Source organism: Punica granatum, chromosome 3, assembly GCF_007655135.1.
Source record: "Punica granatum isolate Tunisia-2019 chromosome 3, ASM765513v2, whole genome shotgun sequence".
Classification (NCBI taxonomy): domain Eukaryota; kingdom Viridiplantae; phylum Streptophyta; class Magnoliopsida; order Myrtales; family Lythraceae; genus Punica; species Punica granatum.
In genome coordinates, this window is record NC_045129.1 from 17,491,515 (window position 1) to 17,563,603 (window position 72,089).

The 72,089-nt window shown below is 43.0% G+C and overlaps 2 protein-coding genes across 3 annotated transcripts; both read left to right on the plus strand.

Moving 5' to 3' along the window:
• The first annotated feature begins 39,759 nt into the window (after nucleotides 1–39,759).
• Nucleotides 39,760–44,340, plus strand: LOC116201266 (mitochondrial-processing peptidase subunit alpha-like). 2 transcript variants are annotated; one of them, XM_031532431.1, is made up of 13 exons: nucleotides 39,760–39,923; nucleotides 40,448–40,687; nucleotides 40,789–41,085; nucleotides 41,423–41,590; nucleotides 41,674–41,841; nucleotides 41,983–42,063; nucleotides 42,148–42,214; nucleotides 42,346–42,443; nucleotides 42,740–42,812; nucleotides 42,912–42,982; nucleotides 43,162–43,211; nucleotides 43,510–43,622; nucleotides 43,697–44,340. In XM_031532431.1, exons 1-13 carry the CDS (start codon nucleotides 39,885–39,887, stop codon nucleotides 43,747–43,749), a joined length of 1,518 nt encoding a protein of 505 aa, XP_031388291.1. In that variant the 5' UTR covers nucleotides 39,760–39,884; the 3' UTR covers nucleotides 43,750–44,340. The 2 variants fall into 2 exon arrangements, with proteins under 2 accessions (XP_031388291.1, XP_031388292.1); XM_031532432.1 differs by having other exon boundaries at nucleotides 39,774–39,923; nucleotides 40,413–40,687.
• Nucleotides 44,341–68,906: 24,566 nt separating this feature from the next.
• Nucleotides 68,907–70,436, plus strand: LOC116200432 (extensin-like). The gene is made up of 2 exons (XM_031531280.1): nucleotides 68,907–69,427; nucleotides 70,250–70,436. The coding sequence occupies exons 1-2, from the start codon at nucleotides 68,907–68,909 to the stop codon at nucleotides 70,434–70,436; spliced, it is 708 nt and encodes a 235-aa protein (XP_031387140.1).
• The last annotated feature ends 1,653 nt before the right edge of the window (nucleotides 70,437–72,089 follow it).

The following is a 72,089-nucleotide window of genomic DNA, read 5'->3' on the forward strand; positions in this document are numbered from 1 at the left end:
AGACCTGACCTCCGACTCTCATGAGCCCGCGTCGCATTAATTTTAATTTTTGTCTTTCAAACCCACGGTGAGAGTGAGCGGAATATTGACTGAATACAAACCGTCTGAGGTCCTGTTATTTGTATACTTATTTGAGAGAACAGTGCGAGTAATTTATTTGTACATTCATTCTTGTAATGATTCCAGCCGGCTAGCAAGAGGTCTGAGTGTCAAAATCGATCGAGTCAGCTTATAGGTCTCTGAGACGAGCGGGACCACATGAGTCACGTGACTAGTCCACGAGTAAATCGACCATTGTGGTTCGGTTAGCCGAGACGCGAGGACAACGAATCGATCCATCGACGTGAGGATCCGTTCCTCTTTCAACCTCTTAATCTGAATCGATTGTTTTCATAAATTTACGGTGTCAAACTGAGTAAGACGAGCATAACCTAATCCATGCGGTAAATAAACTATAAATGGCAAACCCTAGGCAAACTAGAGTTCTAATAAAGCTTGCGGGATATAGACCTACACGTAACAGAACCCTCGAACACGGAATTTTTTGTTATGCAAGACCATATGCCTTAGCAACTAGGTGTATTCCTTACCCCTAGACCCGGGCAACTCAACGGCCATTGACTTTGGAGTTGTAAAATAGGTAGTGACGACTCCTTCTTACGCGCGTCCGTCATGTGTTTCTCGGAAAGGTGGATACTCCCAAGCCGTGCGATTAGTGCTCACGCATGCGGGCTCTGCAAGACGAAATTCGAGTCCACACACTTGGGAATTGCTAGTTTCACAGGATTTACGGAAGCGTAAAAAGGAATAGAAATTCAAAATTTCCTACTCGTGAAACTAATTCCAAGACCTACTAGAAGAATAAGAGTAAATAAAAGCGTACATTGAATATTTAAAATTGTCGACCGAGCGTCCCACGCGTGATGCCTCTAGCGGTATCCACACCGACTTTGTCAACGAGTCTTCGAGATTGGCGGTGCTAACGACCAATACTCAAAGGAAAACCCCGGTGCGACACCTGAAATTTCTTAGACTAGTAGGATTAATTAAAGTTGAACAATTCAACTTGAATTTCCCTACAATTATACACTCATACATATACTCATATCATATATGTGTATAAATATGCCTGCACGTATATATTTTAATACACTTATTGCCCCACCCTTTTATAAGGAATAGCGGCGCCCAAACTTCAAAGTTTCACCGATGTGGGACAAACTATATATATAAGAGCATATATGTGCAGCACACACACATATATCTCTGCCGATCTATATATCTCTATATATATTTATTACATACATACACATTGCATAGTGTGTCAATTGGATCCATTTAATCTAATCAATCGAATATAATTAATCGACAAATTTAATCTCATTAAATATCCGATTAATCAGTCGCACCATAAATAATCTAATATCTATTAGACGATTTTATTGTTTCAAAATATCCCGTCGATTTAGTCGTCGTGTGTGACCCTGTAGGTTTCCAATTACGTTGACAGTAATATCGAAATCTCTATTTCAATATTACAAACAATGAGCGGCATCTAGCAATGCATCACTGTTACTCAAGTAATCGGAAAGTCAATTTCTCGACGAACCTCGTGACCTACATTACCGTGTAATATAATCCATTGTCCTCTATATCTCTATTGAGCCCAAGGCATGGTCGATGACATCCTTGTATGGCTCAATATCTCTCTTTCTTGGTTTACCGAGTAAGTCTATCAGAAAAAATGAGTTCGATATAGCTATATCGACTCATTTGAGTGTGCATACACTTTTAGACTTAACGACCAAGTGGCCGTGAGATATCGCTTCCATTTCGTAGGGGGAACAAATCCTATCTTGGTCACTCACATTCCTCTCCATGCTCCGTGGTATACCCAATAACTGTCTTTATAACCAGCCTGTTACAGTGGCATTTGACAGTATCAAAGTATATGACATTACATGTAGGAGTTCATGGTGACCTCAAGTCAAAGGACCATTACACTATAGACACTATGAGATATGCTAATGACAGTCACGTAACAACCCATGTAGCAATCTCATGGCGGGTCAGTGCAATACACATTACTCTTAATGTATACATGTTGTGTGACTTGATATCTCCATATCCATGACCTGTGAGACTTGGTCATCAATCAACACCCACACTAGTCTAACCGTATTATCGTTGTCCTAATTAACGATAATACCTTGACTAGGGACGTTTAGGAATAATGTTCGGTAATTATAGGATCTCACAATCAAGTCACACTTGATGCCTATTAAACTTCTATTCCAAGGACATTATTGTGTAAAATCATATTTAGCGCAATCTACACAATAACAAAAATGCCTCGTATTATAATGAAATACATGTCATATTACAGAACTGATGATAGATTACCTCTAGGGTATACACCAATTTCCAACAATCTCCCACTTGCACTAAAGCCAATCTGGCATCTGTCTAATGCCAATAGATCTAGTGTGAGCCTCGTGCTTGCACTGCACAAGAGGTTTCATAAGTGGATCTGCGAGATTCTCATCTTTTGGTATTCTGCATATCTTTACATCTCCTCTGTCGATGATCTCGCGAATAAGATGGAAGCGCCTGAGTATATGTTTGGATCGCTGGTGAGACCCGGGTTCCTTAGCCTGCGCAATGGCTCCATTGTTGTCACAATAGAGATCCACTGGGTTTGCGATGCAAGGAACCACAACAAGTTCTGTCACGAACTTCTTGATCCAAACGGCCTCTTTTGCGGCGTTAGAGGCAGCAAAATACTCGGCCTCTATGGTAGAATCAGCTACTGTCTCTTGTTTGGAACTCTTCCAACTCACAGCACCTCCATTCAGGCAGAACACATACCCTGACTGCGATAAACTATCGTCCTTATCGGTCTGGAAGCTAGCATCGGTGTAACATCTTACAACGAGCTCTTCTTCGCCTCCATATACCAAGAACATCTCCTTAGTCCTTCGTAAGTACTTAAGGATGTTCTTTACTGCGATCCAGTGTCTTTCACCTGGATTTGATTGGTATGACTCGTCATACTCAAAGCTATGATACATCATATCGAGTGCATAACATAGCATACATGATGGATCCAATAGCTGACGCATATGGAATCCTATTCATGTGGTCCCTCTCCTCCTAGGTAGAAGGACTCTGAGCCTTCGAAAGGCTTATGCCATGTAACATAGGCAGCGACCCTTTCTTAGAATTTTGCATGCTAAAGCGCCGAAGCACTTTATCTATGTATGCACTCTGACTTAAGCCAAGTAGTCTCCTGGATCTATCTCTATAAATCCTGATACCTAGCACGTAGGTAGCTTCGCCTAAGTCCTTCATAGAGAAACACCTTCTCAACCAACTCTTCACAGACTGTAAGGAAGGAATGTCATTCCCGATCAGAAGTATGTCGTCTACATACAACACCAGGAAGATCACTACGCTCCCACTAACCTTCTTGTAAACACAGGGTTCATCTTCATTCTTAATGAAACCAAACTCTTTGATTGCATCATCAAAACGAAGGTTCCAGCTCCTAGAAGCTTGCTTCAGCCCTTAAATAGACCGTCGCAGCTTACAATCCTTTCCAGCACAATGTGGATCGACAAAACCCTCAGGTTGTGTCATATGCACATCCTCGAGGAGCTTCCCGTTCAGGAAAGCAGTTTTGACATCCATTTGCCAGATCTCATCATCATAATAAGCTGCAATATCAAACAAGATCCTGATGGATTTAAGCATAGCCACCGGGGAAAAGGTTTCGTCATAGTCAACACCATGAACTTGTCTGAAACCTTTTGCCACAAGTCGCCCTTAAAGGTAATCACATTACCGTTCTTCTTGAATACCCACTTACACTCAATGGGCTTTACCCCTTCAGGTGGATCAACCAAAGTCCATACTTGGTTAGTGTACATGAACTCCATCTCAGATCTCATGGCCTCCAGCCATTTCTCAGAGTCTGGGCCTATTACGGCTTCCGCATAGGTTGTAGGCTCATCATTATCTATGAGCAATACGTTATTGTCTTGAGTCACGAGAAATCCATATCTCTCGGGCTCATGACGTATCCTACCAGACTTACGAGGCTCCTATATCACCTATGCAGAAGATTGTGCCACAACACATTGTGGTACTTGTTCTGCAACCTCACCCGTTGATTGGTCAATGTTATTTTGTAGTAGAACTTCCCCAACTTCTAATTTCCTCCCACTAGTTCCTTTGAATATGAACTCTTTCTCAAGGAATACCGTAGTTCAAGCTACAAACACTTTGTCATCGATGGGATTATAGAAATAGTATCCTCGAGTTTCTTTAGGATACCCCACAAAGTAACATTTGTCCGATTTAGGGCCAAGCTTATCCGAAGACAATCTCTTCACATAAGCTTCGCAATCCCATATTTTTAGAAAAGACATCTTGGGACGCTTCCCATACCACATCTCATATGGTGTCCTTTCAACTGATTTCAACGGAGCATGGTTTAATATGAGAGCAGCTGTCTGTAGAGCATATCCCTAGAAGGAGTCAGGTAAGTTTGCATAACTTATCAAAGATCGAACCATATCTAATAAATTTCGATTCCTCCTCTCAGCTACACCATTCCACTGTGGTGTTCTCGGTGGAGTCAGTTGAGATAAAATCCCACACTATCTAAGATAGTCAACAAACTCATAGCTCAAATATTCCCCTCCTTGATCTGATCGAAGAATTTTAATGCTCTTACCCAACTGATTTTCCACTTCATTCTTAAATTCTTTGAACTTTTCAAAGGACTCAGATTTGTGTTTCATCAAATACACATATCCAAATCTATTGAAATCATTAGTAAATGTAATGAAGTAGAGATACCCACTCTAGCAAGCTTGTTTACTGGTCCACATACATCGGTATGTATGAGAGCCAGAAAATCACTAGCTCGCTCACCTTTTCCGGTAAAATGGGCCTTAGTCATTTTCCCCATTAAGCAAGGTTCGCATGTCTCTATCGATTCTAAATCAAACGAGTCCAATAATCCATCCTTATGGAGTCTAGAGATGCGATTCTCGCTAATGCGGCCTAAACGACAATGCCAGAGGTAAGTCGGGTTCGAATCATTAGACTTGAGTTGTGTAGTTTCCACATTATAAACGGGCATATCTAGATCAAGAACATATAAACCATTACTTAAATGTGCATTGCCATAATATACATCATTCATGTACATAGAACAACACTTGTTCTTGATAATGAAACAAAATCTCTTCTTGTCCAAACACGAAACATATATTATGTTTCTACTAATAGCAGGTACATAATAACAGTCGTTAAGATCTAATACAAGCTTAGTAGGCAAAACCAGGTGATAAGTCCCTACAGTTAATGCAGCAACCCTTGCTCCATTTCCAACTCGTAGGTCCACCTCACCCTTTGCCAACGATCTACTGTCCCTTAGGTCCTGCATATTTCCACAAATATGAGCACCACACTCGGTATCTAATACCCAAGATGTAGAAGTAGTAGATACATTGATCTCTATAACATGGATACCAGAAGTGGAAGTCTCACTTCCCTTCTTCTTCTTCAACTCCTCGAGGTATACCTTACAATTCCGCTTCCAATGTCCAGTGTTACCATTAGAACGAACATCCCCTTGCTGATATCTTGCTCAGATGTTCTTAACATGTTAAGCAGTTCAGGCAATGATTTATTGTAGTCATTCATATTATAGCTCATGATGAACTGACTATAACTGTTGGGCAGCGACTGTAGGACTAAATCTGTGGCCAACTCTTGACCTAGAGGAAATCTTAGTCGTCCCAGAGCTTCGACGTACCCAATCATCTTGAGTACATGAAGACCCACTAGGCTACCCTCAGTCAACCTTGCTTGAAAAAGTGCTTTAGAGATATCGAATCTCTCATGTCGGGCCTGCTCTTGATAGAGCTGCCTGAGATGCACGATCATATCATATGCCCTCATGTTCTCGTGTTGCTTCTGAAGCTCTGAGTCCATGGTGACTAACATGAGACATCCGACGTTCACGGCATCATCATGATATAAGCATCTTTCTCAGCTTGGGGGGCGTCGTCAGGTGGTGGCGCAGATAGAGGTTGCTCCAAGGCATATAACTTTTTCTCCTGAGCGAGAACAATTCTCAAGTTCCGATACCAACCTAAGAAATTATTCCCTGACAGTTTGTCCTTATCAAGGACTGATCGCACACAGAAAGTACTAAAAGTGCTCCCTGCCATGGTAACTACCACAGAAATATGCAAAATAAGTATTATGACACAACAATATTTAATGAGGACTTTATTAAATATTGCTCCCACTATTTATATCAAATTAATGACCCTCAACATTGATTCGGAGAATATCATTCTCATAGTAGTTCAAGATCCATATCTCACCAAGTTCTGAGTCAGCGAGGGCTGATTCACCCAGAACTGGCTATTTAAGTAGGGAACTCACTTTCCCAATTGCATCACATGCAACTCTTGACTAGTTGCGTGAATAACTCCTTATTCAAATCTATCTTGTAGATCGATACCCAACTACATGCCTCTGAACTCTTAATCCTATTAGGCTTGCTCAGTTAAGTCCGACCCACTGGTAAACACCACGTCTTACTAGGATAGATGAGGGCATCCTGCGAGGGCAAGGTTTACACACTCATCGATCTTGGTCTTGACGGGCATTACACGGTGGAAGGATATGGACTTAATATTTTGAGGGATTTTATTAACATTTAATCGATCTCACCATACACTATTATGTAACCATTACATAATAGTTCACACGTATAACTATTATACTAACACAACTAGGACTTAATCCATGTCTAACAGTCATGCACTGCAAATATCAAACATAATCACACAAGTACCAAGCATAAAATCATATTTCATGCTATTATCTGCTCAGATTCTAACTAGTTAGGCTATGATACCATTTGCTAGCTTCACAGGATCTACGGAAGCATAAAAAGGAATAGAAATTCAAAATTTTCTACCCGTGAAACTAATTTCAAGACCTACTAGAAGAATAAGAGTAAATAAAAGCGTACATGAAATATTTAAAATTGTCGACCGAGCGTCCCACGCGTGACGCCTCTACCGGTATCCACCCCGACTTTGTCGACGAGTCTTCGAGATCGGCGGTGCTAGCGACCAATACTCAAAGGAAAACCCCGGTGCGACACCCGAAATTTATTAGACTAGTAGGATTAATTAAAGTTGAACAATTCAACTTGAATTTCCCTACAATTATACACTCATACGTATACTCATATCATATATGTATATAAATATGCCTGCACCCTTTTATAAGGAATAGCGGCGCCCAAAATTCAAAGTTTCACCGATGTGGGACAAACTATATATATAAGAGCATATATGTGCAGCACACACATAGATATCTCTCTATATATATATTACATACATATACATTGCATCGTGTGTCAATTGGATCCATTTAATCTAATCAATCGAATATAATTAATCGACAAATTTAATTTCATTAAATATCCGATTAATCAGTCGCACCATAAATTATCTATCTCTATTAGAAGATTTTATTGTTTCAAATATCCTATCGATTTAGTCGTTGAGTGTGACCCTGTAGGTTTCCAATTACGTTGACAGTAATATCGAAATCTCTATTTCAATATTACAAATAGTGAGCGGCATCTAACAATGCATCACTGTTACTCAAGTAATCGGAAAGTCAATTTCTTGACGAACCTCGTGACCTACATTACCATGTAATATAATCCATTATCCTCTATATCTCTATTGAGCCCAAGGCATGGTCGACGACATCCTTGTATGGCTCAATATCTCTCTTTCTTGGTTTACCGAGTAGGTTTATCAGAACAAATGAGTTCGATATCGCTATATCGACTCATTTGGGTATGCATACACTTTTAGACTTAACCACCAAGTGGCCGTGAGATATCACTCCCGTTTCGTAGGAGGGACAAATCCTATCTTGGTCACTCACATTCCTCTCCATGCTCTGTGGTATACCCAATAATTGTCTTTATAACCAACCTGTTACAGTAGAGTTTGACAATATCAAAGTATATGACATTACATGTAGGAATCCATGGTGACCTCAAGTCAAATGACCATTACACTATAGCCACTATGAGATATGCTAATGACAGTCACGTAACAACCCATGTAGCAATCTCATGGTGGGTCAGTCCAATACACATTACTCTTAATGTATACATGTGGTGTGACTTGATATCTCCATATCCATGACCTGTGAGACTTGGTCATCAATCAACACCCACACTAGTCTAACCGTATTATCGTTGTCCTAATTAACGATAATACTTTGACTAAGGACATTTAGGAATAATGTTCGGTAATTATAGGATCTCACAATCAAATCGCACTTGATGCCTATTGAACTACTATTTCAAGGACATTATTGTGTAAAATCATATTTAGCGCAATATACACAATAACAAAAATGCCTCGTATTATAATGAAATACATGTCATATTACAGAACTGATGATAGATTGCCTCTAGGGCATACACCAATTCCTAACAGGAGCGACTACGACGGACTAGAACTTGTATTAGAGCCTCGAGCAGAAGCAGCAGTAGCTCGAGGAAGAGCCTAAAGGAGTCAAAGAACAGCGGCAAGGGAGGTCGGAGAGGGTCGGGACAGTAGTGACTCAGCTCATGGACTTCAAAAAGGGGTAGGGCATGTGGTCATCAGCTCGGGGAAGGCATGGGCAGTGGCACAACGTCTTCTAGAAGTTGTGCTAAGGAGCAAGGACAACAGTTTAGTAGCTACAAGAGCAGTAGCTCATTGACAGGGAAGGTAGCAGCCTATGGAGCTCGGAGAGGTGTAGTAGTGGCTCAAGAAGAATCAGAACCAATACTAGGCTAACAGTAGTAGGAAGGGGCCCGGACAGCGGCAACCTGTTGTATAGACCCGAATGTGCTCTCATCGGGGCCCGCATGCGCACGACCGAATCGCGCGGCTTGGGAGTGTCCACATTCCCGGGGACGCGTGACTGACACGCGTGAGAAGGAGTCGTCACTACCTGTTTACGACCTGAAGGTCAAGGTTCGGTAAATTGCTTGGGTCTAGGGGTAGTGATATACCTAGTTTTGCTCAGGAACTGATTATGCGGAACCGGAAAGTCCACGTTTGGGGGTTCACGTTATGTGCGAGCCTATATCTCGCACGCCTTTTCAGTACTCTAGCTTGTTAGGCTTGCTATTTTATTTACCGCGTGAATTAGGTTGCACTCGGCTTACACGTTTTGACATCGAAAATTCGATGAACTAAACAATGCGGATTGAGAAGCCGAGAGAAAGGTAGGCCCGTATGTCGAGGAATCGGTTCACCATCATCGCATTACGGGTCATCGGACCATGGTGGTCGATTTCCCATGCGAACCGAAACCTCGAAAGCTTGGGTTTATTTTCCTCCGGGCAAGCATTGGACCGACTCGATTAGTTCAACTTTCGGACCGTTCACTTGCCGACTAGGATTCTTATAGAAATGAATGTACAAAGTAAATGCCCTTACAATGTGCTCTCGAAATAATAAATACAAATTACAAGTGGTTGAATCTCGGTCGGTTCATGTTTAGTTATTATTCTGCTCAGACTCATCGTGAATTTGGAAAAATACTGAAAACTGAATTTAACTTCGCACTCGGTGAATGGGACATTGGATCTCGTGATCGATGATTAGGGTGTTGGACCCCAAGTGCAGTGCGGCCAATGAGTCGGGCTCAACCCGCATAGATAAACAAGACCATCAAAGTAACAAACAACATGCATATTGCAGACAAGAAGTTTGTTATTGCCAAGTGCACATGAGTTAACAGGTTATTAACCGGAGTGTTTTGGCATGCAAATTTCCTATGCTAAACAGACAAAATCGTGTAAAGCATTTTTGCATTCGACTTTGTTTTGAGGACTTGACATGCATGACCAGTGTACTCAAGTCTCATGTGCGTGGATTGCTTTTACAGTTGTTATGTATTGCGACAATGCAATGCTTACAAATTAGTACAAAACAAGTCTTTTTGCCTGAAAAGCCTAGAACCTAAGGCTTTAATCCACTATTGCCCATGTGTGCTTAGGTCGAATGTATGATTAGTCAGGTAATTGTAATTTGATCCAGAATACCCAAAACTATGCTAGAATGATAAAAACTCATCAGTTGGATAAGAAAAGGCTATGCAGATGAACCTGCACCCGAACAGGTAACTCGTTCCTATCCCGTAATGTGTTGTTTCTGTCAAGCTAACCCCTAGAGTGTCGCTAAATTGAAAAATAACGATTTTACCCTTGACTTGAAGATTGTTTATAAAAAAGGGAAACAACGCGGTGCGGGCCACCTCGGCCTGTAGCCGGTGTTGACCATTTTCTTGGATCTTTCAGGGTTATGCAAGAATCCCGAAAAAGTCAAAGACTAGGTCGATCTGTCCGGAAGTGATCTAGAAAGATATTCTGTACCCGGACCTGAATTACATGAAATCAGGTAAAAACTCAAGTCAAGGCACACGAGCTCTTCCCAAACGTCCGTGCTACATCGAATTGTGTGTCTCAAGATTTTGGAAAAGGCAAGTTTTGAAAAGGGCACTAACGTCATTTGGCAATTTTTCGACGCGAGTTATCAGTTAATGGCCAATTCATGCAAGATTATTAATGCCAAATGGGTTTGATCATGTGTACGTCCCGATTGACCCGTTGGTGGGATTAGAGCTTATAAGTTATTGCCGAAGGTAGTAAATGTACTGGTTATAGATAATCAGACAGATCATGAATTGACTGCCTGAATGGAGTCTGAATACCTAAAAAGCTTAATTTAATGAAAACGATTCATGAATCGGCGACCAAGACGGGTCCAGGAAAGTCGAGGATAATTTGGTCAAAATGACCAAAATACCCTTGAAACCCAAATGGACCCGAAAGAGTCATCGACACATGAATCCATGCATTTGCTTGGAAAATAACATTTTAAAAGGGATTTTAATGTAGAATTTGCAATGATATTAAAACTGTAATTTCACACAATCTGAGAAACGGACTTAACTCGGGAAAAAGAAATCTCTTTTGACCCGAGAAAGGCTAAGAGGCTCTTGACCTCTTTCCATTTGGGATGGCCAAGAAGTCCTATGGCCCAAATCGAGTCTCATGAAGTTTTCTCGTCTCGTTTCCAATCGTTTCTCGCATGCTCAAACATACAACACAATAAATGACACGTATTTTTCAAAGTTGGTATCGCCATGATTTTGGATAACACATTTAAACATACAAACATGCACAAATATGTTATTTAGGGAATCGATAAAACGATACCGACTTTATGGATGCGATAAAAATATAAAAACTCGGGAAGTGACTTGAATCAGGGCAAAGAGGCCGGTTATATTTCGGAAAGACCAAGGAAGGCTCACGGTCACCTTTCTCAAGGCGAAACCGTGAGTTTCTTTGGTGGTTTCGGTCTTAAACGACCTCCCCAACTTCGATTTAAACACTTCCCGACATGCTAGCACGCCACACAACGATAAACATGCATGATATAACGTGAAAAGTGCATAAAAGTGTGATCTTGCATGTGACTATAACTTGAAACACCTCATAACTCCATAAACACAACAAAAGAGAGAGAGAGAGAGAGAGAGAGAGAGTGAAAGGGAGCTGTCCTATTATGGAGATTTAGGGTGGTGAAGATGATGATAGTGGCTGTGATTTTAGTTGTTAGAATCGCGATTCACATCGTATAATCGTACTATTCTAAGATCTAAGGGGTGGATACCAATTGCGATTCCATGCCATCAGTTGGAAAGGCAGGATCGTGGCTGAATCGGGTTCAAAATCGCATAATCGCATAATCGGACCGATTTTATGATTCTGGTTCAACCCAAAGCCGAGTTGATTTCAACCCATAGTCGGGCCGAAGCCCAGCCCAAAGTAGCCCAACCCTTTTTTTTCCCCCTCTTCTTCTTCACTTTAGTCAATTGTCTCTTACTCTTGTTCTTCAGTCGACTGTCTCTCACTCTTTGCCCGAACCTCCAATTGCTCTGATTGTTTGCTTCTTCTGCTTCTTCGAGCTATGCATGCTGAGTTTGCTTCTTCGTTCTTTTTGGTGCTCTTTTTTTTTGTTCTGCTCTGTTTTATCTTCATCGTCATTCTTTCTAGTGCTTTTTTTTTGTTCAGCTCTGTTTCTCGCCCAACTCACCCGCTTGTTCTATCATCTGCTCTCGGTGAAATCGAATGTTTCCTTGTGTTGCTTTTGTCCGTTGAAGTTGGATTTCGTTTCTTTTCTTTGCTTTTTGATTATGCGCAAGCTTGAAAGAAAGCTCAAAGTAACAGGATGAACTTGCATTCAAAGTTCAGGATTTGTTCTTTTCGATGCTACAAGCCTGCAACATAGATCCAGCTGTTATATGGCGTTGTTGAGAGACAGCGAAGGAGTTTCATTTCACCTATCGGAATTTGTTACTTTGAATTACTGCTGTAATATTTTGTTGACGGTGAAGCTGCAGTGTATGTGTCTGAGTTATCGAATTAAAGTTATGCTCACCCACTTACTGTTGTTAGCTTTCTTGATTCAGAGATCTGACTTTTGAGCCTATCAGATGTGTCAGCTTCAAAGTTTCATTCGATGATTACTGTTTTGCTTTGGATTTGTTTTATGATTAGTTATGTGGATCAATGAAGAATTTTGGACATTATTACGCTAGAAGCGGGTGGCTTGAAGTGATCGATATTCATGCTGGTTCTCTATCTTAGGTCTCTTGTCTCTCTCTTTCTGCTGTTGCTGCTAGTACTGAGACACCGAGGGACAGACTACAAAGGTACTTAGTTTATCTACTCTTTCTCGTTTGCCATTGCCTATTGGTCACCTATTCTTCTGTGTTTGCTACTGAATGCTCGTCTGAAGTCTGAACTGCTGAATAATTGTGTTGTGCGTTGCTGAATGCTTGTGCTTCTACTGAGTTGATCAGTTGAGTTGAGTTTGTATTGATTTGTTGAATGAGTGGCTACTGAGTTTGGGTTGAACAGAGATGGATTCTGCAAGTGGATCTGAGAGTGCATCGGTTAGTAATATCGAAGTAGTGGCCAAATCTAGAAAAAATGCAAGTGGAGTTAGAGATGATCTGGCATGGGCAGCGATTATGAAGTTTTGTGAGAGAGGCTAAAGATTAAATGTAAATATTGCGACAATATAGTTTCTAGAGGTCCTATAGATTGAAGCATTACTTGGGATGTACCAAGATTAACGCGGCAACTTGTCATGCTGTTCGTGATGATGTGAAAAATAATATACTCACGATTTGTATGCGTTTAGAGGATTTTGCAATGAAGAAAAAACAAGCTAGTAGTTGTGGATTGGAAGATAATGATGTTGTAGACCATGATAATGATGATGAAGATGCAGGGGCTGGTGTAAAGAGGAAGGGAAAAGAAACAACTAAAATTTATGGTTTGTTTAAGAACATAAGTTTGAATATTCAAAGCAAGCAAAAGCAGTCAACAATTAATCAAATGATGAAGAAAGATTTGAGAGAGGATGTGTGCATGCAGATTGCTTCTTTTTTCTATACAAGTGCAATTCCATTTAATTGTGTGAAGAATCTTGAATTTGAAAAGATGTGTCATTTGATTGGGAAGAATGGCATTGAATTGAAACCTCCATCTTATTATGAGACTAGAGATAAATATTTGATAAAAGAGGTTGATAATACTATGTCATTGCTTGAGGAGCATAAAGTTGGGTGGAGAAAGTTGAGGTATTCCATAGTGTCAGATGTTTAAAATGATAAGAAAAGGAGGTCCATATGCAATTTCCTAGTGAATAGTCCTAAGGGAACAATTTTTTCTTTTACTTCCATTGACTCATCAGACATCTCCAAGATTGCAAATAAAGTATTTAAAATAATAGATGATATAGTGGAGCAAGTTGGAGAAGAGAATGCAGTTCAAATTGTCACGGATAATGCTGCAAATTACAAGACGACATGTGAGATGTTAATGGAGAAAATGAAGAAGTTATTTGGACTCATTGTGCAGCTCATTGAATAGATCTTATACTAGAGGATTTGGAGAAGAAGATTAAGGTACATGAGTTGACGATAATGAAGGGTGAGAAGATCACGACCTTCATTTACTCGAGAACACTCTTCATTACGATGCTGAAGCATTTTACCAAGGGAAAATATTTGATTAGACCAGCTGTGACTCGCTTTGCTACCGATTATTTGACTTTGGGATGCCTCTTTAACAATAGAAACGCTCTGAGGACTATGTTTACATCCAAACAATGGAAAGGAAATTGATTTGCAAAGTAAGAAAATCAAAGCAAACTTCAATGATGATCAGAAGAGGTAAAATTATTTATAAGCTATACGGACCCGAATGTGAACTCTCGACCGGGCCCGCATGCGCGCTTTTGGATCGCGCGACTTGGGAGTATCCACCTTCCCAGGGAGGCGTGATGGACACGAGTGAGAAGGAGTCACCACTTACCATTTTACGACCCGAAGGTCGACGGTTGGTAAGTTACCTGGGTCTAGGGGTAGTGATACACCTAGTTTTGCTAAGGCATTGGTTTGTGCAGAGCCGGAAAGTCCGAGTTCAGGGGTTTACATTACGTGCGGGCCTATATCCCGCACGCCCTTTCGGTACTCTAGCTTGCTAGGCTTGCAGTTTTATTTCATTTACCGTGTGAATTATGTTGCACTTGGCTTACACGTTTTGACACAGAAAATTCGGTGAACTAAACGATGTCAGTTGAATAGCCGAAAGAGAAGTATGCCCGTATGTCGGGGACTCGGTTCACTATCTTGCATTATAGTTCATCAAACCATGATGGTTGAATTCCTACGTGAACCGGAACCGCGAGATCTTGAGATTACTCTTGTCTAGGCAAGCATTGGACCGATTCGATTAGTTCGATTCTTGGACCGTTCGCTCACCGACTGTGATTCTTATAGAATGAATGTACAAAGTAAATTCATTACAATGCTTTCAAAAATAAAAAATACAAATTACAAATGATTGAATCTCAGTCAGTTCGCTTTGGGTTATTATTCCGCTTCGACTTGCTGTGAGTTCAGGGAAAAACCGAAAAACTGAAATTCAACATGCGCTCTTAGTGAATAAGGCGTTGGATCCCGTGACTGATGGTTCGGGCGTTGAACCCTAAGTGCAATGCGTCCTCTGGGTCGGGCTCAACTCACATGGACAAACAAGAGCAGAAAAGTGACAAATAGCATACATATTGCAGATAATGTGTATATTATTGTCGAGTGTACATGGATTAATAAATTATTAACCCATGGGTATTTTTGCAAGAAAATACCATATGCTAAGCAAGCAAACGCGTGCAAAACATGTTTGCATTCGTCTTTATTTCAAGGATCTAATAGACATGGTGTCTGTAGTCAAGTCCTTTGTGTGTGGATTGCTTTTAAAATTGTTTTGTATTGTCACACTAAAATTCCACTGAATTCACCAAACTCGTGTTTTGACTATAGATTTGGAATCTAGAGTTCGACCTATCCATTATCTAGTGTTTGGTTAGGTCGAGTGAAAGGTTAATCAGCATTTTGCAAGTTTTGTGACAGAGATAACCGTTCTAGTTACCTAAGTCTATGATAGGATGACAGAAACTCATCAGTTGGATAAGAATAGGCTTTCCAGATAAACCTGCACCTAAACAGGTAGCCTATCCTTATTCTTATACCGTAGTATTTCTGTCAAGCTAACCCTAGGGGTGTCGCTAATTTGTGAAAAGATGATTTTGTCATTTATTTGAAAATTGTTTTCAAAAAAGGAATATCGCAATGCGGGGACACCTCGGCCTGTAGCCGGTGTCGACCAATCCCCTGGATCTTCCAGGATTGTGCAAGAACCCCGAAAAGCTAAAGAACCGGTCGATCTAATCGGAAGTGATCTAGAAAGATCTTATGTATCCTGACCTGAGTTACCTGAAATCATGTAAAAACTCAAGTTGAAACACACAAATCCTTTCTAGACATATGTGCTACATCGAACTGCGTGTTTCGGGTTTTGAAATAGACAAGTTTTGAAAATGGCATTAACGTCATTTGACAACTCATCGACGCGAGTTATCAGTTAATTGTCAATTCATGCAAACTTATCAGTGCCAAGTGGGTTTAATCATGTGAGCATCCCGATTAACCCGTTTGTGGATTTACAGCTTAAAATTAAATGCCGAATGCAGTAAATGTGCGGGTTACAAACAATCAGACAGATCATGACTTGATCAACTGAATAAGTCTGAGTACCCGAAAAACTTAATTTAATGAAAACGATTCATGATATGGCGACTAAGACGGGTCCAGGAAGGTCGAGGATAATTTGGTCAAAATAACCAAAATACCCACGGAACCCAAATGGCCTCGAAAGAGTCACTGATACATGAATCCATGCATTTTGCTTTAAAAATAATGTTTTAAAGTTGTTAGCATGCGGGATTTGCAACAATATTAAAATTGCAATTTACACAAAATCCGATAATTGGATTTCATCGAGGTAAAGAGACTGTTCTTGACCCGAATAAGGTCGAGGAACCTTCGGCTCTTTCCTCTTGGGAATAGCCGTGGGTCTCCTTGACCCATTTCGGGTTTCAAGCGTTCTCTTTAACCCAATTTCGACTATTTCTCGCATGCTCAAACGTTAAACACGATAAATGACAAGTATTTAACAAAAGATGATATTGCCATGATTTGGAAAACGCATTTAAACATTCAAACATGGACAAACACATTATTTATGGAATCGATAAAATGATACCGGCTTCATGGATGTGGTAAAAGCATAAAATTCGGGAAACAACTTAAATCGGGGTAAGGAAACTGATTATAACCCGAAGAACCAACTAAAGGCCACGGTTACCTTTCCTCAAAGGAAACCCGTGAGTTTCTTTGGTCGTTCGGGTTTAAATCGGTCTCCTCGACTTCAATTAAAACATTTCCCGACATGCTAGCACGTCAAATGATGATAATCATGCATGATATAATATGGAAATACATAAAAGAAATGATCTTGAAGATAAAACATGCTTGAAACGCCTTATAACTCCTTAAACGTAATGAAAATTTAAAAGTCCTAGCTCCTCTAAGTCGGGAATGGTTATACATAGTTCTGGGATGCGGGATGGGACTGTAAAAAGTCTGGTTGGACCGTTGGTGGGTCGGGTTTGGGCTGTTTGGGCTGTTTTGGCTTGAACAGACCCGGCTGGACGCAGTTGACCCGATAGGAGTTGTTTCGACCGAACTTGACACCTAAGAGAAAAACGGATCGGTTCGGACAGCTCGGGAGGCTTCTCGGAGAGTCCTCAACTGTTCCAAAAAGCCAAGAGGAGGCTTAACGTCCCTGCAGTGGTTTCGGGAGGAGAGAACGCGTAGATTTTTCGGAAATCAAGAGTAAATTCGGGTTAACAAATTAGAAACAGACTGGATTGGGTCGAAACAGACTCGACTGGCAGTCCGGAAAGAAACGGCTCTCCTAGAAGCTCCCGATGGTATTTTGATGCAAGGTCGGTGGTTCTTGACTCCTAAGAGAACCTCGGAGGTGGTTGTAGTGGTCGTTTGGTTCCAGAGTTATCAGGCTGACCCGTACAGCCCTGTAAAAGATCACGAAAAGCAGAACACGTCCAAGAAATAGAGCCGACTTGGTAGTTTTCGAGTCGGACATCACCACAGTGTCTCCCGATGAAATTTTGATGCAAGGTCAGTGGCTCACGACTCCTAAGAGACCCTCGGAGGTGGCCGTTGTGGTCGTTCGAAGAAAAGAGTCTCGGATCTGTACGGACCCGAATGTGGACTCTCGTCGGGGCCCGCACGCGCGCGACATGAAATCGCGAGGCTTGACGGATTGTTCCACCTTCCTGTGGGGATGCGTGACGGACACGCGTGAGAAGAAGTTGCCACTTATCATTTTATGACCCGAAGGTTGAGGGCGGATAAGTTACCCGGGCCTAGGGGTAATGGTACACCTAGTTTCCTAAGGCATTAGTCTATTTGGAACCTGAAAGTTCGAATTCGGGGGTTCACATTACGTGCGAGCCTATATCCCGCACGCCCTTTCGGTACTCTGGTTTGCTATGCTTGCATTTTTATTTTATTTACCGCATGAATTAGGGTGCACTCGACTCGCGTGTTTTGACACCGTAAATTCGGTGAGTTAAACTATGTCGATTGTGAAGCCGAGAGAAAAGTAAGCTTGAATGTCGGGGAATGGGTTCACTATCTTTCGTTACAGTTCATCGAACCATAACGGATAACTCCCTGCATAAACCGAAACCACGAGATTTTGGGATTTACTTTCCTATGAGCAAACGTTGAATCGATTCGATTAATTCAACTCTCCGTATACTCACTGAATGGGATTCTTACAACAACGAAAGTACAAATAAGTCCTTACAATATGCTCTCATAATAAATACAACAAATCACAAATTACAAATGATTGAATCCCATTCAGTTCGCTTTTGGTTAATATTTCGCTCGACTCACTGAATTCATCCAAACTTTTTATTTTGACTCTAGATTTGGAACCTAGAGTTTGACCTCATCATTTTCTAGCATTTGGTTAAGTCGAGTGAATTGATTAGTTAGGTAATTGTATTTTCGATACAGAATACCCGACTAGCACCCTAAACGATGCTAAGATGATGCCAAATCACAAAATGATGTTCTTGCCCTAGAAAAGAGGAACAATACAATACGGATTTGAAAATATGAAGGTTTTGAAAAGGGCAATAACACCATCTTATAATTCGTCGACGCGAGTTACAAATTAATGTCCAATTCGTGCAATATTGTTTAAGATTAAATGAATTGATCGTGTGTGCGTCCCGATTAACCCGTTCGTGGCATTAATGCTTAAGGTTGTTGTCGAATGCATTAATTGTGAAAACGATTCGTGATTCGATGACCAAGACGGTTTCACAATAATCGAGGATAATTTGGTTGAATAACCAAAAATACTCTCATAACCGAATGAACCCGAATAAGTTATCGATATTCGAATCCATGCATATTCACTTGAAAGACATTTCATGTGAGGTTCACGGTGTAAATGAACTTGCAAATTACACGAAATCCGAGAAACGGACTTAAAACGGGACGAGGAAGTCTCATGGGACCCGAATAACTTCATGAGACTCTCGGTCAATTCTCGTTGGAGAGAGCCGAGAGGTCTCATGCCCCGTATTAGGTTCCACGAGGTTTTCGCATCTTGTTTTGAGTTATTTCTCGCATGCTCAAACAATAAACATGATAAATGACACGTTTTTGACAAAAGCCGGTATTGCCATGATTTGTTTAACGCATTCAAACATGTTATACATACAAATAATGTAAAAGTCTTGCGAGCTAAACATGTTTAGAACGTCATATTACTTCAAAAACATACAAATAATGTAAAAGTCCTAACTTCTCTCAGTCGAGAATGTTATACCTTGCCTCGGGATACGAGGAAAGAGTCGGGGAAGTGTTTGAGAGTCGGGTGACTCAGTGGAGTCCTTAGATGGACGTTTGGGTATGCTTGGATGGGCGTTCTGAGGTTGGAACGTGTGGCAATGGACGTTGGAAGGCGTCAGGCGCGCGAAAGGATGCCAGGCGCGCGGCAGGTGTGCGGCTGGCGATGTCACTGTTCACCCCGAGAGCACGGGATGAACTTCAAAGCCTAAAATACACCTGAAACCACAATTTAAAGATCTAAAAAGAAAACCACTTTTACCACTGAACTCCAAAGGTCCAAAATATATACTCCATGGAGTTTGAGAATTTTCGAACTTAAGCCGGGATAATGAACATCAGTTTCCAACTTAAGAACCTAAGCTTTTCTTGAGAAATCTTTTCGGTTTTCCTTTTTGTTTTGAAGTGTTGAAGCTTACTCGTTTTTGTTATGGAGTTGAGAGCTTTTCTTGAGGGAGAAAGCTTGGAGATAGTGTGCAAGAAGAGAAGTGATTAACTTAATCACTTTTGGGCAATTTATAGGCAAAGTTAATGACACAACTAGTGAAAGCAAGTGCCCTTAACCTCCATGCTTAGCAAATTTCAGCCAACTAATGAAGATGAGGATGAATATGAGTATTCTTCATGTGGAAGAGTCAAGAAGCATTAATGAGCATTGATGAAGTTTGAGTGTTGTCTTGGAAGACTTGGAGATATTTTCATGCAAGAGTGCAAGAGAAGCTTGGTCATGGCAAGGGAAGAATTACCCATGGGCAATTCATGGGTCCCACGGCCGAAGAGGAGAAACCAAGAGAAAGCTCGGGTCTCGATTGATCGCGCATTCGAAGCTCGTAGTTCGAATTGAACGTCGAATTATTGATATACGCGAGAAAACGGATTTAATGAGTCCAAGATTAGCATTTTCCGTGGAAAATTGCCAAATGTTTGTATGAGGTTCGGAAGACGGTTTTGCTCATTTTAAGCATTCAGAGCGAGGTTACCCACTTCTGACAGCATATCTTGTATCTGCATCCCACGTTGGTAATTTTGACATAAATTGTCAAATCCGTTTTGGGCACTTGACCCTTAAGTCAGTAATGCAAATATAAAGCCGGAGATGTCCTAGGAAGCCGATATTGAGCCTTGAGAAGGCTAGCATTGTGTAAGGTAGGCATCCGACGTCAAGTTTCCCCAAAGAGGACCTCCGGATATGAATTTCCACTGAAAATGGCCTTTTATGCTCCTCGGAGGTTACTCGAGATACTAAAAAGGGTTTTGCTGTCTGATTTGCCCAATTGCGTCTGTCCGCTGGAGTTTTCGAGGCAATACAGGGTCAATTTCGTTTGCCGTTATTCCATTAGACCAGTCTCCAGTTATGCTCTTTTGAAAAGGGGTATGCCCGTTTTGTCGCTTGAAAGTCATTCGTGGTGTCTGTATGGCTTCCAAAAGACAATCTGAAGCACCGCTCGTGCTCTGTATGATTGTGGGGCATGGCTGCATTTGATATTTGGAATTAACTTTTCTCCGAGAAACCGACATTTTTGGACTTCCACTAAAAAGTTATCTGTATACATAAAATTGTTCTGTATAGAGCAGATGATTTGCGAAGTGCGCTTGAAGACACTTTTCATCTGTTTGGCATCGATGTGGATTTTTGAAGTCCAATATTGGTTATCTTCCGATGGACGAGCGAACTATCGGAAAATTGGACTGTCCACGTGGTACACTGAAAATGCCGGTTTCGGATGTTATTGAGCTCTCTGGTCACTCTGTTAGCTTCTGATGACCAAGGCCGCTCTTCTGTCATGTGCATATGTCATCTGCTCAATTTTGCTTACTTGAGGTGAATAGTGATTTTCTTGCTCAGTTGAGCCTTTCAACTGTATCCACACTCGGGTCATGGCATTGTATGTTGTCAATGAGCTTTGTTTGCTCAATGGACCAAAATGGGGTGTTGACAGCTTGCCCTTCTTTGGTTGTATGCTCGGACAGAGGATCAGCCGAAGACATACAGAAGAACCCCGTCTTGGTCAGAGTGTTTGCTTTGACATCTCCCTTGACAATCCTTTACTCCTTCTTTGGATATGTAGGGAATATTGTACCTAATACAAAGAAAGAAGAGACAAAATAAGGCTTGGACAAGCTTTGTAGAAAATAAAGAAAAGATGTATGAAGATCGCATATGCGGGAATATGAAACAGCATAAAAGGAAACATGCAGAAAGTGCGCGGTTTGGAGGAAAGAGTACAAAGCTTAATGGAAAGTGCAAAGCTTAATGGAAATTGCCAAGTCCAAAAGAAAAGATAGGGTGCTTACCCTAGGTTTTGCAAGACGTATGGGTCAGTAGACCTAGCAAACATGCGAAGCATAAAAGTAAGCTCGCACGGTAAAAGTAAACTCATACGGGTGAGTGGACCTAGCAAGGTTGCAAGAAGCGCGAGCGAGGTGGCTCGGCGAACTTGCGAAGCATAAAAGTAAACTCGCACAGGTGAGCAGACCCGGCAAGGTTGTAAGAAGCACGAGCGAGGTGGCTCAGCGAACTTACGAAGCATAAGAGTAAACTCGCACGGGTGAGCAAACCCAGCAAGGTTGCAAGAGTCACGAGCGAGGTGGCTCGGCGAACTTGCGAAGCATAAAAGTAAACTCACACGGGTTAGCAGACCCGGCAAGGTTGCAAGAAGCTCGAGCGAGGTGGCTCGGCGAACTTGCGAAGCATAAAAGTAAACTCGCACGGGTGAGCAGACTCGGCAAGGTTGCAAGAAGAATGAGCGAGGTGGCTCGGCGAACTTGCGAAGCCTAAAAGTAAACTCACACGGGTGAGCAAACCCGGCAAGGTTGCAAGAACCTCGAGCGAGGTGGCTCGGGGACCTTGCGAAGCATAAAAGTAAACTCACACAGGTGAGCAGACCCGGCAAGGTTGCAAGAAGCACGAGCGAGGTGGCTCGGCGAACTTGCGAAGCATAAAAGTAAACTCGCACGAGTGAGCAGACCCGGCAAGGTTGCAAAAAGCACGAGCGAGGTGGTTCGGTGAACTTGCAAAGCTTAAAAGTAAACTCGCATTGGTGAGCAGACCCGGCAAGGTTGCAAGAGGCACGAGCGAGGTGGCTCGGCGAACTTGCGAAGCATAAAAGTAAACTCGCACGGATGAGCAGACCCGGCAAGGTTGCAAGAGGCTCGAGCGAGGTGGCTCGATGGACCGAATGGTCTCAGCCAAGACAGCTTCCACGTAACTATGGCCTCCTACCACTTGGAGGATGACTTGGGCAAGTACTCCGTCTATGAGGTTCGACGAGTAGGGGAACAGGATGGTCCCGAAGATGAGCAAAAGGAACCCGTGACAGGCGTCGTGCTGATACGATTCTCCCTTGGCGTTGAGAGAACGAATATGTATGAAGTCTATGAGCCAAGCGGTCCTAACGCTATGCTCCCATCCATACCGAAGCTCATGACGAATTTCTTCATCGCGGAGACCTAGAAGAATGGCAAGTCTACTCTGTATCTTGGCAAATTGGTTGGGCACCACGATGTCACGGGTCGGCATGGGCCGTTGAATGAGTGTCGCATATTCCTCTACTGTAAGAGCTAGCTCTGTCCCTTGAAAACTGAATACGGCCTGCTGAGTGTCCCAAAAACTGATAGCAGTTCTGAGCAGGGTCCAGTCAATGGGGGAATCAGCAAGTAGTGGCAAGTCTCCTATGATGAGCCGGAGGAATGCCCGGTCAACTGGGCGGAATGTGTTCCAAAGGCGTGTAATGTCCGCGGCTGGTGTGACGATGACATCGAGCCTAAGACAGGGATGCAAGCGATCCATTTTTACCTAAATGGAAAAGATATTGGTTTAATGTTTATAACCGAACTGATGTAATGTCCTAGGTTGTTTTGAAAATATGCATGCAATGCAGAAAAGTAATGTATAGCTGTATCTGTTATAATGTACATCGCTCATTGTAGAAAAACAACAAAAGGCCTGCCTAACATAAAAACTACAGGCCGACTCAACGACTCAACTTTTGGGTCGGTTGACGGCATGAAGGTTTGTTTTGGTTCAGCACGAAGGTCCCTGTTTATGCATGGTTTCAGTGTTCTACTGGGAAAACCACTAACTAGGGATGGGAGCTCCCGATTCAAGGGTGTCAATTCCTTGAAATCGAGCGAGGATCTTTGGGGGCCGGTTCGGTGGCAGAGCCCACTCGATCTGCTCCCTTACTCGGAACCTCTGACTAACCTAGCTTCCTAATTTAGTGGCCGTGGGATTTCGGGCATTTGGTACTTAAACCTGCTAGGATGATGCAATGCAAGTGCAGAAAAGTAAATGCGTGTAACATAAATGTACGGAAAGCAATAAATAAACATGCAAGCAAAGCAAACGGAACAAGCCTGAACTCACTAAGCATGTCCCCAGTGGAGTCGCCAAGCTGTACGGACTCGAATATGGACTCTCGTCAGGGCCCGCACGCACGCGACCTAAAATCGTGCGGCTTGACGGATTGTTCCACCTTCCCGTGGGGATGCGTGATGGACATTCGTGAGAAGGAGTCGCCACTTATCATTTTACGACCCGAAGGTCGAGGGCGGATAAGTTACCTAGGTCTAGGGGTAATGGTATACCTAGTTTGCTAAGGCGTTGGTCTATTCGGAACCTGAAAGTCCGAATTCGGGGGTTTACAATACGTGCGGGCCTATATCCCGCACGCCCTTTCGGTACTCTGGTTTGCTATGCTTGCATTTTTATTTTATTTACAGCATGAATTAGGGTGCACTCGACTCGCGCATTTTGACACCGTAAATTCGGTGAGTTAAACGATGTCGATTGTGAAGCCGAGAGAAAAGTAAGCCTGCATGTCGGGAATGGGTTCACTATCTTTCATTACAATTCATCGAACCATAACGGTTGACTCCTTGCGTGAACCGAAACCACGAGCTTTTGGGGTTTACTTTCCTATGAGAAAACGTTGAATCGATTCGATTAATTCAACTCTCGGACCGTTTACTCACTGAATGGGATTCTTACAACAACGAAAGCACAAATAAGTCCTTACAATGTACTCTTAGAATAAATACAATAAATCACAAATTACAAATGATTGAATCCCATTCAGTTCGCTTTCGGTTAATATTCCGCTCGACTCACTGTGAGTTTAGGAAATAACCGAAAAATGCAATTCAGTGGGCTCTCAGTGAATAGGGCGTTGAACCCTGTGAGTGATAATTAGAGCGTTGGACCCTGTGATTGGTGATTAGGGCGTTGAACCCTAATATTTTTCTGCCTAGGGATCAAGCTCGACCCGCATAATAAACAAGTGCCGAAGATAACACATAACATATTAATAATAGACAAGGTGTTTGTTATTGTCAAGTATACGTGTTTTAACAAATTGTTGATCCGGGTTATTTTGGCATGCAAATCCTACCCTAGACAAACAAGCACGTGCCAATGTTTTAACATTCGGCTTGAGTTTGAAAACCTGACATATCGAGTGTCCGTAGTCAAGTTTTGCGTGTGTTGATTGATTTTACAGTGATTCGGTGTTGTGATACCGAAATTACACTGAATTCATCCAAAATTTGTATTTTGACTCTAGATTTGGAACCTAGAGTTCCACTTAATCATTTTCTAGCATTTGATTAAGTCGAGTGAAATGATTAGTCAGGTAATTGTATTTTCGATACAGAATACTCGACTAGCACCCTAAACGATGCTAAGATGACGCCAAATCACAAAATGATGTTCTTGCCCTAGATTTGAAATTTTGTTTTCAGAAAAGAGGAACAATACAATACGGATTTGAAAATATGAAGGTTTTGAAAAGGGCATTACACCATTTTATAATTCGTCGACGCGAGTTACAAATTAATGTCCAATTCGTGCAAGATTGTTTAAGATTAAATGAATTGATCATGTGCGCGTCCCGATTAACCCCGTTCGTGGCGTTAATGCTTAAGGTTGTTGTCGAATGCATTAATTGTGAAAACGATTTGTGATTCGATGACCAAGATGGTTTCACAATGATCGAGTATAATTTGGTTGAATAACCAAAAATACTCTTATAACCAAATGAACCCGAATAAGTTATCGATATTCGAATCCATACATATTCACTTGAAAGACATTTCATGTGAGGTTCTCGGTGTAAATGAACTTGCAAATTACACGAAATCCGAGAAACAGACTTAAAACGGGACGAGGAAGCCTCATGGAACTCGAATAACTTCATGAGACTCTCGGCCAATTCTCGTTGGAGAGAGCCGAGAGGTCTCATGACCCGTATTAGGTTCCACGAGGTTTTCCCGTCTTGTTTTGAGTTATTTCTCGCATGCTCAAACAACAAACACGATAAATGACACCTTTTTGACAAAAGCCAGTATTGCCATGATTTGTTTAACGCATTCAAACATGGAAGCATGCACAAACATGTTATTTACAGAATCGATAAAATAATACTAGCTTCATGCATGCGGGAAAAATAAAGTAAACTCGGAAATTAACTTGGATCGGGCCGAGAAGACATATTCTAACCCGAAAAGAGCAAAAACAAGTCTCGGTCATTCTATTTCAAGAGATGGCCGAGAGTTGCTTTGCTTCTCCCGGGTTAGAAATGACTTCTAAACTACGATCCAACCCTTTTTCCGACATGCAAACAAATTATACGGTAATAAACATGTATAATATAACATGAAAGTGTATAAAATTAAGTCTTGCAAGCTAAACATGTTTAGAACATCATATTACTTCATAAACATACAAATAATGTAAAAGTCCTAACTTCTCTAAGTCGAGAATGTTATACCTTGCCTCGGTATACGAGGAAAGAGTCGGAAAAGTGTTTGAGAGTCGGGTGACTCGGTGGAGTCCTTAGATGGATGTTTGGGTATGCTTGGATGGGCGTTCGGAGGTTGGAACGTGTGGCAATGGACGTTGGAGGGCGTCAGGTGCGCGGCAAGTGTGCGGCTGGCGATGTCATTGTTCACCCGAGAGCACGGGATGAACTTCAAAGCCTAAAATACACCTGAAACCATAACTTAAAGATCTCAAATAAAAAAACCAAGTTCACCACTAAACTCTAAGGGTCCAAAATATATACTCCATGGAGTTTGAGAATTTTCGAATTTAAGCCGAGATGATGAACATCGGTTTCCAACTTAAGAACCTAAGGCTTTTCTTGAGAAATCTTTTTGGTTTTCCTTTTTGTTTTGAAGTGTTGAAGCTTGCTGGTTTTGGCTATGGAGTTGAGAGCTTTTCTTGAGGGAGAAAGCTTGGAGAGAGTGTGCAAGAAGAGAAGTGATTAACTTAATCACTTTTGGGCAATTTATAGCCAAAGTTAATGACACAATTAGTGAAAGCAAGTGCCCTTAACCCCATGCTTAGCAAATTTCGGCCAACTAATGAAGATGATGATGAATATGAGCCAAGTATTCTTCATGTAGAAGAGCCAAGAAACATTAATGAGCATTGATGAAGCTTGAGTGTTGTCTTGGAAGACTTTGAAATATTTTCAAGCAAGAGTACAAGAGAAGCTTGGTCTTGGCAAAGGAAGAGTTGCCCTTGGGCAATTCATGGGTCCCACGGTCGAGAGGAGAAACCGGGAGAAAGCTCGGATCTCGATTGATCGCGCATTCGAAGCTCGTAGTTCGAATTGAACGTCGAATTATCGATATACGCGAGAAAAAAAATTTAATGAGTCCAAGATTGGCATTTTCCGTGAAAAATTGCCAAATGTCTGTATGAGGTTCGGAAGACGGTTTTGCTCATTTTAAGCATTCAGAGCGAGGTTACCCACTTCTGACAGCATATCTTGTATCCGCATCCGACGTTGGTAATTTTGACAGAAATTGTCAAATAACGTGGGCACTTGACCCTTAAGTCAGTAATGCAAATATGAAGCCGGAGATGTCCTAGGAAGCCGAAATTGAATTTCTCAGATTGCTTTCTGAGTTGCATGGGCGATCCAGAGATCACTGTGATCTCTGTTTGTTGAGATTGGGCCTCTAAGGATATGAAAAGTGCATCTGAGACCCTTAAAGCACTTCTCGGGGGGTCTAGATAAGTTGTGTGATTCATTCCGACGATTCCACATTGAACCTTGAGAAGGCTAGCACTGTGTAAGGTAGGCATCCGGCGTCAAGTTTTCCCAAAAAGGACCTCCGGATATGAATTTCCACTGAAAATGGCCTTTTATGCTCCTCGGAGGTTACTTGGAAAACTAAAAGGGTTTTGCTGTTTGATTTGCCCAATTGCGTCTGTCTGCTGGAGTTTTCGGGGCAATACAGGGTCAACTTCGTTTGCCGTTATTCCATCAGACCAATCTCCGGTTATGCTCTTCCGAAAAGGGGTATGCCCGTTCTGTCACTCGGAAGTCATTCGGGGTGTTTGTATGACTTCCAATAAACAATCTGAAGCACTGCTCGTGCTCTGTATGATTGTCTGGCATGACCGCATCTGATATTTAGAATTAACTTTTCTCCAAGAAACCAGCATTTTTGGACTTCCACTAAAAAGTTGTCTGTATACAGAAAGTTGTTCTGTATAGAGCAGATGATTTGCGAAATGCGCTTGAAGACACTTTTCATCTATTTGGCATCAATGTGGATTTTTAAAGTCCAATATTGGCTATCTTCCGATGGACGAGCGAACTATCAGAAAATAAGACTGTCTACGTGGTACATTGAAAATGTCGGTTTCGGATGTTGTTGAGCTCTCTGGTCACTCTGTTAGCTTCTGATGACCAAGGCCGCTCTTCTATCATGTGCATATGTCATCTGCTCAATTTTGCTGACTTGAGATGAATAATGATTTTCTTGCTTAGTTGAGCCTTTCAACTATATCCACACCCGAGTCATGGCATTGTATGCTGTCAATGTGCTTTGTTTGCTTGATGGATCAAAATGGGGTGCTGACAGGATCGACCCAATCTGCAAGGAAAACCACGGATGAGGTAGAGAATCTGACCCAACTGGGCAGTCGGGGCTATTTCTTCGTGCTGGGTTAAAACTAGTGGGTTTTCTTGGATTTCTCGACTCCTTGACACCCTAGGGTTGTGTGGGGAGGTGTTTGATGGGTTTTGGTAGCTCAAATCGGTTTGGAAATGCTTGAAACCTAGGTTGCCATTTTTTTACCCAAGAAGACAGTTTTCTAAGTTCGCTTATGTGGTGGACTCTTCCGATGGGTTGGAGGCTTCAAACTTAAAATCTAAGCTCGAAAATGGATAGAGGAGGTCGAAAACATATGGGATATGAAGTTTGGATTTAAGACAGGATGATGAATACCATGATTCCCACTTAAGTCTTGAGGGGTTTTGCTTGGTTTTCTCACTCCTGAATGCTTGTTGCGGTTTTCTTCAAACTCTTGAGGAGATTTGAAGAGTGAGAAAGTTTGGGAGAGATGGCTAGAAGGTGTGTGATTAAGTTAATGACATTTGGGCAATATATAAGCAAAACTTACGTGCAATTAAGTGAGAAAAAGTGCAGTTAAGGGCAATGATTAGAGGGATCCGAATTTTTAATCAAGATAGGGATGAAGACTTATTCAAAATGCATTAATGAAGAAGGGATGGGTGCATTGATGAAGATAGAGTGTTGTCTTGGAATTGTAGGCTTGATATTTTGAATAAAAGACAAGGCAAGTTGCATGGAGAAGAGGCCAAGGAAATGGGCGGCATTAGGCAAGGTTACCACTGCCCTAGGGCAAGCCGTGGGTCCCACGAGCCTTGAGGGAAGTTCGGGACAAAGTTCGGGTCTCGATTGATTGCATGTTTGAGATTCGTGGCTCAAACGATTGTCGAATTGTCAATGTGCGCACGAAAACGATTCAAACGAGCCTAAAATCATCCATTTTGCCCAAAAGAATGTTCGTGTAGTTTTTGGACTCAAAAGCTGATTTTGTTCATTTCAGGCTATCAGAGCAAAGTTAGTTGTTCCTGAATCCGTATCTCGTGTCTGCATTCCGAATTGGTCGTTTTGACGTGCATTGTCAATTAGACTGAATAATTGACCCTTAAACCAGTATTACAAATGTGAAGCCAGAGACATCCTAGGAGTCTGAAATCCGATTTCTCAGAATACTTTCTGAGTTGCTTGGATGATCCGTAGATTGCTGAGATTTCTTTTCATTGAGAACAGACTCTGAAGGATTGATAAACTGCATTTAAAACCCTAAAAGCACTGTTTTGAGGGCCTAGATGGATTGTACAATTCCGTATGAGAATTTCACATTGAACCTTAGAATAAGTGGCACTGGGTTGGCCAACCATCCAGCGTCAAGTTTTCGCGAAAAGGACATCCGGTTATGAATTTCCGTTGAAAACGGTCTTTTCTGACATTCGGAGGTCATTCGAGAAACTGAAATGGATATTACAGTCTGATTTGCCCAATTGCGTATGTCCGTTGTAGTTTTCGGGGTAATACATGGCTAACTTCGTTTGCCGATATTTTGTCAGACCAATATCCGAATATGGTTTTTCGTTAAAAGGTGCACTGTTTTGTCGCTCGGGAGTCATTCGAGGAGTCTGTATGACTTCCGAGAGACGATCTGAAGCAATGATCATGCTCTGTATAATTGTTGGATGTGACTGCATCTGACATCGGGTATTAACTTTTCTCTAGTGAACCGGCGTTTTTGGACTCCCACTAAAAAGTTGTTTGTATTTAGAAAATTGCTCTGTATAGAGCAGATGATCAGCGAAATGTGTTTGAAGATACTTTTCATCTGTTTGGCACCGCTAGGGATTTTTGGAGTCCAATATTGACTATCTTCTTATGGTTGAGCGAACCAGCGGAAAATAGCACTGTACGTGTTGTATTCTGAAAACGTCGGTTTGGATGTTGTCTGGACTCTCTGTTTGCTTTGTATGTCGCTAGATGATTCTGTATGTTTTTCTGTCATGTGATTGAATCATCTGCCTATTCTTGTTGACTTGAGGACGAATAACAATTTGTCACTCTATCGAACCCTTTTTTGGATCGATGCTCAAGTCGTAGCCTGGATTATTACTGATGGACATTGTATGAACTGGTGAGCCAAAATGGGGTGCTGACATAAGGTCCTAAATACTTAGTCTTTAATTATATTTGAAATTTGTAAGTATCTAATAATGGCTTGTTTCATGCTTTTAGCTACGATCCTATTTAGAAGGTTATTGATGAGAGATGAGAGGATTAACTTTATAGGCCTCTACATGCTGCTGCTTATTACTTGAATCCCCAGTTGCATTTCTCTTCTGAATTTAGAGCTGATAGGGAAGTCATACGAGATTATATAAGGTTATAGATATGATGCTAGATGATGAAGAGAGTGATAAGGTTGATTTGCAATTAGAGGAATTCAAGCATGAAAGAGAGCTCTTTGAATTCTCATATGCAAAGTCTATGGGGTTTAAGAAAACAACGGCAGATTGGTGGGAGTCATATGGTGCCGATATCCCAGAGTTGCAAATATTTAGTATAAGGATATTAGGTTTGACTTGTAGCTCTTCGGGATGTGAGTGTAATTGGAGTGCTTTTGAAACGGTATTCTATGGATGTGTTTTTTTACCATGTGTTACCTTACCAGAATTCATTTTAATATATCTACTAATTATCTTGTTTTGTTTACGTAAACATATAGAGAAGAAATCAGTTGCATAAAAGGAAGATGAATGATTTAGTATTTGTGATGTACAATTTGAAGTTGAAAGATAAGAATATGCGGAAGCAAGTTGATCTACAAGTGGAAGACATCTCTTCCCATGATGAATGGATTGCCGAAGAAGAGATAGAGAATACCGCAACCTCAAGACATAATTTTAACTTGTATGCTCTTGGTCGTCAGAATGATGGTGATGGAGAAGGTAGAGTTATTCAAATTGGCGATGAAGATACAAATAACATGCGCACAAAAGAGCATGTCACGATTGATGACTTAGAGCTTTCTGAAGAAGATGATGATGTTGAAGTTGATATGTTTATTCATCCTATGTTATGACTTACGTTATTTACTTCTTATTTATATTTCAGGAATTTGAGTTTAAGTTATGAACTGTGATTTAAACCTTGATTTCCAATAATTTGTAATGATGTCTCGTGCTTTTATGACTTATTGTTGTTTTTTTGGTTTGTGGTCTTTATTTGAATGAACATGGATTGATCTTTTATGCTCAGGACCACTCAGGAAAGTATAATACATATATATATATGCTTTTTTTTAATTAATTACAAGTAAAATCTTACAATTCACAATTCAATTCTGCGATTCACGATTTCACGATTCTCGATTGATTCTAGGTAGAATTGTGATTTTGACAACCTTAGCTGTGATGATGATCAGTAGAGGGGACAGTAGAAAGGATGCCTAGAGGGAAAGAGAACCGAGAGAGAGCTAATGGAGAGAATAGGCATGGTCGTGATGGAGTTGTTGCTTGTTTCCCTCTGCCCGAGAGAGAGAAAAAAAGAGCTGGTCTGGTCTGTCTGCCTCTTTTCTTTCTGACCAAGAGAGAGAAGAAAGATGAAGAAGACTGATGAGGAGCTGTTGATGGTGATGGAAGTGTGGAAGAAGATGGCAGGTGGGTGAAAGAGTTAGAAGGAGAAGGGAGACCATTGCACGCCCATAGATAAAATCTCTCTATAAATCCCCACCCCACCTTCTCCCACGTCAAACATTGTCTCTCGTTTCTGGGAAACCAAGGTTTAAAGCGCCTATTGATACCAAAATCCCTGCAATTCTGCTTAAATCCACAAAGCCATTCCACTTTCCCGGAATGAGGGCTATCATCCTCGCTCCCTTTAGAATATCCTCCTTAACCCGTTCCATCACTTACTACATTCACATCATCACCCATCAAAACTTCCTTGCTCCCTGCAAAAACACCAGTATTCCCTATGGTCTCCTCATCTGACCATGACTCACTAGACAGAGCCATCACCCAATCAAGTCAACAATGAAACGAAAGAGGTTAACCTCGAAGACAAATTCGAATTGATAACACCGAAAAGACCGAGAATAGGGCCCACCTTCAAGTCCAATATAACGGCTGCAACAACAACTTAAATGCGATCTTGCCGAGGCGGCGATAGTTGTGGATGGAATGGTGGCCGCAGGTGAAGAGAAATTGCGGAAGAGAGGCAGGCTCGAGGAGAGGAGTGAAGCAACTGTGGCAGAAGGACAATATCTGGGAGAAAAGGGAGCAATGGCAGAGCAGCAGACGCGGGGAAGGGAGTTGTCGCGGAAGAGGAGAAGTCACGAAGATGCAGTTGTCGCGGGGAAGGAGCAGCCGTGAGGAAAGAGCAGTCGCAGGAGAGCACCTCGGAGAAATGAGGAGGGCGACGAAGAGGGGAAGGCTCACCATTAGAAGGCCAAGCCCGAGAAGGAGAGGCAGCGATCAAACCCGATCCGAACTCGTGCGCGTGACTCTAACTGGGAAGGGGGTGCGTGAGGGGAATGAGAAGTGGAGAAGAATGGTAGGTGAAAGTCAAGAGGAAAAATATGATGTCAAGGCCCTAGAATGGACGACAAAAGCAAGGGTATCTTCCGACAAAACCAATTTTAAGGTCCATTATCCTGTCACTTGACGCATTAAATTAGAAACAATTTTAACTTGTATTACTGAATCATTCCACGACATAGACGCCATCATCCTTCTCATCATTTAATTTTTGAACGACGATTTCGTCGACAAAAATTGGGGGACAAGTGATAGTATAAGTCGTATCGAACCGGACTGAACCCATCACCCATTGGAAATCAAAGAGAAACATTAGTCCCCCTTAAACACGGCCAGTACCATTAGGCCGCACACCAAATAGAGGAAAGCTCGATGACGGACCATTTCCCTAAGAAAGGGCTCCGTCAAATCACACACCAAAAGGGGCTCGACGAGCCCGGCTAGGAAAGGGTTCAACGAGCCCTCCTAAAAGAAGGGTCGACGAGCCCTTTCCCGAGGTGAGGCTAATCAAGCCCCTTCTCCAGAGGTGGGTCTCAGCGAGCCCCTCCTCTTGAGTTCGGCGGGCCCCCTCCTCTTTAGCCCTTGAAGAGACTCGACAACATCTGAACGAAATTGAACCCCTTTCTAGCAATGCTTGATTGGGTGATCATGGACTCCACCTAAGCCCTGAAATCCAAACATAGAAGTGACGGTAGAGATACAATAAGGTATATTCCTTATGGTATAAATAGCTAGGCTCATGATGCTTTTGGTAAGTTCACAGTTCATGTTTTATTCCATTCCTTCCCTAAGCTCCCTTCCCGAGACAGATTCTAATTTGGGCATCGGAGAGGGTTTTTCGAGAAAAATCTTGAGGCTCGACTGACCTTGGTTCGTGTGGTTCAGGATCATTGATACGTAAGGAGTACACATGAAAGAGAAAAGAGAATTGAGGTGTGGCACTTGCTTGGAGGAGGAAGAATCTCCACAAGCTCAAGTTCCAAGAAGGTTGGTGCTGGGAGAAGGTTCAACTCGGATTCCTTTTCAACATCAATGACAAAATACAAGCACTATGAATCAGTGATGGGAGATAAGAAGAGGGGTCTGAGGGACGTGATATGATCCAGCTAGAGAACCCTTCACACGGGCATGTGGAAGCATTCTAGGATGACAGGGTATGGCATGAAGTCAAGTATTGGGACATGCACGTGCTAGCTGGACTAAGAAAAAGAGCACGAGCCAAGCGAATCGAACTAGCCATGCAAAGGATGTTATTGCATGTCCATGGAGGAGTAGTCAAGCTCTTGGGCGGGCTGCATGTGGAACTAGAAGCCACGACCGTTCATATCCTAGAAATCTATTTAGAAGATGATCCAAGTTCAAAGGGCTGAATTAAGTTACTTTTCAATTACTTGGGCCTATTTCATTTTGGGCTCATTACACTTAGGATTTATTTTAGTCAAACCCATTAGCTCATTTAGGTTATCAGCTAGTATCTCTCTATAAATAGGCATGTGGCCTCCCTAGAAAAGACAGATCAGTTTTCATTCTACTTTGTGAGAGAGGTTTTCTCTGAGTTGTTCTGCAGCAACTTCGACGATATTGCAAGTGTGACGACTTGTGATTCCCGACATTTATAATATTGGTTTCTAGCTCCTTATAGCTAGCGGGTCAATATTCCATATTATAATATTGGTTTCTGGCTCTTTATAGTCAGCGGGTCAATATTCTCTATCCTTGAAACCTTCAATGGACGATCACGGGTTTGATCTCATTCTATTGTTGTTGGGTCTCGCGGCAGGTTCGTCGAGGTTCGTATCATTTTGGTATCAGAGCTTTGGCTCCAATCCAGGTTTCGCCTATCCTATTTCGTTCTTGTTATTGTCCTTGTCCTAGGGTTCGACAAATTGTTGAATGACTTATTGTTGTTTCGGAAAGGTCTGAAAAAAAAATTTCGTCCAAAAAAATACATAGTAAAAAAAAAGGGAAAGAAAAAAAAAAGGAAAGTGCAATTGTTTGGGAAATCTTTACTTTTTGGGCGATAGAAGCTTTCTTAGATATATCTCTGCTAATCAAGTAAAGTAGGGAATTTCAAATATTTCCTGTTATTTTCTTCCATATCTGCTACAATCCCAGAATTACCTTCCTTTATATATTATTGTTTACTTTGATGGACCACTGGCATATAAAGTGCAATTGGGAAATCTAATATTGTTTCCGTTCAATTGAATATTTTCCGATCATATTCCTTTCTTGTCTCTTAGAATCATTCATTCCTTCCATTTCGATACTTTCCATAAATATTTTGTTTCCTTATTGCCACAAATCTTCTTTGTACATCTCAGTTATTTCGTTAACTTCATCTATCGCATTATTTCTTTTCTCATTTAGGTTTGGATGCTAAATTTGATTCAATTTTTGAAATCAATGATTATAAGTGTTTTGGGCTAATCAACTGATTTTACTCTTGCGATTGAATTGCTTAGTTTCTTAGGAACTTTGAGGAGAAAATCTAGAGAGAAAAAAAAAAGGCAAGAGTGGGTGAGTATATCTGAGGGTAAAAGCCTAAAATTGAGTGAAACACGAGTGTTCAGTAATATTAATTTGAGTGCAAATACGTGAGCGAGTGGTTGTGAGGTCCATCTCTATTTTCTAAAGTTTCACTTACAGATTTCATCATGCCACAAGAAAGCAGTGGAAATGATCAGAATAATGGAGGAATTGATTATAACATGATGATCTGAGATATGCAGCAACAATTTGAGCGCATGAATATGTGGGCTGATGAGATTTACGATCGGTTGGAAAGGCGAGACAAGCGAATTGAACAGTTGCTAGATGGCTATGACGAAGCTTCTGGTTCATCCTCTTGCAAATTGAAGTGGGGTTCCTCGACGAAGAAGGAAGAGAAAATAGCCTTGAAGCCAATAAAAGAGAAACCCACAAACAAGTTTCAACCCAACGGCAAAGAGAATGGTCATATTGCTTCTCAATTCCTGGACAGCGATGGTCGGAACGCAACGCTATTACCGCTTCCACCTAACCAAAAGGAGGAAGAGCAACTTCAAATCAAGCAGCCCATTGGCGAGAAAAGTGAGGAATTCAAGAACGTCTTTCTCGAGCAAATGCCTCCAGAAAAGTCACCAATCAAGTTAGTTGTCATAGATTCGAGGACGAATCTTTTTGAAGAGAGGGGGAATGATATGATCCAGCTAGAGGACCCTTCACACGGGCATGTGGAAGCATTCCAGGATGACAGGGTATGGCATGAAGTCGAGCATTGGGACATGCACGTGCTAGCTGGACTAAGAAAAAGAGCACGAACCAAGCGAATCGAACTAGCCATGCAAAGGATGTTATTGCATGTCCATGGAGGAGTAGTCAAGCTCTTGGGCGGGCTGCATGTGGAACTAGAAGCCACGACCGTTCATATCCTAGAAATCTATTTAGAAGATGATTCAAGTTTAAAGGGCTGAATTAAGTTGCTTTTCAATTACTTGGGCCTATTTCATTTTGGGCTCATTACACTTAGGATTTATTTTAGTCAAACCCATTAGCTCATTTAGGTTATCAGTTAGTATCTCTCTATAAATAGGCATGTGGCCTCCCTAGAAAAGACAGATCAGTTTTCATTCTACTTTGTGAGAGAGGTTTTCTTTGAGTTGTTCTGCAGCAACTTCGACGATATTGCAAGTGTGACGACTTGTGATTCCCGACATTTATAATATTGGTTTCTAGCTCCTTATAGCTAGCGGGTCAATATTCCATATTATAATATTGGTTTCTGGCTCTTTATAGTCAGCGGGTCAATATTCTCTATCCTTGAAACCTTCATTGGACGATCCCGGGTTTGATCTCATTCTATTGTTATTGGGTCTCGCGGCAGGTTCGTCGAGGTTCGCATCAGGACGCATAGCATTGGGTATATATAATATCTGCTTATGCGCACATGAATTATTTATGATCTAACAATACATAAAAGTGAAATGTTTGAATTAATTAGCTTGTTTACAACTATTTTCCATAATACGTGAAGAATTGTCGAGTCATGACGTGTGATCAGTAATTTTGATGATTTTTCCGGGTTCATGGACATATGGATCCGAGTTTGAGGTGTGGGCCGAGATCATTCTTGGTGTGGGCCGAGTCAATTGGAGGTCCATGAGGAAGTCTAGCCCATTGGCAAGGCCTAATCTGGAAAGTTAAGCCCAATGGCCCATCATGGAGTAAATTTGGTTTGTGTTAGCGTATACCATTCACTGAGAGGGCGGTGTAAGATTTTTCTTGGCAGCTGGTATCTTGGATATCAAGCACGTAATATTCTCGTGCTATTTGTGTTATCTTCGATCTTAGATAGTCAAATAAGTCGGATAGATTGGATATTTCTTTGATATGGTTTGATATTCTATCTTTTAGGCAATTTAGGTAGGCTAGATAATAAATTTCCTATTTATATATTATTTCGATGTCATATTTTATGGGCATATTCGATTTAGAGAGATTTCCTAGGGTTTTATGTAAATGTCTATATATACATGTCGTCTAGTTCGTTGTTAGGTTACATGTACACATATCAATCAAACTCGTGCTTTTCATATCTTTCGTTTATTGCACTTTACTTATCCCGCATTTTCATTTATCGCACTTACTTTTCCGTACCTTTCAATTCCCATTCATTTATCTTTCAACCGATTCCCCGTAGATCAAAGCTATCATCGTCTTTGGAGCTTCCGGGCATCAAGGCAAGGACTTTACCATCCTTCAGCATCACTTGCCGAAGTCTACTCAAGGATCGGGTCTACTAGCTAGGGTGAGCTTGTTCTATTTTTGGCTCGGCCTCTTGCGCTGAGTGCTAGCCGAACATCAATTGAACGGGCTGCATAGCCGCTTGATTATTTTTTGGGCTTGGATTCGTGCTTGCGGGTAGAAAATTGATGGAGGACTCTAAACGGCTAAATTCCTAAGCCGTGAATCGTTTGAGATGCACTATCCTTCTGGATTTGAAAATCTAGCCACCATGCAAATTCGTGAAATTCTAAGGCCGTGGTGCAATGCTTTATTTCGGTGGGACCGACTAGTGATGCATCGATACAACTTGGAACCACTTTCTAGCATGCATGAATCATCACACATGTTGTTGGTTAGGTATCGAACGTATTTTGAAGTGAACATAACCGAAGTGTAAACAGCATATTCTAGTGTGCATGCATAAGTTGTTTATGAACTAACCGATGCACGATGGTGAAAAATTGCGAACCACCAAAGTGCCTGTGGGTCATGTACTGTTGTTAGCCCTGAGGAAATCCATGTAACTTTCCAGTGAAAATAAGTAAATAAATAGTTACAAATAAATAAATATTGAAAAAGAAAATGTTTCAAAATAGTTGGACCCTCCAGGCATGTTGGGCCTCTCGTTGGACTGGACTGATTAATAACTCCAGTACACATTAGGCCCGAAAAATTACACTTCGTGCGAGAGAATAATATTCAAGAGACTTCTTGCACCAAAGATCTTACCGTTTTCGAAGGAACTAGAGTTAAATTTCTTTTCCATTTCCATTCTAGGGTTCTTATGCTCAAAGTTGAAAATTTATATATATGTACTAAGTGCATTTGTATGAGTTTCTTATTTTTTTTTGTTCTAAATATAGTACTTTAAAATATTAATCAATCATTTGATGCAACATTGGACAATCTTAGTTGATAATTGTGATGGAATTTTTCTAAAACAGTGCATTGAAATGGGAGAGAATACTTAATACAGAAAAAGGTATTTGGTTAGTAAAGCCAAAATAGTACAATAATGAGCAAATTACACAAAAAAAACATAAATTTTGTAAAATGTTTTCGAAAACGTTTTACAAAATTTAGGTTTTTTTTTTTGTATAATTTGCCCTACAATAATTAACAAATAATGAACTAAAGTATATAAATTAGATTCTTGATATATATAGCTCTTCTAACTTAAATGAATGGACATCAATATAATAATAAGATAAAATTATAAACTAATAATTTTATTATACAATTATAACGTATCCGAAAGTAAATAAAATCTCGAATTGAATTATATGTTAGCTCCCCGGAACACACTTTGTCGGCCAGATTGTTCACGTGTCTTTATGTAAACTCAACGATTCTTATTTTAAAAACTTTTCAGTTTTTGAACTGTTATAAAATTCGTTCATTTTAAAAACTAGATGAAAGGAGACGACAATGAAGGGAGATTTTTTAGGTGAGAGAGAGCAGTGGATTCTACTCTTTTTTTTTAGGTGTAAATCATTAATGATTTAATAGTTTAGGGGTACTTCTGTAATCATCCAAAAAACGGAAAATTGTTTTCCTAAAAATGAAATGGGTCTCCGTCGCAGAGAGAGAGAGTAAAAAAGCATGATGTATTTGGTTTTAGAATTGAGTTTTGATTTTAATTCGATTATAATGATTGTGTTGTTGAATTATGAGAAAAAGTGTGAAAAAGTAATGAATTGTTGAGAAAAATTAATGATTATGATATTGAATTGTGAAAAAAGTAACGAATAGTTGAGATGATTTAATATTGAATTGAATGGTTAAAAAATTAAAGGAAAAAGAAAAAGTAATAATCGTGTTATTAATTTTTATTATGTATTGAATAGAGTTAAAATTAAAATTAAAATTTTAAAAATATAATTGTAAAATTAAACGGAACGTAAAAAACCTTAAACCTAAAGCTGCGGGTCGGGCGCTGATGGCCAACGAACCAAAACTCGCTGCCGTAATCCCTACGGGAAAACAAACTCACTGCAGCAAAAAGATGAAAAAGGGTTTCGCCCATAAAATTAAATATATAAATAAATAAATTCACTTAAAAGAAAAAACAGAAAAAAAGAAGAAATATAAAAGCCTCGTTTTTCCCTTACCCTGCGGGCCTTCTTCCCTTTCCTCTTCCTCCTTCCTCCAGACAGGAACTGAGACGGCCCCGCAGCCGGACAGGACTTCCATTCTCCACGCCAACGGTTCTCTTCTCTCTAGGGTTTAGAAGCCATGTACAGGACTGCAGCTTCACGCCTTAGGTCCCTCGAGGTCAGTCTTCAATTGGGTCCCCCTCAAGATCCACCTTGTTTCTCGAGCAGATGCGTGATACCGTTGATATTGACCCTATATAGATGAGGCACGCTCGCCATGAAAATGCCCAAATACCTTCTATTTTTTTAGCCGATAGTATATTGCAGCCTACACATCTCGTTCCGTTTCCTGTCTTCGACATTTACTCACTTGATGCTATCTGGCAATTCTTTTTCGCAAAATTATTATATTTTTCTTCTTTCCTTCTTTAGTGGGCTCTGTTACAATTTTGTGAAAATGGACTTCTGGTCATACTGCAAATTCCTTCATTTTGTCAGTACAAAGTTGATTGCTGCTGTTCAGTATGTTTGGCTGAGTGGGCTTTTACTTCATTGTTCAAAAGGCCGTTTGTTTTTTTTCGTTCCCTGTACTAGTCTTGGTTTAAATCTGTACACTGTACTGAAGTCTGCACTAAACTGTAGTTTTTTTTTTTTTTCCTTTTCGGAGTTTTCATTGCTTAGTTGTTCATCATCACTTGATAGGATCGAATTGGAGGTGTGAGGACTAGGAGGTATGCTACCTCGACAGCGGTTGTTTCTAATTCAACCTCATCAGGCTTGTTTAGCTGGTTAACTGGAGAAAGGTCCAGCGCTCTCCCTCCTCTGCAAATACCGCTATTGGGAATTTCCCCCGCACCGGTACTTCCAGACCATGTCAAACCAAGCAAGACCGAGATCACCACTCTTCCTAATGGAGTCAAAATAGCCTCAGAAACTTCTGCAGTGGGTTTCCCCTTTCAACCTCTAATTCATAGATCTTTGCTGTTGCATTTATTGTCGTTTCTGATTAGGCGAATCTTTTATGTCTGAGTTGATTGCACTAGAGCCCTGCAGCCTCAATAGGATTGTACATTGATTGCGGTTCTATATATGAAGTGCCCTTGACTTCTGGGGCCACTCATCTCTTGGAGAGAATGGCATTCAAGAGCACAAGGAACCGGAGTCACCTAAGGATTGTAAGGGAAGTTGAGGCCATTGGAGGTAACGTTGCAGCTTCTGGCTCACGGGAGCAGATGGGTTACACCTTCGATGCCTTAAAGACCTATATTCCCGAGATGGTGGAATTGCTCATTGACAGCGTGAGGAACCCTGTGTTCTTGGATTGGGAAGTTAATGAGGAGGTACTTTTTAGTTTCCCCCCTAAGAGTCCTCACAATCTTATTCCTTTTAGGCCGCGTTTGATATTGACAGAATGTAATGGACTTGAGTTAAATGGCAGCACAGTTTATTCAATTAAAAGAGATTTCATTCCTTCATGCTGAATGTGGCATACATGTTTGTTTTGCTTTCTAAGGCATATTTTCTAAAGACAGGGGAACCAAGTTGTTGCCTAATCTTTGTAAAGATTACCTTTCGTTTACAAAGTGGTTGATTTCAATTACTGTGGGTTGCTTCACCCACATCATCATAATTTTGGTGCCATGCCAAGTCATCGACTCAGATTTCATAAACTTGCAGATCCGAAAGGTGAAAGCGGAGCTCGCTGAACTTTCTAACAATCCCCAAGGCCTACTTTTGGAGGCGATTCATTCTGCTGGCTATGCTGGTGCATTGGCAAATCCTCTTCTGGCCCCTGAATCAGCACTTGACCGATTAGATGGAAGCCTTTTGGAGGATTTTGTGGCTGTAAGCCTCGTATTACTAATCAACTTAATATTTCTTGTTTATCTCGATATTACTGAGAAGTATTTCTCTCTGACAAACTTCAGGAGAACTACACTGCTCCTAGGATGGTTCTTGCTGTGTCAGGAGTTGAACACGGAGAGCTTTTGTCCATTGCAGAGCCGCTCCTTTCTGACCTCCCAAATGTCGCCTTCCCTTCAGAACCAGAGTCAAGATATGTTGGAGGAGATCTCCGGCAACATGCTGATACGGGGGTAATGATTTAATATACTTGCATACATTCTTGCAAGTAACTGAGCTGGAAGGTGCATATATTCATTGGAAGTTATTTGCCTGGATGAAAGTGAAACCAAGGGGATAACTTATTGTGTCTTGTTTGTCACTCCTGGTTCCAGAATACTCATGTCGCTCTTGCTTTTGAACTCCCGGGTGGGTGGCTAAAGGAAAGGGATGCTGTCATCTTGACTGTTATTCAGGTTTTCATTTTCCCATATATATATATAGCAATTTTCCTGCCTTGCTTTGAAAGGAATTTGTGCAAATAATGGATAGTTGTGCAGATGCTTATGGGAGGTGGCGGTTCATTCTCTGCTGGTGGCCCTGGGAAGGGGATGCATTCACGGCTCTGTGAGTTTTCATGCCCATTATTTTGTTCTTGCCAACATGTTCTGTTCAAGCTGTGGTAACTTAAATATATGGGGTTAACCTGAGGACCTCTCTTTTTTCCTCCTATGACATACTTGGCCATTTGGGTGCAGATCTTCGAGTGTTGAATGAGTATCAACAGATTCAGTCTTTCTCAGCATTCAACAGCATCTTCAACAAAACAGGACTATTTGGAATCTATGCTAGCACGGTAAGGCTTAGACTTGCTGTTTTAATCCTCTCTTCGTAGAGTGTACGCCCCATTTGTTTACATACTTTTTGAGGCAGAAGGTCGCTTGAATTCTTGCTTTCTGTTGAGGTGAATTAGAGTACTGGTACCGAATGATTTTTCAGAGTTGAGCGGATGCATCCTTTGGGTTGTCCCATTAAAACAGAACTTTTGTATTAGTCATTACTTTTTTATTAGTTGGAATGGTGGACAAATTAGTTTCATGCATTTATCGTTTATAGTTCACGATCAATCCATGATTTTGTGCAATTGAGCAGAGCTCAGACTTCGTTGCAAAAGCAGTAGATGTAGCTGCTACTGAACTAATTGCCCTTGCAACACCTGGACAAGGTTCAGCCTACTTGCACTTCAGTCACTCTGCCATTTTATGTTGAATTATTCCGTCAGAGACTGGTACAGATCTTTTCTTCTTTCTTTTCCCCATTGCAGTTACAGCGGTGCAACTTAACCGTGCAAAGGAGTCCACGAAGTCTGCTGTCTTAATGAACCTGGAATCCCGAGTATGTTTCATTTTAATAAAATATTGCTGCAGAGATAGTGAAAGGAAAATTTAATGCAACGCCACTTAAAATGAGAAACATAGAAGAAGGAAATCTGTAATATGTTCTGTCTTTTCAATTTTGCCCTTTTCATTTTGTTCAGCATGTCTTATTGTGGTGGTCATTTTCTTTCTCTGCAGATGATCGTATCTGAAGACATAGGGAGGCAGATCTTGACTTTTGGGGAGAGGTATCTAGTGTACATGGATTGTTGGATTCTATATTAAATGAAGAATCTGGAAAAAAAAAAATAAAATAATACTAAAGAGTTGGTTAAGTTATTGAGGCTCCTCGAATGAGATGAGGATAAAGTTGGAATCATGAAATGTTAAGATTGAAAATTACCCAGTTTTCTAGAATATGAAATATTTATGGAGGAAAATCGTTCATAATATTTACTTCTCATTTAGTAAGTCAACAATTTCTAGTAATTGGTTATTTCGCCCGTATAGATAGAGGATCCTGTTTACATATCGAGTTTCTTACAGGAAACCTGTGGAGCATTTCCTCAAAGATGTGGAGTCAATCACCTTGGAGGATGTTACGAATCTTGCTCGAAGAATCCTCTCCTCTCCTTTGACAATGGCATCTTATGGAGATGGTACGCCTGACGATATTAAATTTGATGCTGAGATTTTATGATAAAGATGTTTATGGAATTTGATCTTTGTGCAGTTATAAATGTTCCGAGCTACGAATCAGTCAGCAGCAGATTTCATGGAAAATGAGAGACTGGTGCGTGGTTCAGCTAGCTCAAGCATAGTTTTTTGGCCTTGCTCATAATTTTGAGTGAGGCACTCGGCATTTCACTGAAGTTGCAATAATGTTCTTGAGGAAGGTTCAGGAACCGAAAAGACACCATGCCTATTTTTTTGGCTTGGGGCATCATACTTGTTGCCTTATCTCCACAATGTTCCTTTTTTTCAATAGTTACGTTATGATAATTGGTATAGAAAAGTCTATTGTGGGGACATCTAGTTTTATATCATAGTATTTTAGATGTCCATTACATGTTAGGATCATTGACAAAATAGTCAGATAGATGGGCCTACGCTGATTACCCATTCCAATGGTATATTTGATCGGCCTTGCACATTAGAAAACGCATGGGAGGGATGCTTAAATGGAGCTGCGGCCTAAGAACACGGCATCGCCTTCGAGCGTCTTCACCTCGTTTCGCACCAATAATTCCCAGCTCGAGGCATTGTACCCCTGGACGGTGGTGTTAAGGGATAATATACCTTCTATCCAATTTCTTGTCATTGAATAGTACAAGAATCAATAATTATTATGTAATATATAAATTTCAAGGCTTAACATATGATTGCGTCAAGAATGCGAATTCTAAAAGAGATAATTAGCAAAAATAATCTCGAGAGATGAAATTTGGCTCAAATCACTCTCAATCCATTTTTTACATCAAACTGAATCCTGATAGTTAAAAGTTATATCTGAGATGACTCTCCATCTAGGTTTTGTAAAATTTCGGATGATATGGCTTTTTATATTATTTCCTCCCTTAAACATCTTAAGCATTGTTTAGTAATTGATCAAGATTTTTTATTATTTTCAAAATGTGTTCTACCCAATTACTGTTCATAATCTCTCTTTCCCTCTCTCACCCAAATACTATTCATCGTCTTCCTCTCTGCGACTCCACGATCTTCTTCGAATCAAACTTTGCTAGGAGACTCAGGTACGGTTCATCATCTTGATGAAGACAGGTATTGAGGAGATTGTTCATCGTCTTGAACATAGATAGAGGGAGGGGAAAGAGCCGAACCTCGGAGCACAGCCTCGTCAAATGCTTCAATGCCTGCCTTCCTACCTTCCTCTCTCTTTCACCGACATAACATGAGAAGCCCTAGATCTTCTCATCCTTACTCTGCAACCCACTTCCTTCTCTACACTCTCATTCTCTTCTCTTCATCCTCAGGGGCCGTCCTAGCACAGAAAGTCGACCCTTTGATTCAACCCTCGCGTTCCCTACCATCCCGGAACAGACACGTGTCCAAAAGGGTTCTCCTCGTTGACGATCAGGGAGCCAAGGGGATGGTTTCTCCGATGACACTGACGTAAAGCTCTAATAACCCTTTCTTGCTCTATCAGATACTAATCTTGTTTCCTTGATTTCTGAGTTAATTCTTGCGGAGAAGCAAGTTCTTGTGGCAATGTCGGTGTTTTCTGGAACAATGATTCAATTGTCAAATGAAATTTATCCCATTTATTTACTCTGCCAGATCAGCTGTGATCAGCTCAACTTTATGAGTTCGGCTCTTCCCCTTCCCACTCTGTCTGATCAAGACGATAAACAATCTCCCAGTACCCGTCTTCATCAAGACGATGAACAGTACCCGGGTCTCCCAGCAAAGTTTGATTTGGAGAAGATCGTGGAGTCACGGAGAGGAAGACGAAGAGAAAGATGATGAACAATAATCAGGCGGGGCACATTTTGAAAATAATAAAGAGTCTGGGTCAGTTACTAAACAATGCCAATATAAAAAACCACATTAGACGATTCCGTCTAAAATTTCACGGAACCATGCGCTGATGTAACTTTTAACTATTAGGGTTCAGTTTGATGTAAAAAATAGGTCGAGGTTCATTTGAGCCAAATTTCATCTCTCGAGGTTATTTTTGCCTATTCTCTCAATTCTAAAATCAAGAATTGACCTTTTAATGTTAATGAACTTTTACTATATTTATTGATGTTACATTTAACGAATCTTTGAATATTTGCCCATATTATGTGCACGTAGAATATATATATATATATATATATATAACTAAAGAATTTTCTTGAGAAATTAATTTTTTCAATTATTCAAAAGAACTCCTCGAAATACATGACATTTTTCAGGTTTAATGTGCTAAATTTCCTATAAATACAAGAAAAAACTCCATCAAATTCTACTCACAATTGATTTTTAGCACCCTACCCTATATACACAATATCTCCGCTTTTCGTATGCACCAATACATATTTTTATATAATTATTGTCTATAATTTTATCATTTCCATACGACTAGAGTACATATTTGTTCCTCATCATGATTTTACTTATGTGACTCGCTCATAATTTTGCAATGCCTTTTATTTTTATTTATTTTTATTTTTATAATTGATGATTTGTGATGTCTATTATGCCTATCGGCATATATCTTTTTCATTTGTTTTATATACATATTCATTTATGTGTCCCATATGTTAACAACTCTTCACAAAGAAAATCACAAAATTATTGTGCAATGCGTGTGTATCAACTAATATATATATATAATGACAAAGTCCCAAGCAGATTCTCAAACGGCCATGTGTTTAAAATATAAAATGGAGCTCTCTCGTAATACCAAATCACCATTTATATTGAGAAAATTTTTATATATTTATTAAAGATTATAATTAGGCAAATTGGAATATAAAATGGAATATATTTTCAATAGGGGTATATTAGTGGAACTAAAGGAAGTAGAATATATAGTGGAATATACTTATGATAGGGGCATATTAGTGGAATATAGTCTAAGAGGGGCATTTGAAACTTGCAGTAAAAATATAACTCATAGTTTGGATATATAATAAAAAATTACCTAACTATAATTATAGTTCAATATTTAATATATAGATATTTTAAATAATTATTAAGAGAATAATGGCGTATATATATTTGGTCATCTTGTACAAAGAATCAGATTAGAAGGTAGATTTTTTATTTTTTTTGGCCCATGCAAAACTGAAAGTAGATCTTTCATTCGTTTTTTTATGAGGTTCATAACATATTTGTTATTTCATGGACAGTTTCATGAATTGGAGCTAAAATAGCTCTTTCTTTCGTAGGTTGTAATTATTATTATTATTTGCATATTTATCAGCTTTGCCTTTATTTACATTAAATTTATTCTTAGGGCATTCCACAGCATTAGGATTTGTTTATTTTCTATGCTACTACGATCTTTTCAATTTCTATGAGTTAACACTGTCCATTCATTTGGCATTTAAATAATTGGCATTGCTCCTAATGTGCTATTGGTTGGTTTTGAAAGATTTTTATTCTATTCAAGAGTTGTGATTGTTGTGCAAGATATAGTTTTTGTTAAAATAGCAATTTGATTGTACAAGCTGTCAAAAATTGAAATGCATAAAATATTGATATTAGAAAATAATAATAATAATAATAATAATAACAATAATAATAATACCAATAATAATAATAATATAATTATGGTCATAGTTCTTGATAAAATAATTACTTTTTTTAATAAATACACTAGCTAACTATCTTTTACAGTAATTTACTTTCCTAAAACAATTAATTAAGATTTGCATTTTCCTATACTTGAAAAACCGTTATATTACTTCTTTCTTTTACATAAAAATTATTTTCAAATTTTAAATTGTATAATTTCTAATTGTTGTACTTCCATAAAATATTTATCTTAGATTGTGTGATTTCGGTCTAGGAAAAAAGAGCTCCACTTAGAATATTAAACTTATGCTCCTTGATGAAAAATAGTTTTTCCGCTAGGCTCATTTAATTTTTAAGTGAAACAATCTTAATTCACAATATATTTTTTTGGATAAGAGTTTATGATATGTTTAAAAAAATAAAAAATCTTTCCCGCACAATGCGGGAGTTATCACCTAATAAAGGTCACACATTTTCGGCTAATTATTAAAATCTACTCCTATTTCAACGTTTAAATTGCTGTAGAAAAAGACATGCAGTTTTTAATATTTACTAACTAGTGTTATGTTCTGTGCATTGCACTTTTAATTTTCTTTTTGGTTATATTTCTATGTTGATTTCCTTTGTAATTATTAACTATTTTTTTATACTATTAATTCCTAACAACAATAAAAACACAAATAGTTAATTTCTGATTTAAATAATATTTAATTTATAATTTAAATAAAATTTAAATAATATTAAAATAATTAAATGGCTCTGTAATATTTTCTAGCTAGCCTATTTATAAATATTTCATATAGCATGAATACAATTTACAGATTCGTTACAACTATTTTACTGAAAATTTTCCTATACAAACATAATTTCATATATATTTTGTGAAAAGTTGTATTTTACAATATTCTCTCGTTCAATTGTTCAATTTTATTTTTATATTTAGTTATTATTTACATAGAAAAATTATAAATAATTATTTACCATTTTTATTTGCAATACTTAAACATAAATTTATTTTTTAAGAATAATATAAATTTCCAGTGATAATAAAAAAATTCAGATAATAATCATAATATATTACGCTAATTTTAAAACTTTTAGAGATGATTTTGTTAATAACTTTTATCAAATGCAAGTGTACAAACTTTATTTTGCAAATATTTTGCACCAATTACATTAAACACCAATTTTCATATTAAAAATAATAATTTTTCATTAATAATTTTTTTTCAAATAATAGTATTGAATTTTTTGTTAAAAATAGATATTAAAAATAATATTTTTTCATTATTAATTTTTTTTCCAAACAATAGTATTGAACTTTTTGTTAAAAATAGAGTGAGTTAATTATTATAATAATAATCTAAAACTAATTTTCCAATTAATATGCATCTTTTATTTAAGTTAATTTATTTATATAGATTGTCACACATAAAATAAGTTTAGTAATTAGAATAAAAATTTATTCTGCCCTTTTAATGAAACAACGTTTATGACATTTTTTTTCTTAATTTTTTAATCTTGTTTATAAGCTTAAGTTGAGAGTGTCATGTTATAAATTATTTTTATTTTATAAGACCATAATTATTTTAGATATTCTATATATGATTAATTAATATTTTTTTTGTAGTGTGTACGTCCTTCGTATTGTATATATTCGTTTTAACACATTTATATTTCATTTCTTAGGACTTCGGGTTCTAGGTTTTCGAACAAAAGACTTGTTGTGCATTAACTTGTTAGCAATTCAGTGGCGCAATACAAAACAACTGTAAAAGTAATCCACACACATGAGACTTGACTTCATACACCATGTATGTCAGGTTCTCGAAAACAAAGTCGAATGCAAAATGTGTTGTGCGTGTTGTTTGTCTAGGGTAGAATTTGCATGTCAAAATATCCCGGGCTAATAACTTGCTAATCCACGTAAATACGGTTAAAGCAAACACCTTGTTTATTATGCATGCTGCTTGTTATTTTTTGCACTTGATTGTCATGCGAGTTGAGCTTGACCTATAGGACTCAACGCACTTGGGTTCAATGCCCTAACTCTCGATTATAGGGTCCAACGCCTTATTCACTAAGTGCGCAGTTGAATTCATTTTCAGTATTTTTCCAAAACTCACGGTGAGTTGGAACGGAATAAAACCGAACGCGAGCTAACTGAGATTCAACCATTTGTAATTTATAATTTATTGTATTATTTTGAGAGCACACTGTAAGGACTTTACTTTGTACATTCATTATGTAAATATCTCAGTCGGTGAGCGAACGGTCCGAGAGTTGAAATAATCGAATCGGTCCAATGCTTGCCCAGACAAAAGTAATCCCAAAGTCTCGTAGTTTTGGTTCACGTAGGAATTCAACCATCATGGTTTGATGAACTGTAACGCAATATAGTGAACCAATTCCCCGACATACGGGTTTACTTCTCTCTTGGATTCTCAACCAACATCGTTTGTTTCACCGAATTTTCGTTGTCAAAACATGTGAGCCGAGTGCAGCCTAATTCACGCGGTAAATAATTAAAATAGGCAAGCCTAGCAAATCAGAGTACTGAAAGGGCGTGCCGGATATAGGCCTGCACGTAACATGAACCCCCGAACTTGGATTTTCCGGTTCCAAATAATCAGTTCCTTATCAAAACTAGGTGTATCACTACCCCTAGACCTGGGTAACTTACCTGCTCTCAACCTTCAGGTCGTAAAATGGTAAGTGACGACTCCTTCTCACGTGTGTCTGTCACGCATCCCTAGGAAGGTGGACACTCCCAAGCCGCGCGATCCAAAAGTGCACATGCGGGTCTCGACGAAAGTCCACATTCGGGTCCGTACAGCTTGGCGACTCCACTGGGGACATACTTAGTGGGTTCGGGCTCGATCCCGTTTGTTTGCTTGTTTGTTTATTTATCACTTTCTGCAATTTATTACCTATCTACTTTCTGCACATTTATATTCCGCACCTTGCATCGCATAACACACTAGCATTAGGTACCTATAAGTCGCGTCCCACGACCGGTGTTAGGCAACCCAAGTTAGATAGGGGTTCGAAGTAGGGGTAAGGCGCGCAGTTCGATTGTTGTTTAGGCCTTGAAAAGAATTCCGCCCGATTTCAAGGAATTCACACCCTTAAATTGGGAGCCCCCATCCCTAGTTAATTGTCTAAACCATGCATAAATAGGCACCGTCATGCTGGACCAAAAATGCTTTCATGCTGTCAACCGACCCAAAGTCAAGTCTTTGAATCGGCCCATAGTTTTTCTTTTAGGCGGGCCTTTTGTTGTTTTTTTACAGAGAGCGATGTAAAGTGTAAAAACAGTTATAATTTTACATTTTTGCATTGCATGCATGTTTTAAACAACTTAGGACATTGTATCGGTTTGGTCTTAAATATTAAATTGACATCTGTTCTTGTGCGCACCCGAATTTAATCTCGTCGGGGCACACATGCGTGAAGCCTGATACAACGCGGCTTGGGAGTGTCAACCTTCTCAGGGACGCACGATGGACGCGCGTGAGAAGGAGTCGCCACTTACTGTTTATGACCTGTAGGTCAAGGTGCCGTTGAGTCGCCCGGGTCTCGGAGTACGGGGTACACCTAAATGCTAAGGCAATGGTCGTGCGGAACCGAAAATTTCGAATTCGGGGGTTCTGTTACGTGCGGGCCTATATCCCGCACGCCCTTTCAGTACTCTAGCTTGCTAGGCTTGCCGTTTTGTTTATTTACCGCGTGATTTAGGGTTGCACTTGACTCGCCCGTTTCGACACCGTAAAGTCGATGAATTGATCAAGTTGGGCCAATAATCCGAAAGATGAGTAGGCTTGTGCGTCGAGGAATCGGTTCACTATCTTAGCGTTACAGTTCATCGAACTTTGATGGTCGATTCCCTGCGCGAATCGAAACCACGAGTATTCGAGCTTACTCCTCTCTTGGTAACAATAGACCAACTTGACCGATTCGACACTCGGACCTCTCGCTCGCCGATCAGGGATCCTTACAAATGAATGAATGAATGTACAAACAAAACCTCGCAATGTTCTCTCGAGTCATTACAAAATACAACTGAATAAGTGAATGGATCCCGATCGGTTTGCATTGGGCTAATATTCCGCTCCGGCACACCGTGTGTTTTGAATAACCGATAAATAAATTAAGGCAACGCGGGCTCAAGGAGCCGGGGGTCGGGTCCGATCGAACCAATGGTCTGCAGGAGAACCGGTTGATTCCCACTGTAACCGTTGGACCAATCGAGCTCTCGGGTGATATCTAAACACGTTTCGCACATCCAATCCAAATTGCCTTCCACGTAGGCCATACTTGGAGTGCGGAATGGGATCTAGCCTCGAGTTGCATGCGCTCAGTGAGTTAGGAGGTATTAGACCTCGTGTTCGGTGATTTGGGGTGTTGGACCCCGTGTATTACATAACCTATGGGTTTGGACTCGAATAGCAACAGATCAGCAAAAGCAAATCGAAAACAGAAGAAAACTGATAAAACTGATGGAAAACAGACAAAAACTGAAAAATGCAGATAAATACAGACAAGTTGTATATTAGACCGAATGTACGTGATTTAATCAGTTATTAATAGGGGTTGATTAGCAAATAATGCATCTAACCTAGGCAAACAAAGAGGTGCGTTAGGATATGGTTCTAGGCCAATTACATGTGTGAATTCGTTTTTAGAACTCTATTCAGTGAGTTAGGAGGCGTTAGACCTCGTGTTCGGTGATTTGGGGTGTTGGACCCCGTGTATTACGTAACCTATGGGTTCGGACCCGAATCGCAACAGATCAGCAAAAGCAAATGGAAAACAGAAGAAAACTGATAAAACTGATGGAAAACAGACAAAAACTGATAAATGCAGATAAATACAGACAAGTTGTATATTAGGCCGATTATACGTGATTTAATCAATTATTAACCGGGGTTGATCAGCAAACAATATATCTAACCTAGACAAACAAAGAGGTGGGTTGGGATATGGTTCTAGGCCAATTACATGTGTGAATTCGTTTTTAGAACTCTATTCAGTGAGGTGTCACTGTGGTTTCATCGAATTTGCCAAACTCGTATCTTTGACTCTAGATCGGAATCTAGCATTCTGCCTATCCATTATCTAACGTTTGATTAGGCCAAATGTATGATTAATCTGATTTTTGTGTTTTGTGACAGAAGTGAAGATGCCCACCACCCAATCTACAATAAGGAGATAGAAACACTGAAAGTGGACGAAATGGGCCGTACGAATGAAACTCGCACTCGAACGGGCCGCCCCTTTCCGCTCATAGATTGAGGTGTTTCCGACTCCCTAATACCTAGGATATCGGTGAATCACGGAATGACGACTATGCCTTTGAGTGGTAAAACATGTGGTGTTCATATACAAATTAAAGATCGTGTGACACGAAGGGGTCTAGAAAAGACTCGCACACCTCGACTCGAGCCGCCTCAAATTGGGTCCGGACTCGAGTCATGGTACGCGAGTACTCGCTAGACATGATCTTATTCGTGTTACACGTCTTGGTGTTTTGAAATTGTGAGCTTTTTTAAAGAAAAGGGCATTTCCGTCGTTTCATGAACCATCGATGCGTTTACGAGTTAATGATCAATTTATCCAATTCTTTTGGTCCAAGTGATTTAATTAATCGAATGGCGCGTCCCGTTTCTCCCATTTGTGAAATTCTTCGATGATTATCATTCCACATTGCGGTTATGGTTTTGATGGGTAATTGTCCGAATCTAACGTGCCTAATAAATAATTTGCATTTTTGTCAACAATTAAAGAGGGACATAATCACAAACAATCCAAGAATCGGCTTTAAAATGGTAGAAGAGGCCAACCCTCACTCAAAGGGGTCTCGAGGAATTCGGCCATTCCCTAAGGGTAATTGGCCGAATACCCCTCGACCCAATGTGAGTGTCGATGGGTCTCTTCTATCACCTTTAACCAATCCTTGCATGCATCAAGTAACGTGCACACGAGGATAACACACATTCCGTTAAGTCAATGTTGACATGCTCTAATTTGCACAAATGAACACGTAAGACGATCATAAACAATCGGAATTTAAAGGCTCATCAAACGATATTAGCTCAATTACTAATAAACTCGGAAGTAAATCACGGGAAACGCACGACATCACGGAACGAAGAGATCCGAAGCTTCGGGTGGACCAAGGAACCTCACGGCCCTCTTGCAAGGAAGATGGCCGTGGGCTTTCCTTGGCACAACCGACCCATAGGGTCTCTCCCTCCTAGATTCCGAACCTTTCTCATCATGCCATCACATTTCAATCACAAATAGAGACATCACAATCGTGGGAACGGCTAAATCCGGAAGGATGAGATGGTCATGGATCCTAGAGAGCCGAAGAGGCTCACGGCTCCCCATATGAGGCTTGGCCGAGAGGTTCCATGGCTCTCTTGAGTCTATGTCAACCTCATCCCTCTAGATTCGAGCCGTTTCATGTTATGCATGCATATCATAAGGCAATAAAGATCTAAAACATGGGGAAATGAACACATTCGAAGAAGGAGAGAGCCTCATGTCCTTGGGTGAACTAGGAAAGCTCACGGCACCCTCCAATGGGTACCGGCCGTGAGCCCTATTGGCTCCTCCCCGACATGGAGATCTCTTCCACTCCGACCATGGCCCTTTCCCGTCATGGCATGCACATTTATACAATGTATGGACGTAACAAAAAGAATAAAACATGTAACGTTGCATGGAGTTGCATGGAAGTGCATGGATACGCATAGGAGAAACTAACTTGCACGTTCTTCGATTAACGGTCGCCTCAACGCCTTTAGACAAACAAATATGAAGATCCTAACTTCTCTAAGTCGTAGAGGAGTGTTACCTAGCCTTGATGTACGAGGGAAAGAGTCGGGGAAGTGGCAAGAGGGTCGGGTGACCCGGATGGACGTCACGGGCGGAGGACACCCGTAAGGCAACTTGGAGAAAACGGGGTCGGCACGCTAGCTCCAACCACGGCACGGTGCGAGATTGGGCTCCTTGGAATCCTAAGGGACGGATCTAGACGTTCGTGGACAGTCCCGAACGTGCCAAGGCCTGGACAAACCCGAAATAGTGAGAGAAAACTCGGTAAAGCTAACGGGACCCGATAAGAAGGAGGAAGCGGAACAGAGGTTGTGCACTGTTGAAGGGCTCTCGGACCGTGACCACCTCTTCACGGGGGAGAGTCTGGGTCGTGAGGGACCCTTCGAACGTGATTGCACGACTCGCCGAAGTCGTGGGAAGAAATGGCACGTCGTAGAAGTCCGGATGCACCCGATGACGGTCTCGGGACCCGATAGCTTTAGCGGCTGGAATGTGATGTTGAAGGCTTCAAACAGAAAATCCAAGCCCGGAAATGGACTTAGGGGGTGGGAAATATGTAGGCTAGGGAGTTTGGGGATGTTTGGTTTAAGTCGGGTCGGGTGGTGATCAGAATACCGGGTGGTTTTCCGTTGGTTTTGGCCGGTCTTGGCCACAGGACGAGCTGTACGAGGATGAGGGGATGAGCTGGAGGTTGAGAGCTTTTTAGAGAGAAGTTGGCTTGGGAGAGAGTGAGAATGAAGAAGTCATTAGATTAGTGAGGCTTAGGGTTTATAAAGGATGCCCTAATGGTGTGTTTAAGTGGAGCTAAGTGCGGTTTTGGGGAGATTAGAGGGCTGCCGAAATTTGGAAGGGGATTAGGGAGGGGAAAATGTCAAATGGAGTGTAGGGGAAGCAAGGGAGAAGTGATGAGAGATGATGGATGGGTGATGGATGTAAGTGTGTAAAAAGATATTTCAAATTGTGTGGTGGAGAGAAGTGGCTTGGGGTTAAGCCACCGAATTGGGTTTGAGCCGGCGGTGGGGAGGGATTTAGCCGCGGCTGATGGCTCGGCTTGGGTGAACCACAGCTGGCTATGGGTCCCACTTGGCTTAGAGAAAAACCGGAAGAAGCTCGAGGCTCGATTGATTGACCGTCCTATCTCCGAGGTCCGATAAATTGATGAATTTGGAATGTTTGTACGAAGAGAATTTGAATGAGCCCAATATCGCCACATTTCATGTGAACATATGTTCGGGCGACTCGGCACCTCGAGAGTCGGTTTTGCCCTGTTTGGACATTCAGAGTGAAGTTGACCGTCCTCGTCCTACAATTATTCCTCCGTGCATTGTGGTGTTCGTCCCGGTGAGCTTTTTACCCCGTGTGGGATCATTGGATTGCCATCCTCGATCGAAGACCATTAGCCAGAGGTGACCTAGGAACTCGTGACCCGGGCTTTATCTGTGTTAACCGATTGCCCTGAGGTGTTCGGGGATCGCTGTGGTCTCTGTTGATCATAGATATGTCCCGAAGACTTGCTGAGAGGCGTTTGTGACCACTGAGACGTCCCTCGGGAGACCAAGTCGAATTCCGAAAGGCAATCTGAAACTTGTTCGTGAATCGGGCGCCCCGAGAGCCCTGTCAGGAAAGGCGCCTGCGAGAGTTCGGGATTGCCTCGGCTTACGCAGGATGCTTCTGAAATGCGTCCGGATGTAGCATTGGTCACTTTGGTACCGAGAGGGATTTTTAGAGTCCCACATTGGATACTTTTCAACGCTTCGGTGATCTGGCGATGAATAGTGCCACAGTGCCAGCTTCCGCCGTTTTGAGGTTTGTTGTTTATCTTCTCTCCTAGCTGGCATTTGTGCTTTCCCTATTGGACCTTGCTCCTCTCTTATAGCTCGTGCCCCTAGGCCCGAGCGTTCGCCTCTGCCGAGTCATGGATAGTAACCCAAGCTTTGGTCGGAAGTCCTCTGTTGGAGCCGGTGGACCAAAATGGGTTGCTGACAGCTTGCCCCTCTTTGGTTGCGTGCTCGATTAGAGGAGGTAACCAAAGATCATGAGAAGCATCCCTTTTTGCCCCGGCGACCGTCTTGTTGTCACCCTCTGTGGTAGCCCGCCCCTCTGCGTTGGATGTATGGGGGAGAAAATGTGCAAGTGCACGAGCCTATCACAAGATAGCAACATGGTTGAGAGGTGAATATTATGAAACGGTGGATGAGGGGCCTGAGCCCGCAAAGCGGTATATGTAGGGCCGAAGCCCGTGGAAAGCAATAAGATACTAGGCCGAGGCTCGTGGAAAGCAGTAGAATACTAGGCCCATCTTCGATACTAATAGCCATAGTCTGAGCATGAGCGCTCGTCGCGACTACAACTATTTCGAACATATTAGCCTTCGCCCCGATACTTGTTACCACTCATAATCAGGTTTTAGTAACTAAATATTTGCAACTTGAAAATTTAAAACAGACCTTTCAAGCACTTAAATATTATTTAATGGATGAAAATGGGAGGATTTATAATCCTGATCCATGCAGTAACATCGTTTTGAATTCATTCAATTTGAATTGGTATTTTCTCCCTTACAATAATTATGATAATTATTGTGAAGAAACATCTCCAATAATCAGTCTTGGACAGTTTATTTGTGAAAATGTATGTATAGCCAAAAATGGACCATACTTAAAATCGGGTCAAGTTTTGATTGTTCAACTTGACTCTGTAGTAATAAGATCCGCTAAGCCTTATTTAGCCACTCCAGGAGCAACTGTTCATGGCCATTATGGAGAGCCTGTGGAAAGCAGTAAAATACTAGGCCGAGGCCCGTGGAAAGCAGTAGAATACTAGGCCGAATCCCGTGGAAAGCAGTAGAATACTAGGACCAAGCCGGTGGAAAGCTGTAAATTACTAGGCCGAATCTCGTGGAAAGCAGTAAAATACTAGGAAGCCCGTGGAAAGCAGTAAATTACTAGGCTAAAGCCCGTGGAAAGCAATAAAATACTAGGCCGATGCCCGTGGAAAGCAGTAGAATACTAGGTCGGAGCCCGTGGAAAGCTGTAACATACTAGGGCGAAACCCGTGGAAAGTAGTAGAATACCAGGCCGAGGCCCGTGGAAAGTAGTAGAATACAAGGCCGGAGCCCGTGGAAAGCTATAAAATACTATGCCAGAGCCCGTGGAAAGTAGTAAATTACTAGGCCGAAACCCGTGGAAAGCAGTAGAATACTAAGCCGAAACCCGTGGAAAGCAGTAAAATATTATGCCGAAGCCCGTGGAAAGCAGTATATTACTAGGTCGAAACCCGTGGAAAGCAGTAAAATACTAGGCCGAAGCCCGTGGAAAGCAGTAAATTACTAGGCCGAAGCCCGTGGAAAGCAATAAAATACTAGGCCGAAGCCCGTGGAAAGCAGTAAATTACTAGGCCGAAACCCGTGGAAAGCAGTAAAATACTAGGCCAAAGCTCGTGGAAAGCAGTAAATTACTAGGCTGAAGCCCGTGAAAAGCAGTAAAATACTAGGCCGAAGCCTGTGGAAGGCAGTAAATGTGGACGCGAAGCCCATGGACGCGAAGTCCAGAAAGCAGTAAATGTGGACACGAAGTCCAAAAAGCAGTAAAGATGGACTCGAAGTACTGGACACGAAGTCTGGAAAGCAGTAAATATCGCGGGTGTTATGCCGTGGGGACGCGGTGGTTGGCGTCGATCGCCATTTGTCGCACGATTAAGAATTTGTTGGACAATGGCATCAGGTATGCGGCCGTGAAGGCACTGATTTGCCGGAGACTGGTCCCGCTGTTGGGGTGGTTGCCTGTTTGTTGGGGATGCCCCAGTCTTGTATTGTGCCACTCGAGCTCTAGGGTGGAGCATCTACGTACCCCGAGAGATCGGGAATCAGAGTCTGCCGTAGTTCCCGCGTTTGTTGTACCTGTGATCTTGACATCATTAGTAAGTCATGGGATTACTAGCGATTTGTAAGCACAGGTAAAAAGAAGTGTTTGCGACGCATACTCTTCAGTTTTGGGTCGCCTGGGCGACCCGTGGAGAGTTTTTGCTTTGGTGATGCGAATGGGGGTCCCGCTTTCAGAGGCCCCAATGCGAGGCCTTCGGGACTCCTATTGGCCTTGCATGGGCATATCAAGACGTTCTCAAAGGTGCCCAAGCGGCTCTATCGGTTGTTCGACGCGCCCCGTGAGCTTAGGACCCTTCTCATCAGGGTGCCGTAGGGCGGCTGCATTTGCAACCTGCATGGGGAATTTTTGTTCAAATTTGGTCAGACCTCGGTCTAGTCATTTTCAGAGTGTTATGACTAGACTCTCAGAAAGAAATATCTAGGATTTTGGCTTTGTGGTAGCCGGTTGAAGGGTGGCTGTGACCCGTTTTGAAGTTGTGCAATGACAAAGAGAAAAGAGAAAGCTTGGGGAGCACGTTGCCCAAGGCTAAGAGGATACACGGGTTCACGCCTGCCGTGAGATGTACCCTCCCTCTTCTTTCGACTTCTTGTCCTGTAGGCTATTGCGAAGTGCTCAGATGGGGTGCCTGCTTGTGCACCGTGCTTGAGGAAGAAACCGCCTAGAACGGTTGAGCTACGTTAGGGAGCCGATCGGGGATCGTGTCGGAGTAGACAACCTGGCCATTTCCCTTGGGGAACCCTGGTCCGCATAGTGTGCGAAGGCCTTGGATGACTGTTTTGTTTATCTCTCATTTTACTCTCCTTTTGCCACGGTTACCCGCCTTAGGGCCGTACCTCTCAACCTAAAAGGGATGAGCTCTCCTTTTGCCACGGCCGCCCCAAGGGGTTTTCGGTCGCGACGATCGGCGAAAGGGGGATATTGGCCGGTTCGTAAGAAGTTCTTAAAGTCTTCGTACCACGGCTTCGCCTCGGTCGCCTCGATTGCATTACAGTGGGCCGGGCCTTTGGCTATCTCAATCTCGAGGGGCTCGATAAGGTTTTCCCTTGTGATGCTTACCATGGAAGCAAGTGTTGCAAGTGCATATGCGAACTGATTCTTCATGCGCGGGGTGTAGGTGAATGAGATGTCCTCAAAGTTCTTCATTAACCCTTCGAGGTATTCGTGGTATGGCACCAGCTTCGCATCCTTTGTCTTCCACTGCCCCAAGGTTTGGAAGATTGTGAGCATAGAATCACCGAATACTTCTAACTCTTTTACCTTGAAGTCGATCGCCGCTTGTAGGCCGAGGATGCATGCCTTGTACTCGGCCACATTATTGGTGCATGGGAAGTCAATTTTTGCCGCCACCGGGTAATAGCGTTCATCCGGGGATGTGCGCACCCAAATTTCATCTCGTCGGGGCACGCATGCGCGAAGCCTATGTAACGCGGCTCGGGCGTGTCCACCTTCCCGGGGACGCACGACGGACGCACGTGAGAAGGAGTCGCCACTTACTGTTTACGACCTGTAGGTCGAGGGCCGTTGAGTCACCCGGGTCTAGGGGTACGAGGTACACCTAAATACTAAGGCAATGGTCGTACGGAAACCGAAAATTCCGAATTCGGGGGTTCTATTACGTGCGGCCCTATATCCTGCACGCCCTTTCGGTACTCTAATTTGCTAGGCTTGCCGTTTTATTTATTTACCGCGTGATTTAGGGTTGCACTCGACTCGCCCATTTTGACACCGTAAAGTCGATGAATTAATCAAGTTAGGCCAATAATCCGAAAGATGAGTAGGCTTGTACGTCGAGGAATCAGTTCACTAACTTAGCGTTACAGTTCGTCGAACCGTGATGGTCGATTCCCTGCGCGAACTGAGACCACGAATGTTCGAGCTTACTCATCTCTTGGTAACAATGGACCGACTTGACCGGTTCGACACTCGGACCTATCGCTTGCCGATCGGGGATCCTTACAAATGAATGAGTGAATGTACAAATAAAATCCTCGCAACGTTCTCTTGAATAATTACAAAGTATAACTGAATAAGTAAATGGATCCCGATCGGTTTGCATTGGGCCAATATTCCACTTCGGCTCACCGTGTGTTTTAAATGACCGATAAATAAATTAAGGCAACGCGGGCTCAAGGAGCCGAGGGTCGGGTCCAATCGGACCGACGGTTTGCGGGAGAACCGATTAGCTGTCACCATAACCGTTGGGCCACATTTGGAGTGTGATGGTGACTTGAGGCTAGATCCCATTCCGCACTCGGGTTGCACGCACTCAGTGAATTAGGAGGCGTTGGACCTCGTGTTCGGTGGTTTGGGGTGTTATGCCCCGTGCAACACGTAACCTATGGGCTCGGACCCGAACCGCGACAAATCAGCAAAAGCAAGTGTAAAACAGAAGAAAACTGATAAAACTAATGAAAAACAGACAATAACTGACAATCATAGATAAATACAGACAAGTTGTATATTAGGCCGAATGTACATGATTTAATCAGTTATTAACAGGGGTTGGTTAGCAAACAATGTATCTAACCTAGGCAAACAAAGAAGTGGGTTGGGATATGGTTCTAGGCTAATTACATGTGTGAATTTGTTTTAGAACTCTTATTCAGTGAAGTGTCACTGCGGTTTCACCGAATTAGTCAAACTTGTATTTTTTACTCTAGATTGGAACCTAGCATTCCACCTATCCATTATCTAATGTTTGATTAAGTCAAATGCATGATTAATCCGGTTCTTCGTGTTTCGTAACAAAAATAAAATGTTCACCACTGAATCTACGATAGGGAGATAGAAACACCGAAAGTGAACGGAATGGGCCGTGCGAATGAAACTCGCACCCGAACGGGTTGCCCTTTCTCGCCCATAGATCGAGGTGTTTCCGACTCCCTAACGCCTAGGATATTGGTGAATCGCGGAATGACGGTTATGCCCTTGGGCGGTAAAATGTGTGAAGTGCACGTGTAAATTAAAGATCGTGTGACACGAAGAGGTCTAAAGGGGACTCGCGCATCTCGACTTGAGCCGCCTCAAATTGGGCTCGGACCCGAGTCATAGTACGCGAGTACTCGCTAGACACCAATTCTATTCGTGTTACACGTCTCGGTGCTTTGAAATTGTGAGCTTTTAAAGAAAATGGCATTTCCGCCGTTCCGTGAACCATCGATGCGCTTACGAATTAGCAATCAATTTATCCAATTATTTAGTCCAAGTAATTTAATTAATCGAATGATACGTCCCATTTCTCCTATTAGTGAAATTATTCGGTGGTTATCAATTTATGTCACGATTATGGATTTGATGGGTAATTATCCGAAACTAACATGCCTAATAAATGATTAGCATATAGTTAATAGTTGGAGGGAGAAAGAAGAAAGGAAGACAAAGTCACAAGCAATTCCAAGGATCGAATTTGGAATGACCAAAAGAAACCAATCCCAACTCAAAGGGTGTCACGAGGAATTCGGCCGTCCCCTAAGGATAAGTGGCCGAATGCTTCTTGACCCGATTCGAGTTTGGATGGGTCTCTCTTTTCGTTTCTAATCGGTCCTTGCATACATCAAGTGGTGTACATACACGAATTACACACATTTCACTAAGCCAACATCACCATAATCTTGGTTACGCAAACGGAATCACGAGACAAGCACAAGCATTGCATTTAATGGAATTTATAAAGCGACATTGGCTCATTCAATAATAAACTCGGAAACACATCCCGAGAAACCCTCGACATCATGGAACGAGAGGTCCATGGCTTCGGATGGACCAAGGGACCTCTCGACCCCCTTGTAAGGAGGGTAGCCGCGAACATCCCTTGGTGCAGCCGACCCATAGGGTCTCTCCCCCCTAGATCTCGAATGTTTCTTGTCATGCCCACATGTTACACGACGTTCGGAACGATAAGGTGTGGGGAGTAACAAGCTTCGGGGCGAGGGAGTTCCCCGTGCGTCCATGAGGGACAAGAGGACTCTCGGCCATCCCATCGGGAGGCATGGCCGTGAGTTCCCATGGCCCTTACGGACCACACGGGCCTCTCCAACCTCAAATTGAGTCATCTCCTGCTATGGCATGCATGTTCATACGACGTTCGGACGTAACAGAAAATGAGATGCATGGCATTGCATGGGATTGCATGAAATCAAAGGAAAAAGGCCTAACTTGCGTATAACGTCCATTTTTATCACTTTATCATCTCATAACAAACCAAGATCAAAATGGAAATCCAAGCTCGGAAATGGACTTAGGGGGTAGGAAATATGTCAGCACCCCATTTTGGCCCACCGGCTTCCCACACGAGGATTTCCGACTGAGGCCCGGGACACTATTCATCACCCGGCAATCAGAGACAAGTAGGCGAGCATGGGGTCATGAGCAATAGGAGAAGAGCACGGTCTATTGAGAAAAGCGGAGGAAAGCCATTGGAAGAACGAACGAACAAGGAATCCCCGAAACGACGGAGCTGACACTGTGGCACTATTCATCATCGAGTCACCGAAGCACCGAAAGGTGCCCAATATGGGACTCCAAAAATCCCTCTCAGTGCCAAAGTGACCAATGACACGTCCGGGCGCATTTCCGGGGCATCCTGCTTAAGCCGGGACACCCCGATCCCCCACGGACGCCTTTTCTGACAGAGCTCCCGGGGTTCGCCCCACTGACAAGCAAACGACCCCTTAAAATGGGCTTACAGGCACCCAGGGACCACCAGAGCCGGGGAACAAGCTTCAGACAACCTTCTGGAACTCGGCTCGGTCTCCCGAAGTACGTTTCAGTGGTTGCGAAAGCCTCCCGGCGAGCCTTCGGGTATTTCCACGGAAAGCAGAGACCACAACGATCTCTGAGTACCTCACAATAATCCCCAAGCATCTCAAGGCACTCAGGGCACACTGAGAAAGTCCCGGTCAAAGTCCCTAGGTCTTCCCGGGCCAATGGTCCCCGACCGAGGACGACGGGTCAACGATCCCCCGCGGGGCAAAAGGATCGCCAAAACGAATGCAGGCATGCACAAAGAACAATCGGGGATCGAGGGACGCTAAACTCCACTCCGAACGTCCGAACAGGGCAAAACCGACTCCCGAGGCATCGAGTCGCCCGAACGTCCGTCCACACGACGCATGGCGATATTAGGCTCATTCAAATCCTCGTCATTCAAGCGTTCCAAATCCATAAATTAATTGGACGTCGGAGATCGGACGCGCGCTCAATCAAGTTTCAAGCATTTCCCGGCTTTTCTCTCAACCGAATGGGACCCACAGCTCAGCCAAGCCAAGCCATCAAGCCGCGGCTCAACCCCAAGCCACGGCTCAACCCTCGGCTCCGATTGGACAGCCCCAAGCCGCGGCTTCCCCCCCATGGCCGGCGGCTCCACCTCCCAAGACACTCCCTCCACCACATATTTTGAATTTCCCTCACATCCATCACCTCCCTCCATCCATCCATCCATCACACCCAACACCCATCCATCACCCCATCAATTCCCTCTTGCTTCCCCTACACTCCACATGACTATTTCCCCATCCTAATCCCCTCCAAAATTCGGCAGCCCATGTTTAAGCCCTTTAACCACACTTAACTTCACTTAATCACACCGTTAGAGCTCCCTATAAGTTCCCTTTCATCATTAGACTTAATCACTTCTTCATTCTCACTCTCTCTCAAGCCAATTTCTCTCTAGAATCCTCTCAAGCTCCAGCCCTCTCCCTCACTTTCGTTCAGCCCGTGCCAAGGCCGAAACCGGCTAAAATCGCCGGAAAACCACCCGGTATTCCGGTAACCACCCGACCCGACTTAAGCCAAAAATCATCAAACTTCCTAGCCTACATATTTCCCACCCCCTAAGTCCATTTCCGGGCTTAGATTTTCGATTTGAGGTCCCTAACACCCCGTTCCAGCCGAAAACATAATCAGGTTCCTAGAGCATACCCGCGCGCACCGGACACTTCCTCGACGTGCCATTCCTTCCCACGACTTCGGAGAGTCGTGCCATCACATTCAAAGGGTTCCTCATAACCCTCACTCTCCCCCGTGAAGAGGTGGTCACGGTCCGAGGGCCGATCAACCGTGCACAACCGCCATTCACCCGTTTCTCTCAAACCGTGTTTTTCTCATTTTTACCGAGTTTTCTCTCACATTTTCGGGTTTGTTCAGGCCTTGGCACGCTCGGGTCTGCCCGTGCTCGTGTAGATCCGCCTCTTAGAAGTCCAACGAACCCGACCTCGCACCGTGCTGTGACCGGAGCAAGCGTGCCGACCCATTTTCCCCCGAGCTGCCGCGGCTGTCCTCTTCTCGGGTCACTCCACCCGCAACCCCAAACCGAGTCTTGCGACTCCCACGGCCGCATCCCCGACTCCTTTCCTCTTGCAACGAGGCTAGGTAACACCCCTTTCAACTTAGAGAAACTAGGATCCTCGATTTTTTGTTCGTATGGGACGTTTGTATGATTTAAAGAGCCGAATGCATGAAAGCTTTCATTTTTCTTTCGGATTCATGTCTCCCATGCATTCCCATGCAACGTGTGCCCATTATGCGCCTATGTATGACCATCCCATGTTTATATGACGCAAGAACTCGCATGCCATGACGGGAAATGGTTCGGATCCGGATAGGAAAGGTCTCCTTAGCCACGGTTGAGCCAAGGGACTCACGGCCTAGCCTCTAAGGAGAGACCCGTGGGCTCCCTTGGCTTATCCGGGGCTAGGATGATCTCTCCTCTCCCGAATCGAGTCGTTTCCTACGTCCCTTTACCTTTAATCACACGTAGCATGTTAGCATGACGAGAAACGATCCGAATCGGGGTCGAAGAAGTCCTCCCAACCCGTGTGAGTCATGGAAGCTCTCGGCCATCCTTGGAGGGATGTGGCCGAAAGCTTCCTTGGACCACACGGGTCCGTGAGGCTTTCTTCCGCCATGAGACGGGTTCATTCCCATGTATTACCCGTTCCATCACTAGTTGAAATGATATCGTATTGTTGCTCTCATTTAAATGCTTTATTCGTAAGTGTTTGGCATGATTTCATATCGTTGTAACCATGGCTAAAATGTGACTATACGAAGGGAATAATGTGGGATCTAGGGAGAAGAGCCTTAGAGGAGTTCGGCCATGCCAAGGAACCCACGGCCATCCCCTTTGCAATAGGGGCCGTGAGACTCCTTGATGTGCCCGAAGCCATCAGGTTCTCCTTTCCCCGAGGCCATGTAATTCCCGCACACTCCTTGTAATCCCACCGCGAAATTAGCTAAAATTAAGTCGTAATCGTAACATTGTATAATAACCACCGAACAAATTTCACAAAAATGGGAAAACGGGACGTACTATTCGATTAATTAAAACACTCGAATTAAACAATTGGGCAAATTGGTTATTAATTTTTAAACGCATCGATGATTCACGGAACGGCGAGAGTGTCCTTTTCCATTAAAAATTCACAATTTCAAAATACCGAGTCGCATAACACGAATAGAATTGATGTCTAGGGAGTACTCACGTGCCACGACTCGAGTCCGGGCCCGATTTGAGGCGGCCCGAGTCGGGACACGAGAGTCCTTCTTAGACTCCTTCGCGTGATGCGATCTCCCATTCATACATGAATATTGCAACTTTATCATCCAAGGACATAATCGTCATTCCGTAATTCACCGATACCCTAGGCGCTAGGAAGTCGGAAATACCTCGATCTATGGACAGAAAAGGGCCACCCGTCCGGGTGCGAGTCTCATTCGCATGACCCATTCCGCCCACTCTCGGTGTTTCCATCTTCCTATCGTAGATTCGGTGGGAAGCATTTTTATTTCAGTTGCAAAACACGAACAACCGGATTAATTGTACATTCGGCCTAATCGAACTCTAGATAATGGATAGGTGGGATAATAGATCCCAATCTAGAGTCAAAACACGAGTTTGGCTAATTCGGTGAAACCACAGTGACACTTAACTGAATGAAAGTCATAAAACAAACACACATATGTAATTGGCTTAGAACCTTATCCTAGCCCGCCCTCTATGTTTGCCTAGGTTAGATGCATTGTTTGCCAATCAACCACGGATGATAACCGATTAAATCACGTATATTCGGCCTAATACACAATTCGTTTGCATTGACCGATACTTATTAGTAATTGTCAGTTGCTTTCTGTATTGTGTCAGTTATATTAGTTTTCTTCTGTTTTATTCTTGCTTTCGATGATTTATTGCGGTTCGGGCCCAAACCCATAGGTCACGTGTTACATGGGGTCCAACGCCCTAAATCACCGAACACGAGGTCCAACACCTCTTAACTCACCGAGCGCGTGCAACCCGAGTGCGGAATGGGATCTAGTCTCGATTCACCGTCACACTCCTAATACGGCCTATGTGGAAGGCGGATTTGGATTGAGCGCGTGAAACGTGTCTAGATATCACCCGGGAGCTCGATCGATCCAATGGTTACAGTGGAAACAAGTCGTTTTTCTGCAAACCGTCGGTTCAATCGGACCCGACCCCCGGCTCTTCGAGCCCGCGTTGCCTTAATTCGTTTACCGGTCATTCAAAACACACGGTGAGCCGGAGCGGAATATTGGCCCAATGCAAACCGATCGGGATCCATTTACTTATTCAGTTGTACTTTGTAATTATACGAGAGAACATTGTGAGGATTCTATTTGTATGTCCATTCATTTCCTAGTAAGGATCCCCGATCGGTGAGCGAGAGGTCCAAGTGCTGGATCGGTTAAGTTGGTCTATCGCCACCAAAGGGTGAGTAAGCTTGGATACTGGTGGTTTCGGTTCACGCAGGAAATCGACCATCACGGTTCGATAAACTGTAACACTAAGATAGTGAACCAATTCCTCGATGCACGAGTCTACTCATCTTTCGGACTCTTGGCCCAACTTGATCAATTCATCGAATTTACGGTGTCAAAACGGGCGAGTCGAGCGCAACTCTAAATCACGCGGTAAATAAACAAAATGGCAAGCCTAGCAAGCTAGAGTACCGAAAGGGCTGCGGGATATAGGCCCGCACGTAATAGAACCCCCGAATTCGGAATTTTCGGTTCCGCATGACCATTGCCTTAACATTTAGGTGTACCCCGTACCCCTAGACCCTGGTAACTTGCCGGCCCTCGACCCTCGGGTCGTAAAATGGCAAGTGGCGACTCCTTCTCACGTGCGTCCGTCGCGCATCCCGAGAAGGTGGACACTCCCAAGCCGCGTTTGCTTAGGCGCACGCATGCGTGCCCCGACGAGATCAAATTCGGGTGCGCACAGTGGACCACGCATTCATCCAGGACATCATCGGAGACGTGGTCATGCTCACCGAGACTCCGGTAGACTGGATCTTCTTGAGGACTGCCACCGAATTTTGGGATCCCGAGCGCGCAGTATTCAACTTCCAGGGGACAGAGTTTGCTCCTACGATCGAGGAGTACACAGCACTCATCCAGAGGCCCACACCCACGACCCAAGGCATATTCAGACCCAACCCGTTCACAACCGTCCAGGGTCAACTCTCCACTCTTCTCCGCATACCCGCTCAAGATATCCACGAGGAGCTTCATTAGAGGTGGGATCAAGGCATCAGGATTGCGTGGCTCTCTGATTGGACACTCCTCCGCGCAATGACGCCTACTACGGCTTCCTATCAGCGCGATGCTTGCCATGGATTCCTGCTCTTGGTCTTTGGCACCCTCCTGTTCCCGTACTCGCCGAACCTCATCGACAGGGCTATAGCCCAAGTCGTCCTCCAAGCGGTGGGAGGCCATAGTTATGTGGAGGCTTTGTTAGCCGAGACCGTTCGGTCTCTTGACTATGTTAGGGAGGTTTGGCGCGGAAGGATGAGAGGATCCCCGCACTTGCTACAGATTTGACTTCTAGCTCATATCCGTCCGTTTTGCTAGTCACATCCGTTCTCATACATTGCCGACGAGCGCTCGCTGATCGAACGCTTGGCGCCAGTCATCCCACCTCCCGAGCACAGCTTCTCGGAATGGAGGCGCTTTTGGCGCGAGCTGACGCCCTCACGGTTCCTTTGGGTCGCCCGATGGAATCCCGGTGGCCCTATGATCACGGGATGTCCCGGAATCGTGGGAGTTCCCCTCCTCAGCCATTTGGGGAGCACCCTCATATTTCCCGGCAGGGTAATCAGACAACTCGGCGGCCTACAGGACATTCCCGTCGAGGCGGACCGCTTACCTTTCCTCATCCAATGGGCCGACTCCACGTCCACGGCCCCCGATAGATTCTTACAGATTCGGGAGATCCACCGTCAGCGGGATACTAGCACCATACAGCGCTTGTACTTCCCCGAGCACCCCACCGACGAGGAGCGAGCATTTTCTGCCACCTCAGCATACGTGGCCCGGTTCTACCCGCAAGGATCGACACCACCACAACGGCCTCAGGCCGCCCCGACTCCCCGCGCTACATCCACCCTCGCCTCCGAAGCCGAGAGTTCTATCCAAGCTGCCATGCACGCGGAGCTACGGGCCGTCAGGGAGGAACGGGATAGGCTCCGTTGCGAGCTTGTTGACTCCCACGCAGAGGTTGCGGACTACAGGGAGGTTCAGACACAGCTGACTCGAGCACGCGCCCGAGTCGCACACTTAGACCGGGAGATGGCCCGCTTGGACGCGGAGTTGGATCGAGTGCACAAGAGGGCGTGCAACCTCGCCCATCCTTAGGATTAGTAGGCATACTCACTTTTGCCCTCGCTCGGACCCATGCCACTTTCGAGCGGCCACCGAGCGCAAAGGGATGCCGGCTTTACGTTTATGTTCCTTTCTTTTCTTCCGAATGTTCTATTTTGTAAAATCATGGAACTTGGAGCTAATCAATGTAATGACATTAGTGTTTGAAAACTCATGCATCTCATACATTTCCTCATCTTACTTAATTCCGCACTTATCATTTGAGATATTGGTGTATGTCCTTACACATTCTTGGAATCTAAGTGATCGTAACTGGCGTCGCACCGTTACCCGACTCGTCAGCGTCTCAGGATGGCGGAAGGGGATCATGTTGATATTCCCGAAGAGGTCAACCCCTTGGTCCCGACTCTCTCTCCACCACCGCAAACGCACGCTCCACCGCCTTTCACTCCTGCAGGCGTGCTCCCGGTGTACTCCGGCACTCTTCCAACACATCCCCCGCCCCCGGCGTCTTCGGGGGCGCCTCAGCCACCGGTCTCACCAACCTCCGCCGCCACCGATGACCAAGCTCGCATTGCGGCCCTCGAGGGCACGGTCAACCAAATGGCCACTAACATGGCAGAGCTGCTCGCCCTGCTCAGAGGACCCAACCGGGCCTCCTCAAGTTCCACACCTCCGCCGGGACAAGGGCCAATGACTGAGCCGACTCCCTGGATTCCGCCGACTCAGGCCCTGGAGAATATGGAGGCACCCCCGCCGCCAACATTGCACACGTCCATGGCTCATCCTGTCACCGGCCCATATCCGCAACCACCGGCCCCCACGGCCGTCCCTCTTCCACCGGCAGCCTTCCTATCCTCGGAACACATTCTGTCCGCACCTCCGCCCGTCTCCAAACCGGCTCCGGCTATGATCTACACGGCGCCTCCACCGACGGTTTTCCCGGCAACCACCGCACCAGCTCCAACTCATCCTCAAGCCACGGAGCTTCCTCCCTATCCGACTCTGCAGCCTCACGTCGGCCTCTCCTACCAGGCACCGCCCCCCATAAACACCACCTTCCACGAATCGGGCACTCCGACCCATGCGGCCCAATTCGCCTCACCGACGCACTTCTTCCCGGAGGCCGACGCCGAACAGGAGCGTAGGTTGAAGCGAATAGAGGAAACGATACGGGCCCTGCAAGCGAACGATGTTCGTCCCGACGCCCGCTATGGCGACTGTAGCCTATTCCCGGGCATGCGCCTACCCCCGAAGTTCAAGGTTCCAGAGTTCAAGACCTATGAAGGCACGACGGATCCACGCCACCACCTCCGCCATTACCAAGGGAAGATGCTACAGTATTGGGAATACGAGGAATTTGCTATCCACTCCTTCCAGGATAGCCTGTCAGGATCGGCCTTCGATTGGTTCATGTCGCTGAAGGCCGAAGACATCCCGACGTGGGAGGACCTCTCTCGGAAGTTCATCGACCAGTACCAGTATTGCGCAGAAACGCCTCCCACCCTTTTGGAGCTAAGCACGAAAGAAATGGCGCGGGGCCAAAAGTTTGAGGAGTATGCTACCAAGTGGCGGGCCCAAGCAGCAAAGCACATCCCTCCGATCAGCGAGGCGCAACAGATCCAGCTGTTCCACTCCACGCTAAGAGGAGTGTATTATTCGCATTTGTTGGCCCACACTTCCTCATTCTCCAGTCTGATCGACGCTGGGAAGAAACTTGACATGGGCATCAAGCTTGGAAAGATAGAAGGACCGACCGGAAAGGAGGAGCAGTCATCAAAGAATGCCGCTACTGCGCTATCACCAACGGGTAACAAAAAGGGCAGAGACGCGTCCGTTAATGCCGTCAACCTTGGACGCCAAATACCCATGCCATACTAGCAGCAATACCCGGCCCTGCCAATTAACTACTCGGCGCCATCGGCTTACCCTCCGACACGGGCCCCGCAACCACACGGTCACAATTACACGTCTACCCCTCATTGGGCATCTCCAAATGGGCCCCTAGTTTTAGGAGCTCCACCAACGGCTCAACAAGCCCTAAACTTGCAACCCCGACAAGGAGGGCAGGCTAGGCCGCGTCCACAATACTCGCCTTTACCGGTTCCCCAGTCACAAGTCTATCGCCAACTTCTGGCAGCTAAGAAAATTAGACCCGTGGCCCTTCATCCTCAGTTCAATCCCGCGAATCAGGATCAGAATCTCCGTTGTGAATACCATATGGATGCTCCGGGGCACACTACGGACGAATGTTACACCTTCCGAGGCAAATTACAGGAGATGATTGAGAAGAACCGACTCTCTTTCAATGAAGTCAAGCCACCGAATGTCCAGGCTAACCCTCTCCCCGACCATGGATCAAGCTCTGACGCGGCTATCGATCTGATCGGTATTTACCCTAGGGGCAAGGATAATGCCGAAGAGGAAGGGTTGATTTCCCCATGAGACTACCTACGAAAACGTTCCCTGCGTGCGGTCGAAACTATGAGCCGCACGGCGGAAGAGGGACTTTTGTTGTAACTCGAATGCCGATCTTAATGAAAATACCTTCGCATGTTTTGAAATCGTTGCATCTGTATATTCTTTCTCCTCATTTATTTCAAGCACTTTCGCCCGCTGAAAATAATTATTTTCATTGCTAGGTTCCACTCAAATGCAACCAACCGACACAGTGACTTGTGTTATTCCGAGCTGCGCTTTTGAGATGCCGACCCACCCACCGCGGTGGATGTTAACAAACAGAAGGGGAACCATGCGCCTTGCAAACACACATTCCTCCCTAAACTCGCTCTTTACGTTTATCTGAATGCATTCCCAGACGGACTCCTGACTAGAAAGGGGCATTAGGACAGTTCTCAGGACGCCCTATTGGTTCTTTCGAACCTGTTCGATTCGCATGTCCCCGTGGGACCCGGCTCCTCGGTCTCTAGGACGGCTGCATTTACCTACCCGTGTCGGGGAAAAGTACATCTATGTGGCCCCTAGCCACGGTCTGCCCACTCTAGGGTGGCGATGACTAGATCTCGTAATTGAGTGTCCCCACGTGCGGCACCCCATGGGTCGCGCCCTGGACGAAGGAATTTCCCATGGGTCCACCTTACATTTCTTACCACATATTCCACCGTATAATCGCCTAATGCATCATCCTCTTTGCCATTCTTCACAGGGACACACCGGTCACGGGCGAAGAGCGATGCGCAGGTTCACACCTCCTCGAGAACTCCTATTTGGTCTTTCTTCCTATACTTCAGTAGGGAAGGGCCCGACAAGGAGGTACCCCCTATGAAGCCGACGACGGAAGCATCTGAATGAGCTGCATGCCTTCAGCGCAACCGTCTCAATCGACAAACAAACATGCATGTCTGCTTTGAGAGCACACCTCCCCGGCGCACAACTGATGCTGGAGTTACAAGCACGATCGGGGACAATGATTGTACAAGGTGCCCGGCACAGATCACAAAGACCGGGGCATCCCCGTCCAACATTCACGCGGAGGCAACCTTGGTCACCCACACTCCTGGGGCAATTTTGTTT

Bases quoted from the DNA above. Each gene is read 5' to 3' on its own strand.
- LOC116201266 (XM_031532431.1), top strand. From the start codon at position 39,885: ATGTACAGGACTGCAGCTTCACGCCTTAGGTCCCTCGAG. The intron at 42,215-42,345 runs GTGAGTTTTCAT...ATTTGGGTGCAG, and splicing joins GGGGATGCATTCACGGCTCT to ATCTTCGAGTGTTGAATGAG. The intron at 43,212-43,509 runs GTATCTAGTGTA...AGTTTCTTACAG, and splicing joins ATCTTGACTTTTGGGGAGAG to GAAACCTGTGGAGCATTTCC.
- LOC116200432 (XM_031531280.1), top strand. From the start codon at position 68,907: ATGGCGGAAGGGGATCATGTTGATATTCCCGAAGAGGTCAACCCCTTG. The intron at 69,428-70,249 runs GTCCGCACCTCC...CTCATTCTCCAG, and splicing joins CTATCCTCGGAACACATTCT to TCTGATCGACGCTGGGAAGA.